At 43.3% G+C, this 72,089-nt stretch overlaps 1 protein-coding gene across 1 annotated transcript; it reads right to left on the reverse strand.

Moving 5' to 3' along the window:
- Positions 1 to 3,326: 3,326 nt before the first annotated feature.
- Positions 3,327 to 29,472, reverse strand: LOC123755491 (fibrous sheath CABYR-binding protein-like). The gene is made up of 3 exons (XM_069328171.1): positions 28,450 to 29,472; positions 25,637 to 25,772; positions 3,327 to 3,568 (listed from the first exon to the last, which is right to left on the reverse strand). Exons 1-3 carry the CDS (start codon positions 29,470 to 29,472, stop codon positions 3,327 to 3,329), a joined length of 1,401 nt encoding a protein of 466 aa, XP_069184272.1.
- Between the last annotated feature and the right edge of the window lie 42,617 nt (positions 29,473 to 72,089).

Here is a 72,089-nt window from a genome sequence, read left to right on the forward strand (position 1 = left end):
TGTTACATAGGTACTCCCTTATCCAATGGAGTACCTTCCCTTTCACACCTGCCTGCATCTCCAGCTTTCACACTAATCTCTGGTGTGGTACTGTGTCAAAGGCTTTCTGGCAATCCAAAAATATGCAGCCTGCCCACCCCTCTCTTTCTTGTCTAATTCTTGTTGCCTGATCATAGAATTCAATTAATCCTGTGAGGACTGACTTGCCATCCCTGAAACCATGTTGGTGTTGTGTCACAAAGTTCCTTTGTTCCAGATATTCCACTAGCTTTTTTCACACAATTTTTTTTCAATAACTTACATGGTATGCAAGTTAGGGACACTGGCCTGTCATTCAGTGCCTCCTGTCTATCCCCCTTCTTGTATATCGGGACTACATTTGCCGTCTTCTAAATTTTTGGCAGTTCACCTGTTACCAGTAATTTGTTATACACCATGGGGAGTGGCAGGCACAGCGTCAGGGAACCCACAAGAATGAGGGGAACCAATGAACCAGCGAGACTGGACCTAGTTTTCACTCTGAATGACTCCGATATAAGGGAAATTGACTTCGAGGCCCCAATAGGATGGGGAGGGGGAATGGGGGGGGCCTTGGGTTATGAGGGGGTTCTGAGGGTAAGGGGGGCCTGGGTCGTGAGGGGGCTGGGAGGATCTGGTTTGGAGAGAGTGGGGGCGAAGGGAGGGCTTGGAAGGGTGGGGGAGAAGGGAGGGCTTGGGGGTGGGGAAAAGATTGAGGCTTGGGGGGGGTGTAGGGGAAGAGAGAGGGCTTGGGGGGTAGGGGAGGAGAGAGGGCTTGGGGGGGGGGTAAGGGAGAAAGGAGGCTTGGGGGAAGGGGGAGAAAGGAGGGCTTGTGGGGACAGGAGAGGAGGAAGGGCTTGTGGGGGGTGAGGGAGAAAGAAGGGCTTAGTGGGGTGGGGGAGAAGGGAGGGCTTAGGGTTGTGGGGGAGAAGGGGGGTCTTAGGGGTGGGTAAGAAGGGAGGGCTTGGGGGAGTTGGGAGGGTGGTCCAGGTGGCCACTCAGTGAGGGGCTCGTAGGGGCTGAGGCAGGTTGGGCTTCTATTAGGTAGGAGGTGGGCATGATTCTCCTCCCACTGGGGCTGTTGAACTGCCAGTGGAGGGTTCCCCACTCCCCTCTGAAATCGTAGGGTTCTGGGCTGTGGTTCCCTGATTCCTGTCTCTCCTTGCTCTCCTTCCTCGCTGCTGCGAGGAAGGAGAGCAAGGAGAGACCATCTCCATCTCTCCTCCCTGGTCATAGCCCTCTACAGAAATACCTTATTGAACTTTGATACATTGAATAGGCTGCTCTTTGCTAAAATTTCTTGTTTTGTGTCCTCACTTTTGAAAACCACTTATATCACCTAATCTCTTTCCTTGTTGTACTGGCCAAGCCTGAAAATCTTTTCTATATTCTGTTCTTCTCTCTCCATCTGTATCTCTTCAAGGATCTCTTTGACTGTGGCTCTGTCCATATATCTCCTCTCCCCCTGGACTGGTCCCTGTTTGCTCCTTAATACCTACTACAATTACTGCTCTTTTCCTCTCTTATCAGTCGGCTAGTGCATCTTACTGCTTCCTGAGAAGTAGCAACTTTCATGGCAATTTCCTGTACTGCAGACAACTTACAGGGTCCTTCTAAGTATGTCTGCAAATGAGGGTTGTATTGTAGAAGTCCCTTCTACTGATACATTACCATCTTCTTGGGGCTCATCTTCCCGAGTTCCTGAGGGCTGAATGTGTGTGTGTGTGTGTGTGTGTGTGTGTGTGTGTGTGTGTGTGTGTGTGTGTGTGTGTGTGTGTGTGTGTGTGTGTGTGTGTGTGTGTGTGTGTTTGTGTGTGTGCTCTATACATATATACATTCTATATACTGTATATAAATACTGTGTACTAGTACTATACAGTAGTATTACTGTTCTGCATCACGAATTCCGTTCCATTCTGGATCGGTACAGGCATTGACATTCTTAAGAAAAATTTTGTTATTTTCAGAGGCAATACAACACATTCATACATATTTTAATATGTTCATAACATAAAATCTTGTAACATAGCAGTATGAACCAAATAAACATGATTCAGTAATGTAGGAGATAAATTATTTTTCTTTAATTTAGAGTGAAGCTTGACCAGCCTTGTAACCCTCGATAATAAGTGAGGAGTCCCCATACCAAACTGATTTGTATACGTTATGTAATTTTTGTATAATGTATTTAATCAGACACAATGCTTGAACCAGTGCTATGCTCCTTCACCAGACTGGTACAGTAAGGCATCTCAAATTTTATCACCAATTTCCTGTTTACATGAATAGTTAGCATATCATTTTTAACTACTTCAGCCTGATTAGTGATGCTGTTAGACATATGAGCTTGATTATCCGAACTACATGAGGAAGGATCCCCCTCACCAGATAAATTGGACATCCGGATAAGCAATATTTCTCACTGGAAAGTTCAAAAATTAAAATATTCGCAATGTTTTGTACACTACCACAACCAACATGATTTGAATGCCCACCCACACTATAGTTTAAAAATATACCTGTATTGAAATTTAAAACATAAACTTCAGCTTACTATGTTTTAGTTGGTCTTAAAGCTGCACATCTTGAAATCAATACTTTTTGAAAATTTACGTAACCTAACCTAACACACCACTAAAATTACTGTACAGTACATGAGCTTGGCAAGGTAAGTTTTGACTGCCAGATGCTGAAGCCTCACTGGTTGAAATAAGTAATTATCAAAATAAGGCACCAAGTCGGGGAAGCTATGTAGCGCATTAAATAGACGCTAAATATCATTAAGGATGCCAATACGAGAACAAAAGCGCATAAGACGAATGACATCAAAAGTATCTGATTCACCAAGGATACTACGGAGAGACTAGTGACCTCAAGGGACGGTCCGAAAGCAAGACACGCTCGTCCTGGAAGTCCGGACATTCAACAAGGATATGCACGACTGTAAGAGGGACAATGCAGTTTGAACAATAAGGAGCAAGGTGGTGCTCCATTAAGTGACCGTGAGTTTAACGTGTATAGCCAATACATAACCTTGCCAGAGCGTTTCTCACTGCCGATTACGGTGGTAGGAGGAAGCTAGGCCATGGGGACACGCTACTCTTAAGAGCACGCAGTTTATTAAAAGTAACAGAAGACCAGTGATCGTGCCAACGGGCACAGATTGAGGAATGAATAACTGGGTCGAAATCAAAATAAGGAACACTTTTGCAGGAAATGGGACAAGTGCGGATAGCCTCCTCAACACCAATATCGCTTGGAACCCAGCAAAACTTGACTGTCTTAGATCTGCTGGAGATAAGAAACAGTCAACATTGAATTTCGAAGACAACAGGATGGACAGTATTAAAGGACTCTAGAGCCATGAGGGCACTGTGAGAGTCAACTACAACAAAGGAAGATTGACAGCGAGAAAGCAGTTGACGAAGAGCATAGAGAATTGCATAAAGTTCTGCCATGAAGATGCTAGTCTCCGGGGGCAGGCGATACATATAGGTGCAGTTAGCAAACACAGCGGAGTAGCCTACACCATCGGCAGACTTAGACCCATCTGTGAAGACAGAGAGATTGAGCTGGAGTGTGAAAAAAGTGAGCAAGGAAAAGGTGTTTCAGAACTGTAGAAGGGGTAAAAGCTTTAGACATGCGGGTCGAGGTTCTACAAAACATAGGAAGAGGGACCCCATTCTTCCCATGGGGGTAAGGATGGAACGACACGAGGAGAAACATTGGTAACACGAACCGAGAGAGAACCTTGCAGCGAGACAATCATAAAAAAATAATAATAAAATGTTTATTTAGGTAAGGTACATACATACAATAAATTTTTACAAAGATTGGTTGACTTATAGGTAGAGCTAGTACATACAATGCCTAAAGCCACTATTACGCAAAGCGTTTCGGGCATGATAAACTTAAATGACAAGCTTAATACTAATTGAGCATAATGAGTAGATGAAAACAAGAAATGAAAACATAGATGAAAAAGCAGCACAAATACAAATATGTCGACAAACAGCGCTCTTTAAAGAAAAACAGACATTGGTTGACAATAGAAGGGTAAGGTAGGTTACAGGGAATTTATTAGGTATAGCTTTGTTTTTAACTTAAACTGGTTGAGAGAGGTACAGTCTTTAACATGGTCGGGAAGGTCATTCCACATTCTGGGCCCCTTGATTTGTAGAGCATTTCTGGTTTGATTAAGTCGTAATAGTGAAAGGGAAGGTGGTGAAAGGGAACAGGGACCATTGGAGGGGTAATGGTCAAAGTATGACATAAGCGAGAGTGTTGTAAGGACCACGCAAAGTAGCGAAGACAGTAGCGATCCTGTAGAGACAGGATGCCGGTCTCAACATACAGGGCCCGGGTAGGAGTCGAGAGAAAGGCCCCAGAGCTGAGGTGTAGCCCAGTATGGTGAAGAGCATCAAGACTGTGAAGAGTTGAGGGAAAGGCAGACGAGTAAGCAGGACAGCCATAATCGAGTTTAGACAGCACGAGAGAGGAATGTAAAGAAAGGAGCGTGTGCCTATCAGCTTCCCAGAACGTATGGGACAAGACCTTATGTAGGTTAAAGGCCTTAGAGCATTCAACTCGGAGGTAAAAGATATGGAGTGAACAAGACAATTGATTGTCAAAGAATAACAACCAAAAGCTTAGAAGAATCTTTGTACAAAAGGAGATTGCCATAAAGCAACAAAGGGGAACGAAGAACGACTTGCTTCCAAGTAAAAGTATTGGCACAAGTTTTAGATGTAGATAACTTGAAGCCATAATTGGTGGCCCAGGATGACACGGCATTTTTGTGCCCTCTGTAATGCTTTTGCGCTACCGCTCACAGGATGAGTATGGGGTGCACAATAAACTAGCCGCCTTCGGCGGCAACAATCAATCACAAGTTGAAGCAGCTGTTGGAGGAAAGGTGAGTCATCACCTTGACAGCAGAGTGTAAGATCGTCAACATAGAGGGCTGAGAAAACGCCAGAGGGAAGGGAGGAAAGAAGACCATTGAGGGCAACCAAGAAAAAGAGTAGTGCTCAGAACATTACCTTGGGGTATACCTTCATATTGCCGAAAAGAGGCAGAGAGAGTGGTACCAAGTCTGACTCTAAAGGAACGACTAGGGAGAATAGTTTGTAGGAAGAGTGAGAGATTACCATGAAGGCCAAAAGAACGGAGTTGGGACAGGATATGGTATCTCCACGTGATGTTGTATGCCTTTTCCAGGTCAAAAAGGACAGCAACAACAGAGGGTTTCGTAGCCATGGTAGTACGAATATAGACCTTCATGTTCACGAGGACATCAGTCGTGCTGCGACCATTGCGAAAACCAAATTGAGAAGGGGAGAGGTGGTGACAGCGATCTAAGAACCACATCAGACGGACATTGACCATAAGTTCAAAGAGTTTGCAGACGCAACTCGTGAGAGTAATGGAGCGAAAGTCTTTAGGGGATGACCATAGAGAACCTGGTTTCCTAATAGGAAGAACAATTGCCTCAAGCCAGTTCTCAGAGACTGACGACGACTCCCAGACACGATTATGAACATTCAGTATTGACTGAAACGTATATTGGAGGGAGATGGCGAAGCATCTCATAATTAATATAATATGAGCCCGCCGCCGTAGAACCGCAAAGGGCCAGGGCAGACTGGAGATCTGAGAGAATGAATCGTTATAAGGAAGCTGAAGATGAGTGCGAAAATCTAAGGGACAAGATTCAAGAATCATTCCACATCTGCATCTGTACGAGAAAGGAAAGAAGGAGGAAGATGAGAACCGGAGCTAACAGTCGAAAAGTGTGAACCCAGCTCGGTCACGAACGACACCAGATCCGCCACAATACAAAGATCTGCCACAGACACAAACATCCACCACCTTCGCGGAGGTGAAGGACTGGCGAGACACCTATCTTGGGGATTTTCTTCCAACAGAGGAGTGTCAGACGTAATGGTGGAAACGTAAGATCTCCAACTCTCACGTTTAGCCGTACGGATGGCCCTACGGGCTACCGCACTCGCCTTCCGAAACAAAATAAAAGAATCTGGCGTTCGTCGGCGACTGTTTCTTCCAGGCTGCACGCTTACAGCGGACAGCCCGAGCAATCTGCATTCCACCAGGGGAATGCAGTCTCACTTTCCCGAGACCCGGGAGGTAGAGCGAGGAACAAAGCAGAGGGTAGCTTCAAAAAATATGCCATGAAATAGGAAGGCTCGGGGGAGAGGCAGATCAGAGAGGTCGGAAAGAGTAGTGCGTAAGGTGAAGAGGTTCCAGTCGGCCTTGCCAAACTGCCACCTAGGAAAGGAGAGAAGAGGGGTGAAAAGAGAAAAAGGAGACAAGGATGGGGAAATGATTATTGTTATGGAGGTCATCAAGAACCCGCCAGGTTATGTCCAAATAAAGAGAAGATGAGCAGAGAGAAAAATCAAGACAGGGAAGGATGCGAGTGCGTGACTCAACATGAGTTGGCTCACCAGAATTCAGAAGAGACAGAAAAGAAAGGACAAATGGTTCGAGAAGGCGGCCCCGGGTGTTTGTCAGAACATCGCCCCAGAAGGTATGCTGACAGTTAAAATCACCCAAAAGGAGCATAGGCTCTGGTAAGGAGTCCAACAGGTGTTTAAGATCAGGAAGAGAAAACGGGATATTTGGGAGGAGATAAATGGAGCAGACTGTATATCATTTACTCACAAAGATACGGGCCGCAGAACACCGAATGGGCGACTAAAAAAGTAGGAGGATGAAGGTAATATTAAGACGGATCAAGAGAGCAGTAGAGGTACGGGCCCCAGCAATAGCTGGAAGGAAAGAGAGAAAGGAACAACTACGGATGTGACCAGGACGAGCAACAAGCATCGGCTCCTGGAGAAAAACATAAAGCGGCGAAAACTGCGTGATTAGAAGTTAGAGTTCATGGAAGTTGGCATAAAAACCTCGAATACTCCATTGAAGAGCAGACATACACAAAAGAGAGAGAACAGAAACAGAGATAACAAAGGCAAAGTAGAACACAGTAGACTTAGTAAGATAAGGTAAGGTAAGTGAAATTGACACCAGTAATTCCATCTATCATCATACTATCATGCAAGAGGAGCCACACATCTATGGATCATCCAATAAAATCAGCAGACTTCTAGATGTTACTACTGCTCGGCTTAGACTCGGTTACAAGTAAGAACATAAGAACAAAGGCAACTGCAGAAGGCCCATTGGCCCATACGAGGCAGCTCCTATTAATAACCACCCAATCCCACTCATATACTTCTCCAACCCGCGCTTGAAACAATCGAGGTACCCCACCTCCAGCACGTTACGCGGTAATTGGTTCCACAAATCAACAACCCTGTTATTGAACCAGTATTTACCCAAGTCTTTCGTAAATCTAAACTTATCCAATTTATACCCATTGTTTCGTGTTCTGTCTTGTGTTGATACTTTTAATACCCTATTAATATTCCCTTTGTTATGTCCATTCACCCACTTGTAAACCTCTATCATGTCACCCCTAACTCTTCGCCTTTCCAGTGAATGTAACTTAAGCTTTGTTAATCTTTCTTCATATGAAAGATTTCTTATTTGGGGAATTAACTTAGTCATCCTACGCTGGACACGTTCAAGTGAATTTATATCCATTCTATAATATGGCGACCAAAACTGAACTGCATAATCTAAATGGGGCCTAACCAGAGCAAGATATAGCTTGAGAACCACACCAGGTGTCTTGTTACTAACCCGGCGATTAATAAATCCAAGTGTCCGATTTGCCTTATTACGAACATTTATGCATTGATCATTTTGTTTTAAATTCTTACTAATCATAACTCCCAGATCCCTTTCGCAATCTCAACCCGCCAAACACACACCGAAACTACGACGTTGGTACAACGTTCGAGCAAGTTTTAACACTTCCTAACCAGTTATAACAACCAATATAGTAAGTTGTAACAACGTTCTAATACGTCATAAACACGTTAAGCCAAGATGTAACAACTTTATTTCAAGTTGTAACAAGCGGAAAATAGAGACAGTTTCGGTTTGTGTTTCCAGGGAACACCATCTAGCTCGTATCTTGTAACTCTATCATCATTACCTAACCTCAGAACTTTACATTTATCAGCATTAAACTGCATCTGCCAATCCTTTGACCATTTCAAAACCCTATCTAGATCAACTTGAAGTGATAGTGAGTCCTCCTCTGAATTAATTTCCCTACCGATTTTCGTATCATCGGCAAATTTGCAAATGTTGCTACTCAAACCTGAATCTAAATCATTTATATATATTATAAACAACAGAGGTCCCAGGACAGAGCCCTGAGGCACTCCACTTACAACATTTTCCCACTCTGACTTGATTCCATTTATACTAACTCTCTGTTTCCTTTGGTATAGCCATTCCCTAATCCAGCTTAATATACCACCCCCAATACCATGAGACTCTTATCTTTTTTATCAGTCTTTCATGTGGCACTGTATCAAAAGCTTTGCTAAAGTCAAGGTACACAACATCACAATCCTTACCACTATCAACTGCCTCAACTATGCTAGAATAAAAAGATAACAAATTTGTTAAACATGAACGGCCATTTATAAAACCATGTTGCGACTCAATTATTAATTTATGTTTTTCAAGATGAAGACGAATTTTATTTGCTATTATAGATTCGAGTAACTTTCCCACAATAGACGTTAGGCTAATTGGTCGATAGTTAGACGCAAATGATCTATCTCCTTTCTTAAAAACTGGTATCACATTAGCAACTTTCCAAAACTCTGGCACTCTGCCTGACTCTATTGATTTGTTAAATATGGTTGACAGTGGGTCACAAAGCTCCTCTTTGCATTCTTTAAGCACCCTGGCAAACACAATTCAAGCGTGGGTTGGACATGTATATGAGTGGGATTGGGTGGTTATAAATAGGAGCTGCCAGTTCAAGTTCAAGTTCAAGTATGTTTATTGAGATAAGTAATAAATACATCTCAAAGGGATAGAGTAGCTTAGGCTATTTCTACCCCCTCTACTTCAAGTCCCTCAAGGGGCGCACAAATTCAGTGAGTACAAATAGACAAATAACATTACAAGAATCCCATTTAACATTACAGGTTAACACACAATATGGAAGTTGTAGTGAAGGACCTGGTGACTCTAGTGGGAGCCCTGAGGACAGAGTTGGACTCTCTGCGGGAGGAGGTGCGTCAGCTTAAAAAACAACGAGAAGTAACGAAGGAGGAGACCAGCAGTAAAGGGACCTCGTCTTGGAGAGTTGCGAAAGACAGGGGCCTTAAGAAGACTTTGATAAAGCCGCCTTCAAACGCCATAGCAACTTCAAATTCATTTGACGTTTTGGAGGACGAGTGCTGTGGAGAGACTGTGGATCGCGCAAAAGGGAAAGCAACGAAGAGAAAGGAAGCGCAGGCCCCTCAGAAAGTAAAGGAAGTACCTAAGCAAACATTAGTTGTGGGAGATTCCCAGATAAGGTATTTGGATAGAACGTTTTGTGCTAGAGATAGGGGGAACAGGTTAAGGGTTTGCTATCCCGGAGCTGGCATTGGTGATATTATAAACAACATGAATGATATTATGGCTGGTAATGGGAACAATCCCATTATTTGCATTAGCGTGGGAGGAAATGATGTTGGTCGAGTCAGGAGTGAGGAACTGATTCAGAGGTATAAAACAGCCATAGAGTTAGTTAGGAGCAAGGGAGGAATCCCGATCATATGTGGCATTCTTCCAAGAAAGGGAGTGGGAAATGAATGGATATCGAGGGCACTTGGTGTCAATTGCCGGCTGGAAAGATATTGCAAATCAAATGCAATATCTTTCATAGACAACTGGGAACACTTCTATGGAAGAAATGAAATGTATGCTCGTGATGGGGTGCATCTATCGAGAGCTGGGGTTGTTGCTGTTGCGAACTCGCTAGAAGAAGTGGTTAGAGGTGTTTGTTTGGGTTTAAACTGTTAGTAGATAGAGGTATGGGAATTGATTTGGAGGAAGGAGGTAATAAAAGTATGTGTTTGTGGGAGAAAGGAATTGGCAAAACGATCAGGGAAAGAGAAGGTCCGCAAAATAACAATTCACTTAGGGTATATTACACTAACAGTAGAAGTCTAAGAAATAAAATTAACGAATTAAATGCTCTTGTCTGCACAGAAAAAATAGATATTATTGCACTTACCGAAACGTGGATGAATGTAGAAAATAGAGAACTATTAGCTGAATATCAAATATATGGATTTAAACTATTTCACACAGATAGATATATTAGACGAGGAGGTGGAGTAGCCATATATGTTAGGGACAATTTGAAATGTAGTCTCAAAGAGGGAATCAAAACAGAGCCACACACAGAAACTATTTGGATTGAATTAAACGAAAAAGCTAATAATATTATAATAGGAGTAATATATAGGCCACCAAATTTAGACAGAATGGAAGCAAAGCATCTATGGGATGAAATATCTAGAGCATCTAGATCTAACAGTATTTATGTCATGGGTGACTTTAATTTTAGCGGAATAAACTGGTTGAACAAAACAGGGAATAGTGAAGCAGAAGATTTTCTAGAATTAATTGACGATTGCTTTCTTACGCAACACATTAAGGAACCAACACGGGAAAATAATATTTTAGATTTAGTGTTAACTAACAGGGAAACGCAAATTAATGACATCGAAATAGGGAGTGAGCTAGGGAGCAGTGATCACAAAGAAATCAGATTTAGCATAGAATGGAATAGACCAGTAGGAGAAAATTCTGTTAAAGTGCCAGATTTTCGAAAAGCTGATTTTAATAGCCTAAGAAATTTTTTGGGTCAAATTGATTGGAAAGGCTTGGGTATGGGGTGGGGGCCGGTCTTGGAGCGAGACATGAACCCAGCGATAGGTGACTTAAATGGGGATTTCGATGTGGATTCAATATATAACTTATTTAAGAATATTCTAAACAAAGCACAGGAACGTAGTATACCATACAAATTGAATAGATCGTATACTAATGACCCAAAGTGGATAACAAAGAATTTGAAGAACCTTATAGGTAAAAAGAGAGCTTGGTACAAAAGGATTAAAAATGGGGAGGTCACTTTAGAACAGGAATTCGTACAACTGGTTAGAAATGTTAAAAAAAGAGATAAGGAAAGCAAAAAGAAACTATGAAGTTCGCATAGCAGGGCAAGCAAAGACAAATCCTAAAGGGTTTTTTCAGTTATATCGTACTAAGACTAGGGAAAGGATAGGTCCATTAAAAACTGAGACAGGTCAAATAACAGATAGTGATGAAGAGATGAGTAGTATTTTTAATAAATATTTTGTATCTGTATTTACTAAAGAGGAACTTAACAATATGCCTTCAGCCGAACAAGTCTATGTGGGTGGGGACGAGGACAGGTTGACGAGTTTAGCAGTTACCAGGGAGGATGTTCTTAAACAAATAGTAAAACTCAAACCAAACAAATCCCCAGGGCCGGATGAAGTGTTTGCTAGGGTGCTTAAAGAATGCAAAGAGGAGCTTTGTGACCCACTGTCAACCATATTTAATAAATCGGTCAGGTGAAGTCACAGTGAGAGGTTGTGTTAACCGGAGCTCCTGAGTGTTGTTATATTATCATAGCAATATGGAAGTTGTAGTGAAGGACCTGGTGACTCTAGTGGGAGCCCTGAGAACAGAGTTGGACTCTCTGCGGGAGGAGGTGCGTCAGCTTAAAAAACAACGAGAAGTAACGAAGGAGGAGACCAGCAGTAAAGGGACCTCGTCTTGGAGAGTTGCGAAAGACAGGGGCCTTAAGAAGACTTTGATAAAGCCGCCTTCAAACGCCATAGCAACTTCAAATTCATTTGACGTTTTGGAGGACGAGTGCTGTGGAGAGACTGTGGATCGCGCAAAAGGGAAAGCAACGAAGAGAAAGGAAGCGCAGGCCCCTCAGAAAGTAAAGGAAGTACCTAAGCAAACATTAGTTGTGGGAGATTCCCAGATAAGGTATTTGGATAGAACGTTTTGTGCTAGAGATAGGGGGAACAGGTTAAGGGTTTGCTATCCCGGAGCTGGCATTGGTGATATTATAAACAACATGAATGATATTATGGCTGGTAATGGGAACAATCCCATTATTTGCATTAGCGTGGGAGGAAATGATGTTGGTCGAGTCAGGAGTGAGGAACTGATTCAGAGGTATAAAACAGCCATAGAGTTAGTTAGGAGCAAGGGAGGAATCCCGATCATATGTGGCATTCTTCCAAGAAAGGGAGTGGGAAATGAATGGATATCGAGGGCACTTGGTGTCAATTGCCGGCTGGAAAGATATTGCAAATCAAATGCAATATCTTTCATAGACAACTGGGAACACTTCTATGGAAGAAATGAAATGTATGCTCGTGATGGGGTGCATCTATCGAGAGCTGGGGTTGTTGCTGTTGCGAACTCGCTAGAAGAAGTGGTTAGAGGTGTTTGTTTGGGTTTAAACTGTTAGTAGATAGAGGTATGGGAATTGATTTGGAGGAAGGAGGTAATAAAAGTATGTGTTTGTGGGAGAAAGGAATTGGCAAAACGATCAGGGAAAGAGAAGGTCCGCAAAATAACAATTCACTTAGGGTATATTACACTAACAGTAGAAGTCTAAGAAATAAAATTAACGAATTAAATGCTCTTGTCTGCACAGAAAAAATAGATATTATTGCACTTACCGAAACGTGGATGAATGTAGAAAATAGAGAACTATTAGCTGAATATCAAATATATGGATTTAAACTATTTCACACAGATAGATATATTAGACGAGGAGGTGGAGTAGCCATATATGTTAGGGACAATTTGAAATGTAGTCTCAAAGAGGGAATCAAAACAGAGCCACACACAGAAACTATTTGGATTGAATTAAACGAAAAAGCTAATAATATTATAATAGGAGTAATATATAGGCCACCAAATTTAGACAGAATGGAAGCAAAGCATCTATGGGATGAAATATCTAGAGCATCTAGATCTAACAGTATTTATGTCATGGGTGACTTTAATTTTAGCGGAATAAACTGGTTGAACAAAACAGGGAATAGTGAAGCAGAAGATTTTCTAGAATTAATTGACGATTGCTTTCTTACGCAACACATTAAGGAACCAACACGGGAAAATAATATTTTAGATTTAGTGTTAACTAACAGGGAAACGCAAATTAATGACATCGAAATAGGGAGTGAGCTAGGGAGCAGTGATCACAAAGAAATCAGATTTAGCATAGAATGGAATAGACCAGTAGGAGAAAATTCTGTTAAAGTGCCAGATTTTCGAAAAACTGATTTTAATAGCCTAAGAAATTTTTTGGGTCAAATTGATTGGAAAGGCTTGGGTATGGGGTGTGGGCCGGTCTTGGAGCGAGACATGAACCCAGCGATAGGTGACTTAAATGGGGATTTCGATGTGGATTCAATATATAACTTATTTAAGAATATTCTAAACAAAGCACAGGAACGTAGTATACCATACAAATTGAATAGATCGTATACTAATGACCCAAAGTGGATAACAAAGAATTTGAAGAACCTTATAGGTAAAAAGAGAGCTTGGTACAAAAGGATTAAAAATGGGGAGGTCACTTTAGAACAGGAATTCGTACAACTGGTTAGAAATGTTAAAAAAGAGATAAGGAAAGCAAAAAGAAACTATGAAGTTCGCATAGCAGGGCAAGCAAAGACAAATCCTAAAGGTTTTTTTCAGTTATATCGTACTAAGACTAGGGAAAGGATAGGTCCATTAAAAACTGAGACAGGTCAAATAACAGATAGTGATGAAGAGATGAGTAGTATTTTTAATAAATATTTTGTATCTGTATTTACTAAAGAGGAACTTAACAATATGCCTTCAGCCGAACAAGTCTATGTGGGTGGGGACGAGGACAGGTTGACGAGTTTAGCAGTTACCAGGGAGGATGTTCTTAAACAAATAGTAAAACTCAAACCAAACAAATCCCCAGGGCCGGATGAAGTGTTTGCTAGGGTGCTTAAAGAATGCAAAGAGGAGCTTTGTGACCCACTGTCAACCATATTTAATAAATCAATAGAGTCAGGCAGAGTGCCAGAGTTTTGGAAAGTTGCTAATGTGATACCAGTTTTTAAGAAAGGAGATAGATCACTTGCGTCTAACTATCGACCAATTAGCCTAACGTCTATAGTGGGAAAGTTACTCGAATCTATAATAGCAAATAAAATTCGTCTTCATCTTGAAAAACATAAATTAATAATTGAGTCGCAACATGGTTTTATAAATGGCCGTTCATGTTTAACAAATTTGTTATCTTTTTATTCTAGCATTGTTGAGGCAGTTGATAGTGGTAAGGATTGCGATGTTGTATACCTTGACTTTAGCAAAGCTTTTGATACAGTGCCACATGAAAGACTGATTAAAAAAATAGAGTCTCATGGTATTGGGGGTGCTATATTAAGCTGGATTAGGGCATGGCTATACCAAAGGAAACAGAGAGTTAGTATAAATGGAATCAAATCAGAGTGGGAAAATGTTGTAAGTGGAGTGCCTCAAGGCTCTGTCCTGGGACCTCTGTTGTTTATAATATATATAAATGATTTAGATTCAGGTTTGAGTAGCAACATTTGCAAATTTGCCGATGATACGAAAATCGGTAGGGAAATTAATTCGGAGGAGGACTCACTATCACTTCAAGTTGATCTAGATAGGGTTTTGAAATGGTCAAAGGATTGGCAGATGCAGTTTAATGCTGATAAATGTAAAGTTCTGAGGTTAGGTAATGATGATAGAGTTACAAGATACGAGCTAGATGGTGTTGTGATTGCGAAGTCGGATTGCGAAAGGGATCTGGGAGTTATGATTAGTAAGAATTTAAAACAAAAGGATCAATGCATAAATGTTCGTAATAAGGCAAATCGGACACTTGGATTTATTAATCGCAGCGTTAGTAACAAGACACCTGGTGTGGTTCTCAAGCTATATCTTGCTCTAGTTAGGCCCCATTTAGATTATGCAGTTCAGTTTTGGTCGCCATATTATAGAATGGATATAAATTCACTTGAACGTGTCCAGCGTAGGATGACTAAGTTAATTCCCCAAATTAGAAATCTTTCATATGAAGAAAGATTAACAAAGCTTAAGTTGCATTCACTGGAAAGGCGAAGAGTTAGGGGTGACATGATAGAGGTTTACAAGTGGATGAATGGACATAACCGGGGGGATATTAATAGGGTATTAAAAGTATCAACACAGGACAGAACACGAAACAATGGATATAAATTGGATAAGTTTAGATTTAGGAAAGACTTGGGTAAATACTGGTTCAGTAACAGGGTTGTTGATTTGTGGAACCAATTGCCGCGTAACATTGTGGAGGTGGGGTCCCTCGATTGTTTCAAGCACGGGTTGGACAAGTATATGAGTGGGATTGGGTGGTTATAGAATAGGAGCTGCCTCGTATGGGCCAATAGGCCTTCTGCAGTTACCTTTGTTCTTATGTTCTTATGTTCTTAAATCAATAGAGTCAGGCAGAGTGCCAGAGTTTTGGAAAGTTGCTAATGTGATACCAGTTTTTAAGAAAGGAGATAGATCACTTGCGTCTAACTATCGACCAATTAGCCTAACGTCTATTGTGGGAAAGTTACTCGAATCTATAATAGCAAATAAAATTCGTCTTCATCTTGAAAAACATAAATTAATAATTGAGTCGCAACATGGTTTTATAAATGGCCGTTTATGTTTAACAAATTTGTTATCTTTTTATTCTAGCATTGTTGAGGCAGTTGATAGTGGTAAGGATTGCGATGTTGTATACCTTGACTTTAGCAAAGCTTTTGATACAGTGCCACATGAAAGACTGATTAAAAAAATAGAGTCTCATGGTATTGGGGGTGCTATATTAAGCTGGATTAGGGCATGGCTATACCAAAGGAAACAGAGAGTTAGTATAAATGGAATCAAGTCAGAGTGGGAAAATGTTGTAAGTGGAGTGCCTCAAGGCTCTGTCCTGGGACCTCTGTTGTTTATAATATATATAAATGATTTAGATTCAGGTTTGAGTAGCAACATTTGCAAATTTGCCGATGATACGAAAATCGGTAGGGTAATTAATTCGGAGGAGGACTCACTATCACTTCAAGTTGATCTAGATAGGGTTTTGAAATGGTCAAAGGATTGGCAGATGCAGTTTAATGCTGATAAATGTAAAGTTCTGAGGTTAGGTAATGATGATAGAGTTACAAGATACGAGCTAGATGGTGTTGTGATTGCGAAGTCGGATTGCGAAAGGGATCTGGGAGTTATAAGAACATAAGAACATAAGAACAAAGGTAACTGCAGAAGGCCTATTGGCCCATACGAGGCAGCTCCTATTCTATAACCACCCAATCCCACTCATATACTTGTCCAACCCGTGCTTGAAACAATCGAGGGACCCCACCTCCACAATGTTACGCGGCAATTGGTTCCACAAATCAACAACCCTGTTACTGAACCAGTATTTACCCAAGTCTTTCCTAAATCTAAACTTATCCAATTTATACCCATTGTTTCGTGTTCTGTCCTGTGTTGATACTTTTAATACCCTATTAATATCCCCCCGGTTATGTCCATTCATCCACTTGTAAACCTCTATCATGTCACCCCTAACTCTTCGCCTTTCCAGTGAATGCAACTTAAGCTTTGTTAATCTTTCTTCATATGAAAGATTTCTAATTTGGGGAATTAACTTAGTCATCCTACGCTGGACACGTTCAAGTGAATTTATATCCATTCTATAATATGGCGACCAAAACTGAACTGCATAATCTAAATGGGGCCTAACTAGAGCAAGATATAGCTTGAGAACCACACCAAGTGTCTTGTTACTAACGCTGCGATTAATAAATCCAAGTGTCCGATTTGCCTTATTACGAACATTTATGCATTGATCCTTTTGTTTTAAATTCTTACTAATCATAACTCCCAGATCCCTTTCGCAATCCGACTTCGCAATCACAACACCATCTAGCTCGTATCTTGTAACTCTATCATCATTACCTAACCTCAGAACTTTACATTTATCAGCATTAAACTGCATCTGCCAATCCTTTGACCATTTCAAAACCCTATGTAGATCAACTTGAAGTGATAGTGAGTCCTCCTCCGAATTAATTTCCCTACCGATTTTCGTATCATCGGCAAATTTGCAAATGTTGCTACTCAAACCTGAATCTAAATCATTTATATATATTATAAACAACAGAGGTCCCAGGACAGAGCCTTGAGGCACTCCACTTACAACATTTTCCCACTCTGACTTGATTCCATTTATACTAACTCTCTGTTTCCTTTGGTATAGCCATGCCCTAATCCAGCTTAATATAGCACCCCCAATACCATGAGACTCTATCTTTTTAATCAGTCTTTCATGTGGCACTGTATCAAAAGCTTTGCTAAAGTCAAGGTATACAACATCGCAATCCTTACCACTATCAACTGCCTCAATAATGCTAGAATAAAAAGATAACAAATTTGTTAAACATGAACGGCCATTTATAAAACCATGTTGCGACTCAATTATTAATTTATGTTTTTCAAGATGAAGACGAATTTTATTTGCTATTATAGATTCGAGTAACTTTCCCACAATAGACGTTAGGCTAATTGGTCGATAGTTAGACGCAAGTGATCTATCTCCTTTCTTAAAAACTGGTATCACATTAGCAACTTTCCAAAACTCTGGCACTCTGCCTGACTCTATTGATTTATTAAATATGGTTGACAGTGGGTCACAAAGCTCCTCTTTGCATTCTTTAAGCACCCTGGCAAACACTTCATCCGGCCCTGGGGATTTGTTTGGTTTGAGTTTTACTATTTGTTTAAGAACATCCTCCCTGGTAACTGTTAAACTCGTCAACCTGTCCTCGTCCCCACCCACATAGACTTGTTCGGCTGAAGGCATATTGTTAAGTTCCTCTTTAGTAAATACAGATACAAAATATTTATTAAAAATACTACTCATCTCTTCATCACTATCTGTTATTTGACCTGTCTCAGTTTTTAATGGACCTATCCTTTCCCTAGTCTTAGTACGATATAACTGAAAAAACCCTTTAGGATTTGTCTTTGCTTGCCCTGCTATGCGAACTTCATAGTTTCTTTTTGCTTTCCTTATCTCTTTTTTAACATTTCTAACCAGTTGTACGAATTCCTGTTCTAAAGTGACCTCCCCATTTTTAATCCTTTTGTACCAAGCTCTCTTTTTACCTATAAGGTTCTTCAAATTCTTTGTTATCCACTTTGGGTCATTAGTATTCGATCTATTCAATTTGTATGGTATACTACGTTCCTGTGCTTTGTTTAGAATATTCTTAAATAAGTTATATATTGAATCCACATCGAAATCCCCATTTAAGTCACCTATCGCTGGGTTCATGTCTCGCTCCAAGACCGGCCCACACCCCATACCCAAGACTTTCCAATCAATTTGACCCAAAAAATTTCTTAGGCTATTAAAATCAGCTTTTCGAAAATCTGGCACTTTAACAGAATTTTCTCCTACTGGTCTATTCCATTCTATGCTAAATCTGATTTCTTTGTGATCACTGCTCCCTAGCTCACTCCCTATTTCGATGTCATTAATTTGCGTTTCCCTGTTAGTTAACACTAAATCTAAAATATTATTTTCCCGTGTTGGTTCCTTAATGTGTTGCGTAAGAAAGCAATCGTCAATTAATTCTAGAAAATCTTCTGCTTCACTATTCCCTGTTTTGTTCAACCAGTTTATTCCGCTAAAATTAAAGTCACCCATGACATAAATACTGTTAGATCTAGATGCTCTAGATATTTCATCCCATAGATGCTTTGCTTCCATTCTGTCTAAATTTGGTGGCCTATATATTACTCCTATTATAATATTATTAGCTTTTTCGTTTAATTCAATCCAAATAGTTTCTGTGTGTGGCTCTGTTTTGATTCCCTCTTTGAGACTACATTTCAAATTGTCCCTAACATATATGGCTACTCCACCTCCTCGTCTAATATATCTATCTGTGTGAAATAGTTTAAATCCATATATTTGATATTCAGCTAATAGTTCTCTATTTTCTACATTCATCCACGTTTCGGTAAGTGCAATAATATCTATTTTTTCTGTGCAGACAAGAGCATTTAATTCGTTAATTTTATTTCTTAGACTTCTACTGTTAGTGTAATATACCCTAAGTGAATTGTTATTTTGCGGACCTTCTCTTTCCCTGGTCGTTTTGCCAATTCCTTTCTCCCACAAACACATACTTTTATTACCTCCTTCCTCCAAATCAATTCCCATACCTCTATCTACTAACAGTTTAAACCCAAACAAACACCTCTAACCACTTCTTCTAACGAGTTCGCAACAGCAACAACCCCAGCTCTCGATAGATGCACCCCATCACGAGCATACATTTCATTTCTTCCATAGAAGTGTTCCCAGTTGTCTATGAAAGATATTGCATTTGATTTGCAATATCTTTCCAGCCGGCAATTGACACCAAGTGCCCTCGATATCCATTCATTTCCCACTCCCTTTCTTGGAAGAATGCCACATATGATCGGGATTCCTCCCTTGCTCCTAACTAACTTTATGGCTGTTTTATACCTCTGAATCAGTTCCTCACTCCTAACTCGACCAACATCATTTCCTCCCACGCTAATGCAAATAATGGGATTGTTCCCATTACCAGCCATAATATCATTCATGTTGTTTATAATATCACCAATGCCAGCTCCGGGATAGCAAACCCTTAACCTGTTCCCCCTATCTCTAGCACAAAACGTTCTATCCAAATACCTTATCTGGGAATCTCCCACAACTAATGTTTGCTTAGGTACTTCCTTTACCCTCTGAGGGGCCTGCGCTTCCTTTCTCTTCGTTGCTTTCCCTTTTGCGCGATCCACAGTCTCTCCACAGCACTCGTCCTCCAAAACGTCAAATGAATTAGAGGTTGCTATGGCGTTTGAAGGCGGCTTTATCAAAGTCTTCTTAAGGCCCCTGTCTTTCACAACTCTCCAAGACGAGGTCCCTTTACTGCTGGTCTCCTCCTTCGTTACTTCTCGTTGTTCTTTAAGCTGACGCACCTCCTCCCGCAGAAAGTCCAACTCTGTCCTCAGGGCTCCCACTAGAGTCACCAGGTCCTTAACTACAACTTCCATATTGCTATGATAATATAACAACACTCAGGAGCTCCGATTAACACAACCTCTCACTGTGAATTCACCTGACCGACTGATCAAATTTGATTAGTAAGATTATGATTAGTAAGAATTTAAAACAAAAGGATCAATGCATAAATGTTCGTAATAAGGCAAATCGGACACTTGGATTTATTAATCGCAGCGTTAGTAACAAGACACCTGGTGTGGTTCTCAAGCTATATCTTGCTCTAGTTAGGCCCCATTTAGATTATGCAGTTCAGTTTTGGTCGCCATATTATAGAATGGATATAAATTCACTTGAACGTGTCCAGCGTAGGATGACTAAGTTAATTCCCCAAATTAGAAATCTTTCATATGAAGAAAGATTAACAAAGCTTAAGTTGCATTCACTGGAAAGGCGAAGAGTTAGGGGTGACATGATAGAGGTTTACAAGTGGATGAATGGACATAACCGGGGGGATATTAATAGGGTATTAAAAGTATCAACACAGGACAGAACACGAAACAATGGATATAAATTGGATAAGTTTAGATTTAGGAAAGACTTGGGTAAATACTGGTTCAGTAACAGGGTTGTTGATTTGTGGAACCAATTGCCGCGTAACATTGTGGAGGTGGGGTCCCTCGATTGTTTCAAGCACGGGTTGGACAAGTATATGAGTGGGATTGGGTGGTTATAGAATAGGAGCTGCCTCGTATGGGCCAATAGGCCTTCTGCAGTTACCTTTGTTCTTATGTTCTTATGTTCTTATGACCAAATGTAAACTGTGTCAACAAAATTATTCGCACACCCTCCGTCACTATGTGCTGGAGTGCGAAAAGATACGTGAATTTAGAGACAACTCTATAACCAATGTTCCAGCGATGTGTCAATATTTCATTCAAAATGATCTGCTACCAGAAATTTTAGCCAAATATCCCCAGTTTGCTAACTGTAGGTAGTAACTAAGTGATTGTAACCTATCCACCGCCGCCCACTGGATGGGGGGCGGTGTGCAGGACAAACATATAAATTTTGACACTAGCTCTCCACATATGTCAGTTGCTTAATTTAGAACCTGTATTTTTTTTTTTTTTTTTTGAGATATATACAAGAGTTGATACATTCTTGTACAGCCACTAGTACGCGTACACAACATCACAATCCTTACCACTATCAACTACCTCAACTATGCTGGAATAAAAAGTTAGCAAATTTGTTAAGCATGAACGGCCATTTGTAAAACCATGTTGCGACTCATTTATTAATTTATGTTTTTCAAGATGAAGACGAATTGTATTTGCAATTATTGATTCAAGTAACTTTCCCACAATAGACGTTAGGCTAATTGGTCGATAGTTTGACGCAAGTGATCTATCTCCTTTCTTAAAAATTGGTACCACATTAGCTACCTTCCATGACTCTGGCACTCTGCCTGCCTCTATTGATTTATTAAATATGTTAGACAGTGGCTCGGAAAGCTCCTCTTTGCATTCTTTAAGCACCCTGGCAAACACTTCATCCGGCCCTGGGGATTTGTTTGGTTTTAGTTTTTCTAATTGTTTAATTACATCCTCCCTGGTAACTGCTAAACTAGTCAACCTGTCCTCATCCCCACCCACATAGACTTGTTCGGCTGAGGGCATATTGTTAAGTTCTTTAGTAAATAAGAACATAAGAACAAAGGCAACTGCAGAAGGCCTGTTGGCCCATACGAGGCAGCTCCTATTTATAACCACCCAATCCCACTCATATACATGTCCAACCCATGCTTGAAACAATCGAGGGACCCCACCTCCACAATGTTACGCGGCAATTGGTTCCACAAATCAACAACCCTGTTACTGAACAAGTATTTACCCAAGTCTTTCCTAAATCTAAACTTATCCAATTTATATCCATTGTTTCGTGTTCTGTCTTGTGTTGATACTTTTAATACCCTATTAATATTCCCTTTGTTATGTCCATTCACCCACTTGTAAACCTCTATCATGTCACCCCTAACTCTTCGCCTTTCCAGTGAATGCAACTTAAGCTTTGTTAATCTTTCTTCATATGAAAGATTTCTAATTTGGGGAATTAACTTAGTCATCCTACGCTGGACACGTTCAAGTGAATTTATATCCATTCTATAATATGGCGACCAAAACTGAACTGCATAATCTAAATGGGGCCTAACTAGAGCAATATATAGCTTGAGAACCACACCAGGTGTCTTGTTACTAACCCGGCGATTAATAAATCCAAGTGTCCGATTTGCCTTATTCCGAACATTTATGCATTGATCCTTTTGTTTTAAATTCGTACTAATCATAACTCCCAGATCCCTTTCGCAATTCGACTTCGCAATCTCAACACCATCTAGCTCGTATCTTGTAACCCTATCATCATTACCTAACCTCAGAACTTTACATTTATCAGCATTAAACTGCATCTGCCAATCCTTCGACCATTTCAAAACCCTATCTAGATCAACTTGAAGTGATAGTGAGTCCTCCTCCGAATTAATTTCCCTACCGATTTTCGTATCATCGGCAAATTTGCAAATGTTGCTACTCAAACCTGAATCTAAATCATTTATATATATTATAAACAACAGAGGTCCCAGGACAGAGCCCTGAGGCACCCCACTTACAACATTTTCCCACTCTGACTTGACTCCATTTATACTAACTCTCTGTTTCCTTTGGTATAGCCATGCCCTAATCCAGCTTAATATAGCACCCCCAATACCATGAGACTCTAACTTTTTAATCAGTCTTTCATGTGGCACTGTATCAAAAGCTTTGCTAAAGTCAAGGTACACAACATCGCAATCCTTACCACTATCAACTGCCTCAACAATGCTAGAATAAAAAGATAACAAATTTGTTAAACATGAACGGCCATTTATAAAACCATGTTGTGACTCAATTATTAATTTATGTTTTTCAAGATGAAGATGAATTTTATTTGCTATTATAGATTCGAGTAACTTTCCCACAATAGACGTTAGGCTAATTGGTCGATAGTTAGACGCAAGTGATCTATCTCCTTTCTTAAAAACTGGTATCACATTAGCAACTTTCCAAAACTCTGGCACTCTGCCTGACTCTATTGATTTATTAAATATGGTTGACAGTGGGTCACAAAGCTCCTCTTTGCATTCTTTAAACACCCTGGCAAACACTTCATCCGGCCCTGGGGATTTGTTTGGTTTGAGTTTTACTATTTGTTTAAGAACATCCTCCCTGGTAACTGCTAAACTCGTCAACCTGTCCTCGTCCCCACCCACATAGACTTGTTCGGCTGAAGGCATATTGTTAAGTTCCTCTTTAGTAAATACAGATACAAAATATTTATTAAAAATACTACTCATCTCTTCATCACTATCTGTTATTTGACCTGTCTCAGTTTTTAATGGACCTATCCTTTCCCTAGTCTTAATACGATATAACTGAAAAAACCCTTTAGGATTTGTCTTTGCTTGCCCTGCTATGCGAACTTCATAGTTTCTTTTTGCTTTCCTTATCTCTTTTTTAACATTTCTAACCAGTTGTACGAATTCCTGTTCTAAAGTGACCTCCCCATTTTTAGTCCTTTTGTACCAAGCTCTCTTTTTACCTATAAGGTTCTTCAAATTCTTTGTTATCCACTTTGGGTCATTGGTATTCGATCTATTCAATTTGTATGGTATACTACGTTCCTGTGCTTTGTTTAGAATATTCTTAAATAAGTTATATATTGAATCCACATCGAAATCCCCATTTACGTCACCTATCGCTGGGTTCATGTCTCGCTCCAAGACCGGCCCCCACCCCATACCCAAGACTTTCCAATCAATTTGACCCAAAAAATTTCTAAGGCTATTAAAATCAGCTTTTCGAAAATCTGGCACTTTAACAGAATTTTCTCCTACAGGTCTATTCCATTCTATGCTAAATCTGATTTCTTTGTGATCACTGTTCCCTAGCTCACTCCCTATTTCGATGTCATTAATTTGTGTTTCCCTGTTAGTTAACACTAAATCTAAAATATTATTTTCCCGTGTTGGTTCCTTAATGTGTTGCGTAAGAAAGCAATCGTCAATTAATTCTAGAAAATCTTCTGCTTCACTATTCCCTGTTTTGTTCAACCAGTTTATTCCACTAAAATTAAAGTCACCCATGACATAAATACTGTTAGATCTAGATGCCCTAGATATTTCATCCCATAGATGCTTTGCTTCCATTCTGTCTAAATTTGGTGGCCTATATATAACTCCTATTATAATATTATTTGCTTTTTCGTATAATTCTACCCAAATAGTTTCTGTGTGTGGCTCAGTTTTGATTCCTTCTTTGAGACTACATTCCAAATTGTCCCTTACATATATGGCTACTCCCCCTCCTCGTCTAATATATCTATCTGTGTGAAATAGTTTAAATCCATTTATTTGATATTCAGCTAATAGTTCTCTATTTTCTACATTCATCCACGTTTCGGTAAGTGCAATAATATCTATTTTTTTCTGTGCAGACAAGAGCATTTAATTCGTTAATTTTATTTCTTAGACTTCAACTGTTAGTGTAATATACCCTAAGTGGATTGATATTTTGAGGCCCTTCTCTTTCCCTGATCATTTTGCCAATTCCTTTCTCCCACAAACACGTACTTTTATTACCTCCTTCCTCCAAATCAATTCCCTTACCTCTATCAGCTAACAGTTTAAACCTAAACAAACACCTCTAACCACTTCTTCCAACGAGTTCGCAACAGCAACAATCCCAGCTCTCGATAGATGCACCCCATCACGAGCATACATTCCATTTCTTCCATAGAAGTGTTCCCAGTTGTCTATGAAAGATATTGCATTTGATTTGCAATATCTTTCCAGCCGGCAATTGACACCAAGTGCCCTCGATATCCATTCATTTCCTACTCCCTTTCTTGGAAGAATGCCACATATGATCGGGATTCCTCCCTTGCTCCTAACTAATTCAAACTCCTAAATACAGATATAAAATATTTGTTGAAAATACTACTCATCTTCTTGTCATTATCCGTTATTTGACCTGTCTCAGATTTTAATGGACCTATCCTTTCCCTAGTCTTAGTTCGATATAACTGAAAAAAAAACCTTTAGGATTTGACTTTGCTTGCTCTGCTATGCGAACTTCATAGTTTCTTATGGCAAACAAAGGCAGGAGAAGTTAAGCCAGAAGTAAACCAATCAAATAATAACTCAAATCAAATGGAACAAAAATAATAAAATAAACAATAAGTCATATCAATATATAAACAAAAATATAACATAGAACCGATATATATAATATCAAATCAATATATAATATAACAGTAAATCAAATATAATATAACAATTCTTTAAGGCATAACTGTAACATGCTTGTGTCCGAACTAGACACAAATACAACAAATTTACTAAGGATGGAGCAGAGTCCATTACAATTGGTCTCCATCTCATGTTGGACTCCGAAATCATGATAGAGCTGATAAGTGAGCCAAAGCACTTGCCTTTTAAGTAGCCGTTGGGTGTAACCTTGGATTGGCAATGGGCAATCCGAGAGCAGCAGTACGCCGAGAACTTCAACAATATCTTGTAGATCTGAGGCAAAGTTAAATCGACGCCAGTAATACTACTGATCCGTAACTGTAATAAGAAATAATATTAATAATATAAAATGATATAGTAAAATAACAAATATAGCGTCAAAAGTGCCACGAAGTACGAGTTGAAAAAGTAAATAGTAACGCCAAAACCCGTAATAATAGTTTATGCTCATAGTAAAATAGTACCGAATAATAACGATAATAATATGAATTATTACCGTTATTATAACCCGTAATAATAGTTTATGCTCATAGTAAAATAGTACCGAATAATAACGGTAAGAATATGAATTAACATTAATACTATAATATAGTATTAATGTTGCTCAGGAGTAAATAATGAATATATATATAAAGTAACAAATAACGTAGGCCCTGGGCGGCTGCAACCCGGCGCCGCTGCGTTGTCTAGAAACACTATAGAAAGGAAGAAATCTCCCAATACTCCCTCCGAGCAGTAGTACTGGGACTGAAAAACCCGCTACAGGACGGGCCCTCCGGAGAGCAGGCGCAATGAGCGGCAGAAACAATCCAAAACTATGGTAGAATACATTAATAGATAAAAGTAAAAAAATAACAATAATGGCCACAAAAAAGACTGGAATAGAACTACAATAATAGAATCGAAAAAGACTGGAATAGAATCCTCGTCATGGCCCTTGTGGAGTTGTTCATTTGATGTTGTTGAGTTAGGGGCGACGACGATCGTGGGATCGGATGCGCCCCGGCGTACCCGTGAAGGGTGAATCGCAAAGCCAGGAAAGGCGAAATGCTAAGCCAAAACGCGAAACGAGTGACGTCAAGCACTAGAAACTAATATGCCACACGGCAAAGCTACGCACAAAGGAAGAGGCAGAAGCACATAATAGAACAGGGCAAACAAACAGCCAGAATGGCACACAGCATGTCAGAGCAAATACACAAGAAATCAGAGCACATACTTGCCCGGGAACTTGGCCCGCGGGAATCTTACATTAAACGCCTCCCAGAGCACCTATTACCAAGGGTCTCGTCCATCCCCCGGGGACGCCATAACATCCGGAACCGGGGCAACAAACACCTGCAAACTGGGGACCCAGATGGTAGAACTCATGAGGCGAGAAGTCGCCACTCGCCCCCACAGGAAGGGAACTTGCCCCCCACGAAAGCACTCCGGTCCGTCAGACAGCAGTAACTCGGCAATCTTCGACCAGTGACCCGGTGGTATCACAGACGCCGGCAACACGTCCCCCAGGGCCCCAACGCGTACCCGCACCACAGGGGTACTCGCGGCCCCGGGCACACCACCAGACGACAGCAGGGAACCCGGACGGCGCGCATCCTTCCGTAACGTCACCACCAGGCCACGCCCAGCACCAGAGTCCACACCACCCCTGACAGCGGAAGCCACCGCCCCCCACTGTGGAGAGTCCCCCGGCGGAGAAAGAACCGAAGGTACGTCCGAGACACAGGCACCAGCACCGGCAGGCACATGGACCTCCGCCACCACGAACTGCGGAGACATCGACGCATCCGTATCCACACTGTCAACATCCGAAGCCCCACAGTCACTGAAGTCACCAGCGTCGGCCCAGGAAGAAGACAAACGCCGGGAACGTTTGGGCACCGGCCGTATATCGTCAGAGCCGGTAAGTGACCCAGAAACACGGGTACCACGAGCCGAAGGAACCGACGCCAGGACGGCAGCAGCCTCAACCACAGGGGGAACCGGGCCACACACAGCAGGAGGCTCCGCAGCCACCCCAGCACCAAGCACATCCGGGACCCGAGTCACGGACACAAGGCCAGGCGCAGCATCATAAGACGAGGGAGAAGACAGCGAAGTCACACAGGGAGCTCCAGGAAGGCCCACGGGAGCAGCTGGGACAGCGACAGGATCAGGCAGACCAACCGACGGTACCTCAAGAACCGGAGGAGGGACGGCAACAACCGGAGGAACTGCAGGCGCCGCCGGGGAAGCTGCAGCAGTGAACGGGACGCTCACCTCCACACCCCAAGAGTCCTCCTCGTACCTCCGTAAGAAAGCACGGTACACCGCCTCACCCACAAACTTGATAACAACACGGTGAGCAGTTACCAGCTCAATGCCATATACGTCCCCAACCGGGACACGAAGCATGTCACTCAACACCACATCCACCAGCGGGTAACCAGCACGGCCAGTAAACTCCAATCCAATGGAGTTTAACCGCACGACAGCGGGAATAGGGCCGCCCATCGCAAAACACGCCACGTCTCCACCACCAGGAACAGCAGGGAGGGTAAACACCCCCACACCCCCTGCCGGCGAAAACGGCAACGACCACAAACTGCCGGAGCGGACAAGCGACACGTCCTCACTTAACGGCAGCGCAGGTGGACTCCTTTCATTTGATGTATCACGTTAATGTGATTTCTGTATGTAATGATGAAAGGGCGAAGAGGGAGAACGGCCTATTGACATAGCTCGAGTGCAGGGGGGAGTTGTGTAAAACCCTGGTTGTGCCTCGGAGAGGCCGCGGGATCCAGTAAGTTCAGTAGAACTTCGGTTTCAACTCGTTTTAACCCTGTCGTAGCTCAGTCGATTAAGGCAGTGTCTGGGATGCTCCCGGACTAGGGTTCGAATCCTCGTCACGGCCCTTGTGGATTTGTTCATTTCTGGAATAGAACTGTAAAGTAAATAATAATACTAATAATGTAGAGAATAATACTAATAATGGTAGTATTATACCCGGAACCTCATCAGCTGGAACATCAACAACTAGAACATCAGCGGCTGGAGCATCAGCAGCTGGAACGTCAGCAGCTGGAATATCGGCAGCTGGAACATCAGCAGCTGGAACATCAGCAGCTGGAACATCATCAGCTGGAACATCAGCAGCCGGAACATCAGCAGCTGGAACATCAGCAGCTGGAACATCGGCAGCTGGAACATCAGCAGCTGGAACGTCGTCAGCTGGAACATCGCCAGCTGGAACATCAGCAGCTGGAACATCAGCAGATGGAACGTCGTCAGCTGGAACATCGCCAGCTGGAACATCAGCAGCTGGAACATCAGCAGCTGGAACATCGCCAGCTGGAACATCGGTAGCTGGAACATCAGCAGCTGGAACGTCGTCAGCTGGAACATCGCCAGCTGGAACATCATCAGCTGGAACATCAGCAGCTGGAACATCAGCGGCTGGAGCATCGGCAGCTGGAACGTCGTCAGCTGGAACATCGTCAGCTGGAACATCGGCAGCTGGAACATCAGCAGCTGGAACGTCGTCAGCTGGAACATATCCATCTGGAACATCATCAGCTAGAACATCAGCAGCTGGAACATCATCAGCTGGAACATCAGCAGCTGGAACGTCGTCAGCTGGAGCATCGGCAGCTGGAACGTCGTCAGCTGGAACATCGCCAGCTGGAACATCAGCAGCTGGAACGTCGTCAGCTGGAACATCGCTAGCTGTAACATCGCCAGCTGGAACATCATCGGCTGGAACATCACCGGTTGGAACATCCGCGGCTGAAACATCAGCAGCTGTAACATCAGCGGCTGGAACAACATCAGCTGGAACATCATCGGCTGGAACATCATCGTCTGGAACATCCGCAGTTGGAACATCAGTAGGTGGAACATCTACAGCTGGAACAACGCCGGCTGTAACATCAGCAGCTGGAAGAGCATCAGTTGGAACATCATCAGCTGGAACACCGCCAGCTGAAACATCAACAGCTAGAACATCGACGGCTGGAACATCCTGCATCTGGAACATCGGGAACTGGGCCCAGCTAAGCGGCATAACTGACGGGCCCAGCTAAGGGGCATACTGAGGGGTCCAGCTGAGGGGCATAACTGAAGTAGCATTGCCAAGGGCTTGCTGACGGGCCCAACTAAGGGCATAATGGCTCAGATCAGCAGCAACTAAGGACATCAGCATCTGTAACATCAACAGCTGGAATATCAACAGGAGGAATAACATCATCTTGAACGTCAGCAGCTAGGACATCATCAGTCCATTAGGCTTGCCGGAGCCGTCTTGTAGTCATCTTAAGGAATTCCAGAGGGAATCAGGGAGCTAACAGGAAGGGAACGCCGGTCCCAGCCCAGTGGGCTAGAACTGAAGGAGCCCCGCAGACGGGGGGGGGGGGGCGGAGTTTCCCAGCCAAGGGGCACAGAAACTAAAGTGGCCCAGCCAAGGGGCAAGAAACTGAAGTTGTTTCAGTGAAACAAAGTGGCCTAAAGGACGTGCCGGAGTCAACTATAAACACCTTAAAGCTGGCAAAAAAAAACAAAAAAACTGAAGAGGCCCTAGTCAGGGCATATAACTGAAGAGGGGCCCCAGCCCGGGGCATAGGAGACTGAAGCGGTCCCACCAGGGGCATAAAAACCGAAGTGGCCCACCCTGGGACATAATAAACTGAAGTGGCCCACCCTGGGACAAACTGAAGTGGTTCACCCTGAGACAGGAAAACTGAACATAAGCTGAAGTGGACCACCCTGGGACAGGAAAACTAAAGAGGAAGGGCCCGTCTAAGGCAAGATGACGGGCCCGGCTAAGGGACAAGGAATTGAGGACTCGGCGAAGGAAGAGACCACCCTGGCAGGCTTAACTTAATTACGATGGCCCCCAGGGGACCCCCCGTTGGCCCCGGGGGGACCCCCCCCAGTTTGCCCCGGGGGGACCCCCCCCCGTTTGCCCCGCCCCCCCCCCGGGGCCTGCAAAAGAACGAGCTGAACGCAGGGGCCCTCCAGGGACCCCCGTGCCACTCACATGGCGCGAACCATGGCCCGCGGGCGTAAGGAACCTGACAGGCACCAGCTGCATGGCCCTGGGAGCCGGGGGGCCCCCTCAGGCAGCCCGTCCGACAAGGGGAGCTAGGCGCCTAGAAAGGACGCGAAGGGACTGGAGGGCCCACTAGGGACATAACTGGGGTTAGAGTACCTCGTTGTGTCAGGCCACATGGGAGCGAGCACGTGCACACCATGTGGCCCACAGGCCCGGGCGGCCCCCCGGGGCCCTTAAGGACAACCCCTAGAGGCAAGAAAACCACGTTTTGTATGTGAAGCGGCTGCGAAGGGCGGCGAAGAGAGGTCGCTGAGTCCGCAGGCGCGTTTTTAAGAACCCCCGCTGGGTGCGCGCACAGCTTAGACGGTTAGACGCAACTCTTAGAAATACGTTTTCCTCTCACAGAAAACCCACCGCTTTTGGGAAAAGCAGTGGCTATATATTGTTTAGAAGCCTAGTGACAAATCACCAGAGCAAAACCGACTGGTATCAGGTAACCCCTGGTGACAAATTGAGATCATCTGTGAGAAAACTAAAGTGACTTAAGGAGTGCCGCTGCCTAAGTAATCTGTGAGTGACTTTTACCACAGTGTACCTGTATGGTACCATATAATCAGCCGCCGCCAGCCGCCACTCAGACCGGAGCGTGAAGCCAGCCGCCACCACCACTCGCTCTGCCTCTCGGTACTACGTGACGTCACCATCCATCACCACCCTTACTCACTGCCAGTGCCATCGAGTGTGTGTGTGTGTGTGTCTGTCTGTTAAGCATACAGCACGCCCTCCTCTGCGAGTACCCTCTGTGTCAAGTGCGGTTGTGGAAAAGCCTGCCGTCAATGGTTTCACGTCATAGCGAGCGAAACCAGCTGCCAGGCCACCAACGAGTCCTTGCATAAATATGCACGAATGAGTGAGTGAATGGGAGAGGTAGCCGACCTGTAAGTACAAGATCTTGTTTCTTTATTATTGTGTCTGTGGGTTGATCTGAGGGATCAATTACCTTCTTATACCTGACACAGGTATAGGGTGGAGACTAAGACACCCGACGGTGTATGAGTGTTTATCTGTGTGGTACCGCGACATTACACTCGTCTGTGAATGTGAGCTTCACATACACCACACATTTAGTTATTGTGTGACATTATTATTATTGTACATGTTTATTGCCTGTCCCATTGACAGTGCCATTGTGATTTATTGCGCATCATCATTACCCGAGTATCTGGTTGGAACTCTTGTGATCCCTTTGCATACCGGCAGTTAGGTTGCCGTGTTAATGATTGGCTGTCAATTGTGTTAAGTTAGGCATTTCTCCACGACTGGATCAGAATCGATTAGCTAGACGTCAAGAGTCTCGCTAATGCAACCACAGCCTTTCTGACGCCAAACTAAAGTAAATCAAGCACCCTTTGTATCAGTGGTTAAGTTAGTAAATAAACTACTGTTAAACTTTATACGGTGTTTCCGTTGAACCACTTCTGAACACTGCCAACTATTTACTCAAGCCTTCAGCTCCAGGTGTCTCCAACACCGAGTTGCTTATTATTCACTAAACTATAAATGTGACGAGGACCCTAGGAGTCCCTTAAAGTGTTAAAGCATTGAGGAGATTCCAACGACCAACGTGCATCAGGGAAAGGTGAGGCTAGTCTGAGAAGAGACCTTCAAGGACTCTAACTCGACCTTGCTCCCAGGCCCTGTACGGTTGCTCTCATATTTTCTCTGCTGATTCCGACAGCTTCGTGAAGCGTCTGCCACATGCACATTGGTGACGTACGCATTGCAGTCAGGAAAGCAAAAAAGAAAACACCACAACTGTAGTTACAATGCATTATATGACACTGCTGGGAAGACATGATGTTATAGAATGGTGGGCTTGCTATGGGGGATCTAATATTACAGGGAAGTAGGGGCAGTAGTTAGCATTAAAAGTTATCAAATATGGGAGATCTCAAAGGCCCGGCCCCACTATATAGAAATATATAGAAATAAAATTGTAGTGGCTTGTTACAGCAATAGTCAGCCTAGAGGTTGATCATGGATCTCCTACACAGGAAAAATGGATACTCCTTTACTAACTTATTTATTAACCCCTTAACAACCCCCCATATACATTCACACCAATAACAATAATAATAATACTTTACCACACTATCTTACGTTAAAAGCCCTGGTCCACTTAAGCAGGATACAAGGTTTACACTCAGAACAAGCTAGGGTAAAGTACTACTAGTGAAGAACTTGAAGCTTGAGTCAGATTAGGGTAGGGAGACCACGTGGTTCCACTGGGACCCCTTTTAGAATAACTAGTAATACAAACACTAGGAACACCTAATTCATACAAAGTATAATACTCTACACATTAGAACACGCCTATGCCAGACAATGAGAACGTTACACAGTATACTTAGCTGGGGTATCAGCCCACAGAAATAAAGAAACGAGAGGAGTAAGAGTAGCGTCCTTTCACTACAGCCAGCCAGCAGCGAAGACGGCTTCTAGCATCTCCTTCCCAGCTCACTCGCTGCCAGTAGACTGCTCAACTAATCGTACAGCAATCCTATCCCAAGTTTACTCAGATTTACTTTACACTTGATTAGAAAGTATTAGTAAACATAGTTGTTGCCTATTTTATTATTTAATAATCAACCCCAAGCTCAGTCTTTAAATGTTCTGTGAGAAACAAGAATAGTCTTATGTCTGGCAGGGAAGATACAAACAACTGCATCTCGTGATGCGTTTCTCCCACTATAAGGCAGTCTATTTAGCTCAATATTGACCTCTGGTTTCCACTGAGGAACCCAGGGTCGTAACACATGACACCACAAGCACAGCTCTCATCCTGTAAACTACACTTAACTACTCAATAATTTAGCATGAAATAGTCCAGGCATTTGAATGATTACATTTATTTAAATGAACAAACAATGCACCTGACTTGACCTGTCTCTATGCTATATTTGTGTTCTTTTATAATGTTGGTCTTCGTGTTTGACAGTTTATCCCACAAACTTTATTACAAATTTTGCATGGAATTTTATACACAATAATTACAACTACTGGAGAAATTTTAATCAGAGTTTTTTATATCAAGATTCCTAAATGTTACAGTGACATTAAATTGTTTTACTAATTTAGAAATTTCATTGAAGTTATCATGAAATGGCAGATTCATTGTAATCTTTATACAGTATTAAACTGTATTCTTTCTTTTCCAAAGTAAAGTAATTATCAAAAGAAGGCACCAAGCCAGGAAGATGTAGCATCATCTGTGTCGTGGGATATTCAAAAGACGCTATATATCATTCAAGATAGCAATATGAGAACAAAAGGATACAAGTCTAGCGATATCAAAGCTATCAGATTCATCAAGGGTTCTATCCAGGGACAAATGACCGAAGGACATTGAGAAAGCAAGACAGGTGAGCATCCTGGAAATGAGGACATTCTGCAAGGAGGTGCAAGACAATAAATGATAAAATGCAGTTTGGGCAATAAGGAAGAGGGCAGTGCTTCATTAGGTGACCACGAGTTAAGCATGTGTGTCTGATATACAATATACCTAGAGTTGTTTCCCACCATCTATTACAGTGGTAGGAGGAAGGCAGTGTGTTGCCTGTAATGCCACATCAATGACCCTACCAACAGTTGCAGATTATGGAACGAATGACTGGGTAGAAATCTGAATAAAGTCCTTTTTGAGAAATAGGACAAGTGCGACGGGCCTCTTTAGCAACAGTGTCTGAATGTTCACTTAAAGTAACACCAAAATGGCTGGGAATGCAGCAAAATTAATCTGTCTTAAATATGCTAGAGATAATATACAGCCAGCATTTAATTTCAACACCACAGGATGCAAAGGGTTAAAAAGTCTTTAGGGCCATGAGGGCATTGCAAGAGTCAACAACAATTACAAAGGAACAAGGATGGAAAAGGTAGTTAGGGGAAAGAACTAATGCCTTCGTACCTGCTAGGAAGGAAGATGGAGAGGAACCAGGTTTATATTTCTGACACAGGAGTGCCAGTAGCAATGTACTGCTGTGACAGACTCCTCCATCACAGGCAGGGAGGGAGAACGAGAGCGGACGATATGAAGGCGACTAGGAAAATGACAGATATTAACCTAGATGGACATCTGTCAGGGAGAACCAAAAGGCAGAGGGTGGGGTGGGGGAGAAGGGCTGAGGAGGAAGACCCAAGACAAAAGGTGAAGTAGAAGATGTTGACCAAACCACAAACTAGAAGGTGAAGGGACGACGACGTTTCGGTCCGTCCTGGATCATTCTCAAGTCGATTGTGAGAATGGTCCAGGATGGACCGAAACGTCGTCGTCCCTTCACCTTCTAGTGTGTGGTTTTGTCAACATACTATAGCCACGTTATTGTGACTCATCGCCTGCACATGAAGTAGAAGAATAAGATGGTGGAGAAGTGATGCAAATATTAAGGGTAGGAAATGACTGGGAAGGGTGGAAATCCTGGTTGGATTTGTGGCCAAGGGTGTTTCAACCCTTGGCCACAGATCATAGAGTGGAAGAAGGCGAGCAAGTGGACGCTTCAGGGTTTAAGGCTTAGAAACAGTTGTGAAACTGAGATTGTGAAGAAAGATCAGAAGGAGTAGTGTGATGCAACACACAGGCATAGGTCACCAAGGCAAATTTGGTGTCTTGCCTCAGGGAAAGATATACAATTGCAATGTTAAGTCGAAGATGTCTTGTTCAAATTTATAGTGCCTGCATATTGCAGATGGAGGCAGGGTGGACATCACAACACTTGATGCAGTGAGCAAACAATCTGTCCCAGAATGACCAGGGTCACCACACACAATCTGTCCCAGAATGGCCAGGGTCACCACACACAATCTGTCCCAGAATGGCCAGGGTCACCACACACAATCTGTCTCAGAATGACCAGGGTCACCACACACAATCTGTCTCAGAATGGCCAGGGATGCCACACCACAGAAATGGCCAGGGTCACCACACAAGGGGTAAAGGGACGTCCCACTGCACTTCGAGGAACTACGGCCATGTTTCCAGCACCTATTGCAAAGCTGTAGAGAGGGGATACATTCTTGAACGGAACATCTCGCGCCAGCAAGAGTTATGGAAGGCTGAAGGGTCCTGCTATCAAAAGTGATCTTAACTACACTAAGCGGGGTTGATAATGACCACAAGGGGATCAGGTGAATGTGTCAACCTGGAGGATAGAGCAACATAGAGCCCAAAGGACACATTTAATGTCCTCATGGCAGTCCGAGATCCGTCTCCAGAAATAAGATAGTCCAGGAGAATGACTGTGCCAATGTTGGCATTTAATTGGACATTTTTTGAGACCCTACCTTACCTTGGTGGGATTCTAGGAGTTCTTTTACTCCCCAAGCCCGGCCCGGGGCCAGGCTTGACTTTTGAGCTTGGTCCAACAGGCTGTTGCTTGGAGCGGTCCGCAGGCTCACGTATCCAACACTCCCCGGTTGGTCCAGCACTTCTTGAGCAAAACTATCCGGGTTTTATTTTAAAGACATCCACGTTAGTTCTGGCATTATTTCTTATCCGAATTAGAATATCACCGATGCAGGACAAAGAAGTTATAGGCAGACTGCTGAATCCTTAGAAGGGGCTGCAGCAATGCATGTACCACTCCAGATGGGGTTAAAGGTAACATAGGTATCCACAGCGTCAAGTTGCTTTGTTTATGATTGTGTAAATCATCAAAGCAGGTATGTTCGTGACAAACATCAAAATAATTGGGCCACATAATGGGGTCTAACAGACCACAGTATGCAGCAATGTTTGAATACAAGTGTTCTTGTGTGATTATGGCAACACAGTCCACCATTATGGAAGGGGTGGTAAAAGGGGGCTTATGTCACAACTAAAGACGGAGCCACTCCAGGTGATGAGGTAGTCACCACTGGGGACCTGCGGGTTCTACCCTGCCAAGGAAGTGGGAGTGGAATCTTGAGGATCAGTTGGGATAGCCGAAGATGATGCCTGGTCTGGGTTCAATGTACCCGAAGCTACAGATGCTGATCTTCCATCACTGACTCTGGTGTGTGGTCGGCCATTCTACAAGTCAATTTCTGTAGTGGTTTCAAAAGTTTGGCACCCAGAGGCAAGAGACACAACCTACCAGGGTGGTGTCTCTCAATGTACACCAGGTGATGGCCAGTGCAGGAAAGGATGTCATCACAAGCAGTGCACCCTCTTTTTAATGGGAATCCAACAGCATTGTATATTCTTCTACTCTAGTGCAAAGACCTCTTTCTTTCCCTTGCCCGAGCTTCGACACCCAGACCCAGACTATCCCTCACAAGAGCCTTCTCCGCTGTAGAGTCCCTGTTTATTTTTTTTACATTTGTTTCATTTTCCTGCATATTATGCTTGCAGAAGGAGCCAAGCAACCTTCACCAGCCCCAGGAAGTAATAGGTAAGCCCCCTAACTTCAAGGCAAAACTCTTGCGTGTGTTTCTAAACTAAATGAAGTATTACAAGTACTGTAATTTGACTGGATTTTTAAATATAATACATTGGGTATATCAGTTTGAAACCAAATAGATATATATATAGCACCTATTTCATCAATAAATTCTGGATACATATCTTTAAGAGCCCTTAAAAAATAAACAAAAATATATAGCTGGTTTTACTCTTTCACAATGAGTCGATTAAAAGGGTACACAATTACCAACATTTGTTTTTCTATATACAGAAAACACTAAATTATATTAAAATATGTAAACAGGGACAATATATGTGGGTCACCACTGAAGGAGGTAAGGTAATTATCAAAAGAAGGCACCAAACCGGGAAGGCTATGTAGCACCATCAAAGTGCGAAATAACCAGATGGCGCTAAATATCACCAAGAATGCCAATACGAGAACAAAAACGCATAAGGCGAACGATATCAAAAGTATCCGATTCACCAAGAATTCTATCGAGGGACAAGTGACCGCGAGGAACGGTCGGAAAGCAAGACACACACTCGTCCTGGAAGTCAGGACATTCAACAAGGATATGCATAACTGTAAGAGGGACAACGCAATTTGGACAATAAGTAGCAGGGCGGCGCTCCATTAAGTGACCGTGGGTTAAGCTAGTATGGCCAATCCGCATCCTTGCCAAAGCAGTTTCCCACCGCCGGTTACGGTGGTAGGAGGAAGGCCACGGGACACACTATGTTTGAGAGTACGCATCTTGTTACTAACTACAGAGGACCAACAACCCTGCCAACGGGCAAGGATGGATGAATAAATAACAGGATAAAAGTCGGAATAAGGAATACCTTTACAGGAGATGGGACAAGAACGGATAGCCTCTCTAGCGGCAGCATCCGCACGCTCATTGAAAGAAACACCAATATGGCTGGGAACCCAGCAAAACTCTACTGATTTAAATTTACTAGAAATAAGAAACAGCCATTGTTGAATCTCGATGACCACCGGATGGACAGGATTAAAGGACCCTAGAGCCATGAGGGCACTACGAGAGTCAACTACAACCACAAAGGAGGAATGAGAATGAGAAAGCAAGAGACGGAGAGCATAGAGAATAGCATAAAGTTCTGCCGTAAAGACGCTAGCCTCTGAAGGGAGGCGACACGTATAAGTGCGGTCAGGAAAAACAACAGAGTAGCCCACACCGTCCACAGACTTAGACCCATTGGAGAAGATAGAAATAGAGTGGGAGTGCGAAGAAAAGTGCTCAAGGAAGAGGCTTTTCAGAATCGTAGGAGGGGTAAAGGCTTTAGTAATACAAGTCAAGGACGTACAAAACTTGGGAAGGGGGACTCTCCACGGAGTCACCACAATATGTTCACGGAAGGAACAATATGAGGAGAAACATTCGAAATGTGAACAGAAAGAGAATCCTATAAGCGAGATAACCGGACAGAAAGAGGGAGGCGATGAAGAGGAACAGGAGCTATAGGAGGGGTAAAAGTTAAAGCACGACAGAGGCGAGAGGAAGGATGTTGTAAGGACCGCGCAAGATAGCGAAGAGAGTAACAATCACGGCGGTCCTGAAGAGAGAGGAAGCCAGTGTCAACATACAAACTGAGGGCGGGAGTCGAACGAAAGGCACCAGAGCCGAGACGCAACCCAGTATGGTGCAAAGCATCAAGACGGCGAAGAGTAGAAGGAGAAGCAGAAGAGTATGCAGGGCAACCATAATCGAGTTTAGACAGGATGAGAGAGGAGTGCAAATAGAGGAGCGTGCGCCTATCCGCTCCCCAAGAAGTATGGGACAAAACCTTAAGGAGGTTAAGGGCCTTAGAGCATTTTTGCGGTTCTACGGCGGCGGAGCCCGCCGACGTAGAACCGCAAAGGGCTAGGGCAGACTGAAGCTCAGAGAGAGAGAGAAGGGATCATTATAGGGAAGGCGAAGATAAGTACAGAAATTTAAAGGACGAGATTCAAGAATAGGCTTACGAAGAAGGAAGGATTGGGGGAAGATGAGAACCAGAATTAACAGATGAAAAATGGGAACCCAGTTCGATCGCGACCTGCAACGGGTCCGCCCCATGAGCACCATGGAGGCGAAGGACCGGCGAGACATCGGGAACGAACTTACCCGCAATCTTGCGGATACGCTTCCAGACCAGTGGTAGAGGAGTTTCGGACGTAACGGTGGAGACATAAAGCACGTTTAGCAGCACGGATGGTCCTACGGGCCACCGCACTCGCCTTCCGAAACAAAAGAAAAGACTCAACCGTCTGCCGGCAATGTCATTTCCAGGCTGCACGCTTACAGCGGACAACACGAGCACAGTCACCAGGGAACGCACTTCCGCGTTCCCCGAGAGGAAGAGCGAGGAATACAGTGGAGGGCAGCGTCAAAGACAGTGTCATGAAAAGAAGGAGGGCGCGAGGGAGAAGCAGAACGGAGAGGTCGGAAATAGTAGCACGGAGAGTAAAGAGGCGCCAGTCAGCCTCGGCAAACCGCCACCTAGGGAAGGAGAGAGGAGGGTGAAAAGAGAAAAATGTAACAAGGATAGGAAAATGGTCACTGCCATGAAGGTCATCAAGGACCCGCCACCCGAAATCTAAGGAAAGGGATGACGAGCACAGAGAAAGATCGAGACAGGAAAGGGAGCGAGTCCGAGAGTCCAAATGAGTGGGCTCACCAGAATTAAGAAGGGACAGGGAAGAAGAGAGGATGAAAGGTTCAAGGAGGCGACCTCGGGTGTTCGTCAGGACATCACCCCAAATGGAATGACGACAATTGAAATCACCCAGCAGGAGCACAGGCTCCGACAAGGAGTCTAGGAGGTGCTTAAGATCGGGAAGAGAAAGTGGGACAGCGCGGAGGGGGGGGGGGAAGATAAATGGAACAAACCGTGTACCATCTACGCACAAAGATACGAGCAGCAGAACAGTGGAGAGGCGAGGAAAAAAGTAAGGGAACAAAAGGAACATCTGAGCGAATCAAGAGAGCAGAAGAATTATGGGCCCCAGCAACAGCTGGAGGAGGGGGGGGGGGAAAGAATAGCCACGGAAGCGACCAGGACGAGCACCAAGCATCGGCTCCTGGAGACAGACACAAGAGAAATTTTGAAAAATTGGTGAGATAACAGGAATGTGCCAAGGGAAGTGAAAAATTGGATGAGAAAAAGTTGCCTTAGTGTTTCCAGTGAAGAGAAGAACATTCAAGATGGCCGCCGGCAAGAGGAAATACAAAGCAGACCTTGATTTTGCTGGATTCAATGAAGAAAGCATTGATATAACCAGTCTATACAACAAGTTGGTAAAATTAGATACTATAGTGAACTCTCATGTAGAAATAATTAGTAAATTGAAAGAAAGTAATGACCATTTAAATAGCAAAGTTGTATGTCTTGAGGGTTTAGTGAAAGACTTGCGCAAGGATAAGAATCAATTGGAAACAAATTGCAAAGCCATGGAAGAAGAAAATAAACTCTTAAAAATAGCTATGGAAGAAGTTAAAGTAAATTTAAACATATATGACTACAATAGGTTAGGTAAGGAAATTCAACAGGAGAAACAGCTTTTTTCAGCATAGATAGAGGAAGTTACACAGGGAATAGAACAGTGCAAGAAAGATATGCAACTCACCTATGCACAAGTGGCCAAGGAGAAGGAAAAAATTGAAGAAACAGGAAAGGAAGTCAAACACTGCAGCAACCAAGATAAAATAAACATTAGGCTTGAAGTGAGAAAAGAATTGGCATCTAACCCGAAGTTGGTGCAAAACACAGTTGATAAGTAAGTCCCTGATAATTTTTGGCTGCAAAGAAAAGGAGATAACATCTAGGTCAGAAAGAGCTGTAGAAGAAGCAAAAGTAGTAGATAAAATTGTTGGCCTCTTGGAAGGTCTTACAACCATAGAGAATGTGTGCGACTACAGGAGAATAGGCAGATATTTAAAAGGGAAAGATCGACCTTTGAGGATCACCCTAAATGGTGCCAAACAGATGGAAGAAGTACTAAGGAATGCTAGAAAATTACAAAGTGATGAGGATGGGAAAGTGTGGTCGTTAAGACGAGATCTTTCAAAAGCAGATAGGGAGAGGCTGAAACTGAACCTCGCCGAGGCAAAACGTTTAAATGAGAGCAGGAATGAAGAAGAAATCAATTCTTTTTTTTTCTACAAAGTGATAGGGGTAGGCAGACCAGTAAAGTGGTACATAAAGGCAAGCCAACAAAATCATTAGAGAGAGGGGGAGTGAAAAATAAGAAGAGGGGGAACAAGTTCCTGAAGATTGCATACACCAACATAGATGGAGTAAGATCGAAGATACTGGAGTTAAGTGATGTAATACAGCTGCAGACACCAGACATTGTTGCACTCACGGAGGCAAAACTTGAAGATGTTATTTTAAATGAGGTCATATTCCCAAGGGGCTACTCAATTTGGAGATGGGACAGAAAAATCAGGAAAGGCGGTGGCGTTGCTGTGCTGGTGAAAGAACACCTAAAGGTGAACGAAATAATGACTGCCAATCCACAAAAAGTTGACATAATAGCACTAGAGATCTGCCATGAGGATGATAAACTAATGATCATAAATGCATATAGTCCTTCGCTAAGCAGCACATGGTCAAAGGAGGAGCTTAATAGTAAACGAGAAGGTCTTATAACAATAATGAGAGAGATCATAGTGAGAGCGGATAACGATAGATCACGACTGTTGATAGTCGGCGACTGCAACTTGAAATCCATAGACTGGGAAGCATATGAAGCTAAAACAGAAGATTTTTGGACCTGTAAATTTGTAGACCTCATCCTGGAAACATTCTTGTATCAACATGTTAAACAAGCTACGAGGATGAGGGAAGGGGACGTTCCCTCCATGCTAGATTTGATATTTACCAGGAAGGAGGAAGAGATATTTGACATTCAGTACCTTCCTCCCTTGGGTAAAAGTGGCCATGTCTTTTTGGGAATAAAGTATGCAATGCATTATAATCTGGAAGAAAATAAGAAGGTTGATGCAATTGAAAAACCTGACTTTAGGAGAGGACATTATGGCAACCTTAGAAATTTTTTTAGTGAGTATAATTGGACAGACTTGTTGCTAGGCAAGGAAGTGAATGAGATGTATGTCAAGTTTTGTGAAATATATGATAAAGGCACAAAAAAATTATACCAAAACAGAGATGCAGAACTCTGAAACAGGATTGGTTCAACAGAAATTGCGAGAGGGCCAGAGACCAAAAGACACAAAAATGGAATCAAAACAGGAAGAGGCCAAACCCCCAAACATACCAGCGATACAGAGATGCGAGAAACAACTACACGGCAGTGAGGAGAGAGGCAGAAAGAAATTTTGAAAAAGGCATTGCAAACAAATGTAAAACAGAACCAGGTCTATTCTATAAATTCATTACCAACAAATTGCAGGTAAAGGATAATATTCAGAGGTTGAAAATGGGAAATAGATTCACGGAAAATGAAAAGGAAATGTGTGAAACATTAAACGAAAAGTTCCAAAGTGTGTTTGTACAAAATGAAATCTTCAGGGAACCAGACACAACAAGAATTCCAGAGAACAACATAGAGCACATAGAGGTGTCTAGAGACGAAGTGGAAAAAATGCTCAAGGAGCTAAATAAGAACAAAGCAGTTGGTCCAGATGGAGTTTCACCATGGGTTCTGAGAGAATGTGCACCTGAGCTCAGCATTCCACTTCAACTGATTTTTCAGGCATCTCTGTTTACAGAAGTTGTAGCTGATGTGTGGAAAAAGGATAACATAGTTCCAGTCTACAAAAGTGGAAGCAGGGAAGACCCCCTTATTTATAGACCTGTATCATTGACAAGTGTAATAGTCAAAATATTGGAAAAAATAATTAAAACTAAATGGTTAGAACACCTGGAGAGAAATGATATAATATCAGACAGACAGTATGGTTTTCCATCTGGAAGATCCTGTGTATCGAATTTACTCAGTTTCTATAATCGAGCAACAGAGATATTACAGGCAAGAGATGGTTGGGTTGACTGCATCTATCTGGACCTAAAAAAGGCTTTCGACAGAGTTCCACATAAGAGGTTGTTCTGGAAACTGGAAAATATTGGAGGGGTGACAGGTAAACTTCTAACATGGATGAAAATTTTCTGACTGATAGAAAAATGAGGGCAGTGATCAGAGGCAATGTATCGGACTGGAGAAATGTCACAAGTGGAGTACCACAGGGTTCAGTTCTTGCATCAGTGATGTCTATTGTATACATAAATGATCTACCAGTTGGTATACAGAATTATATGAACATGTTTGCTGATGATGCTAAGATAATAGGAAGGATAAGAAACTTAGATGATTGTCATGCCCTTCAAGAAGACCTGGACAAAATAAGTATATGGAACACCACTTGGCAAATGGAATTTAATGTTAATAAATGTCATGTTATGGAATGTGGAATAGGAGAACAGACCCCACACAACCTATATATTATGTGAGAAATCTTTAAAGAATTCTGATAAAGAAAGAGATCTAGGGGTGGTTCTAGATAGAAAACTATCACCTGAGGACCACATAAAGAATATTGTGCGAGGAGCCTATGCCACGCTTTCTAACTTCAGAATTGCTTTAAATACATGGATGGCGATATACTAAAGAAATTGTTCACGACTTTTGTTAGACAATACATCAGACAATGGAGAGGTGTGGCGAGTGTTCGGGAGTACTGGGAAGACGTAATGCAGGCGTAACGTGTTGCATCTGTGACATAAGATTTCACCTGGGCTGTACAGAATTAGCTCCAGGATGCATAAAAAGGCAAGGAATTTACTGGGTTTGCAAAGATGACAGATTAATGTTAGAGAACATAACTAAACTGATGAAAAACATTCCCGAGTTACAGAGATTATCATTCACAGACAGGCTACCAGTGATATATGCGGACTGGGAAAAGTCAACATTGGATAACGACCAAAACTCAGGAACAGATAGTTTGGAGAACCGCAGCAGTAGTGTGGAGGAGGAGACTATTGTGGTACAAAATAACAGCAATATTGCAGAGCCAGATAATATAAACGATGAGAGCAACAGTGAGACAGAGTGCATAGATGAAGGAATTGGGACGAAAAACGGAGATGGCTCCAATAAAGAGGTAGACAAGACAGTCACAGATATTAATACCTTGAAAAACTCAAAACCGGAACACATTTGCAAATTCTACGCTAAAGGAATATGCAAATATGGAAAATTAGGAGCAAAATGCCATTTTCTGCATCCTCGAAAATGCAGGAACATGTTGGCGAGGGGTACATGCCGTTTTGGAACAGGGTGTAGATACTTCCACCCTAAATTATGTCAATTTTCAATTAGGGACAAAAAATGCTACAATCTTCAGTGTCCGGAATTCCATGTGAGAGGTACAGAGCGTTATAGACGGGAAGATCAATATGACACTACTGGAAATTTTTTAGAGGAAGGCAGAAACAGAGTAGTAAATATAAGAGAGAGGAACAGTCAGATGGAACCACTACAGGATTACAGAGGGGAACGGAGATACCCACAAGACTGGAATACAAATTACCAACAAGCACACAGGTACTACACCACACAACACCCGTCCTACTACCAAAACTGGACGAATCACTTCCAAAACGACACACCCTGGACGCAAACACAGTGGCCTCCTTACCAGAGCCTCAGATATTAACACCAAGTAAGGCTTCCAGCACTTCCACTAACACGATAACATCATTTATATTTGCCAACATCCAGGGTATAAAAACACGCAAAACCAACAAAGTTCAATTTATAGATGGTCTCCTTCATGAGGCAAATGCAGTGTTTGCAGCCCTAACAGAAACCCACACAAAGGACTACCATGATGGTGAAATATGGATCTCAGAGTACAATCTTTTCAGATGTGATAGGAAACACCGGCTTCAGGGTGGGGTCAGCCTCTACATCAAAGACACACTCATCTGTACTGAGCTGCTAAACACCTCAAATGATATGGTGGAAGTGCTGATAATCAAAATAGAGATTTTAAATGTAGTTATTGTCCTTGTATATAAGTCACCGGAGGCAAACCCTCAGCAGTTTAAAGACCAACTAATGAAAATAGAACACTGCTTGGAAAACCTCACAAATCCAGCTCCTAACATCATCCTGCTTGGGGACTTCAACCTACGGCACCTGAAATGGAAGCACCTGGCTAATACAGTAATATCAGAAAGAATACCAGGAAGTAGCCTAAATGAACAGGCACATGCAAATGACCTGCTACGGATGTGCGACAGGTTTGCCTTAAACAAGCAAATAGTAGAACCAACTAGGAAGGAGAACACGCTGGACCTCATTTTCACTAATAATGATGAATTGATCAGGAATATAATGATTACAAATACCTGTTACTCAGATCACAACTTAATTGAAGTTATGACAACCATGGGGAGTAGACCTTCAAAACCAGTCCAGATTCCCGGTGGAGGAGATTTCAGCAAATTCAACTTCAATAATAAACAGATAAACTGGGTGCAAATAAACCAGGACTTCACAGAAATAAACTGGGAAGAACAGCTAGAAAATGCAAACCTGAACCAGTGCCTGGAAAAAATAAGCTCAGTAGCACTAGAAATATGTTCAAACCGCATACCTCTAAGAAAAAAGAGGAAGAGATGCAGATTGGAACGGGAACGTCGTTCCCTATATAGGCGAAGAAAACGAATCGCGGAACAACTTGAGAGTCGCACCCTATCTCAAGAACGGCGAAGAAGGTTAGGTAGAGAAATAGATGTAACGGGGGGTGGGAGAAATAGCTCTATCTTGTCCATTATTCCACCCCCCAGTTAACTAACGAGGCCGGGGGAAACAGCTCTCTCTAGTCCGTTATCCCGTCCCCAGTTAGCCAACTATTCTAGAGCACCTCCAGAGTTCCTAAGGCAACCTCTCTCGTTCAACACCTTGTAACCTAGGTATTTGACTACCTAGGTACTAAGACTACAAGGCGTCGTAACTGGATCAGCTACCCGAAACTCTAGAGAGAGCTCTAGAATACTGAATCATAGCCACAAACGTATAAGAGAAAACGAAATGAAAGAAACGAATAGTGAAGTAATTAGTGAGGGTTTGGGGTAAGAGGTAGAGAGGTGGGAGGAGCGAGGAGGGTCATTAGTTGAAAGTGAGAGTTTAGAGAGGGGTGGAGGGAGAGACGTAGATAAGTAGAAGTAGAAGAGTAGATAGTAGAAGTAGAAGAGTAGATAGTAGAAGACGAAATGCTGCCACCATCCATTCATGATCATTACATACAAGACAAGGAATGGAACTTGCCTGTATCACAAAATTCTCAAAGGATGTTATCATGAGTTCATTATTAGTATGTTCCCTCTGTACCATGTATCAACTCCAAACATGCACTCATTTATATCATGAACCCAGTAACCACAGAGGCTTTCTCACCTCAACTCAAAATCTCTAGGGAACAAAGTTAAACACAATTTAAATAATAAATTCATAATTATATTTCCCATGAAGTATCATAATTTAGCAATTCAATTAAAATGTTCCAGTTTAATATTTAAAGTGAGTCATCCTCCAAGAATCTGAGAACCCTACAACTTGACTGCCCCTGATCATCACACAACATATGTAAACACGACCAAGTCACCTTAATGCTCAACTCACCAAGTGTCTCTGCCTATAGCTGGATAGAGAGGGGGGGGGGGTCTGTAGTTGACAGAGACTCCCGCCCTGCCGGCCGACAGCCTCCCTGATAGGGCTGTCTTCTCTCTGCTCTCCTGGCTCGTCTGCTGCTCTGTCTGTTAATGCTCTATGCTCGATAGTTCTCCGAGTATTTATTGGGGAACCTAGTAGCTAACTCCGCCCACAAGTAGATAGCCTCCGGCACTACCAAGCCACTCCTTAAACGTCGGCATGTTTGAAGGCTACCCGGCTACAATTAAGAGCTTAGCGGAAGCAAGGTGAAATTCTCATGATCTGACCTCAGGTCACTTGAGGTCATTAACGGTTAGAGGTGTGAGATCTCCGCCGACAACTTGGCGCCTTTCCAAATCCCTGTCTGTGACTCATATTCTATATATATTTTAAATAAACTAACCCAAACACTTTTACAGTGTTACATAGAAACAATTGAACGGAAGCTACAAGAATCATACAAAACCCAGGAGAGGCAAAGAGAGCAAAAGGCCATCAGTGAAATAGAAAGAAATCCGAAATATTTTTTCTCCTATGCAAAATCAAGATCAAAAACCACATCTAGTATCGGGCCCCTGCGAAAGGGAGATGGAACTTTCACCGATGACAACAAAGAAATGTGCGAGCTACTGAGGACGCAGTACGACTCTGTTTTCAGCGAGCCATTAAACACACTAAAGATTGATAACCCAAATGAATTTTTCATGGATACGATACCAACACCAAATCATATATCAGACGTCACCCTATCCCCACTGGATTTTGAAGAAGCCATAAACAGTATGCCTATGCACTCTGCTCTAGGCCCGGATTCTTGGAACTCCATATTCATAAAGAACTGTAAAAAACCACTATCGCAGGCCCTCCACATTCTGTGGAGACAAAGCCTAGATACTGGCGTTATTCCTGATATACTAAAAACAGCAGAGATAGCACCACTTCATAAAGGAGGAAATAAGGCAGAGGCAAAAAATTACAGACCGATAGCGCTAACATCGCACATCATAAAAATTTTTGAGAGAGTGCTAAGAAGTAAAATCACAAAATACATGGAATCACAGCAACTCCATAACCCCGGACAACATGGTTTCAGAACAGGGCGCTCTTGCCTGTCGCAGTTGCTGGACCACTATGATATGGCATTAGATGCTATGGAAGACAAACATAACGCGGATGTAATTTACACAGATTTCGCAAAAGCTTTTGATAAATGTGACCATGGTGTTATTGCACATAAAATGCGTTCAAAAGGAATTACCGGAAAAATAGGCAGATGGATCTACAATTTCCTGACCAACAGAACCCAATGTGTAATAGTCAACAAAATAAAATCCAGCCCATCAACCGTGAAGAGCTCAGTCCCCCAGGGTACTGTGCTTGCTCCAGTACTTTTTCTCATCCTCATTTCGGACATAGACAAGAACACAACCTATAGCACTGTATCATCCTTTGCAGATGACACTAGGATCTTCATGAGAGTAGGCAACATAGAGGACACGGCGAACCTCCAGTCAGATGTAGATCAGGTCTTTCTATGGGCTACAGAAAATAATATGGTGTTTAACGAAGATAAGTTCCAGCTCATGCGCTATGGAAAAAATTAAAATATAAAAACGGAAACCACGTACAAAACTCAGGCAAATCATAACATAGAACGAAAAGGCAATGTAAAGGATCTGGGTGTACTCATGTCGGAAGACCTTACCTTTAAAGAACACAATAAAGTAGCCGTCACAACTGCAAGAAAAATGACAGGTTGGATAACAAGAACTTTTCACACTAGAGATGCTATACCGATGATGATACTTTTCAAAACGCTTGTGCTCTCTAGAGTGGAGTACTGCTGCACAATGACAGCACCTTTCAAAGCTGGAGAAATTGCTGACCTGGAGAGCGTGCAGAGATCCTTTACTGCTAGAATCCACTCAGTAAAACATCTAAACTATTGGGACCGACTAAAGAGCCTAAAACTGTACTCCCTTGAGCGCAGGCGGGAGAGGTACATAATAATTTACACGTGGAAAATATTAGAGGGGCTGGTCCCAAATCTGCACACAGAAATAACATCACATGCGACCAGAAGACATGACAGGATGTGCAGAATACCCCCGTTGAAAAACAGAGGTGCAACAGGTACTCTGAGAGGAAACTCTATCAACATCAGAGGTCCGAGACTGTTCAACACGCTTCCACTACACATAAGAGGCATAACTGGCTGACCCCTCCCAGTGTTCAAGAGAGAACTGGATAAGCACCTCCAAAGGATACCTGATCAACCAGGCTGTGACTCATTCGTCAGGCTGCGAGCAGCCGCGTCCAACAGCCTGGTTGATCAGTCCGGCAACCAGGAGGCCTGGTCGACGACCGGGCCGCGGGGACGCTAAGCCCCGGAAGCACCTCAAGGTAACCTCAAGGTAGGCCAAAGCTAGAATATGCAGCGGTTGTGTGGTGCCCATATCTTAAGAAGCACATCAACAAACTGGAAAAGGTGCACGCTACTAAGTGGCTCCCAGAACTGAAGGGCAAGAGCTACGAGGAGAGGTTAGAGGCATTAAATATGCCAAAACTAGAAGACAGAAGAAAAAGAGGTGATATGATCACTACATACAAAATAGTAACAGGAATTGATAAAATCGGTAGGGAAGATTTCCTGAGACCTGGAACTTTAAGAACAAGAGGTCAAAGATTTAAACTAGCTAAACACAGATGCCGAAGAAATATAAGACAATTCACTTTCGCAAACAGAGTAGTAGACGGTTGGAACAAGTTAGGTGAGAAGGTGGTGGAGGCCAAGACCGTCAGTAGTTTCAAAGCGTTATATGACAAGGAGTGCTGGGAAGACGGGACACCACGAGCGTAGCTCTCATCCTGTAACTACACTTAGGTAATTACAAAGGGGCGAAAACTGTGAAATTGGAAGTTGGAGGTCAAGGAAATTAGCGTAATATCCACGGATGTTCCATTGAAGAATAGACATCGGCAAAAAGAGAGAGGAGAGCAAAAGAGAGCAAAGAAGAAACAATGGTGAAAAAGGAACACAGCACGTCAAAGAAGCACCGGGTCAGGATCAGGGTCAGCGATGTCAGGGTTAGGGGGCATGGGTAAACTGAGTAAAGAAGGAGGGAAAGAAGCGTGAGGACAGACCAGAGGTGGACGAGCAGGGTCTGGAGGAGGAGGAGGAGAAGGAAGAGGAGGAGGAGGGGCAGAAAGAGGGGAGCGCACCTCATCATGGGCAGTAACCGAGATGGAACCGGGGGTTAAAGAAACCCCCACAGGAGGAACAGGGGGCCCCACCACCGAAGCGGGAGGGGAAGGAACGATAGAATCAGTGATAGGGGGCGAAGAAGAAAGCGAAGCCTACTGGGGAGGAGGAAGGAGAGGTGCCAGGTTTCCGCTTCTGACTCAAAGAGACAGGCGTCCCAGCAGCAATGTACTGGGCAACAGACTCCAGTGTCTCGATAGGAGAAGAAGAGCGAGAGCGAACAACATGACCACCAGAAGAGTGATGGACATCGGCCCGCACAGTCAGGCGGCGTGGAGAGCCAAGAGACGGAGGAGAATGACGGGAAGGAGAACCAGAGGAAGAGGAGAAAGAAGACACAGGAGACATGACAGACTAGGTAGAAAGAAGGGGAGCCCAAGACAGAGAACCAAGAGGGGGACAATCCGGGATAGAACGGAGAGAAACAGGGGATGTGGTGGTGGGCGTGTCCGTGTCTAAGGCTTGGAAACGGTTGTGAGACTGAGGAAGGTGGGAAGGACGAGGAGAGGAAGAGCGCACCACGCGAACATAGGAGACGCCAGCAAAAGAGGAGAGACGATGAACTTGGCGCCGAACATCAGGAAAAGACAAACGGCCCCGGTGCTTCAAGTTGAGGACGGCCGCCTCAAGTTTGTAACGTATACATATGCGTATGCGGGAGAAGGTAGGGTGGGCCTCACCGCAATTGAGGCAACGTGCCTGGGGAGAAGTGCACTTCAACTTAGAGTGACTGTTACGACCCTGGGTTCCTCAGTGGAAACCAGAGGTCAAAACTGAGCTAAATAAACTGCCTTATAGTAGGGAAACGCATCACGAGGTGCACTTGTTTGTATCTTCCCTGCCAGACGTAAGACGATTCTTGTTTCTCAAAGAGCATTTAAGACTGAGCTTGGGGTTGATTATTAAATAATAAAATGGGCATCAACTATGTTTACTAATACTTTCTAATCATTGTAGAGTAAATCTGAGTAAACTTGGGATAGGACTGCTGTACGATTAGTTGAGTAGTCTGCTGGCAGCGAGTGAGCTAGGTAAATAGAAGGAGACGATCTCTCTTGTCTGCTGGCTGGCTGTGGTGAAAGGATCCTCCTCTCCCTCCTCTCGTTTCTTTATTTCTGTGGGCTGATACCCAGCTAAGTATACTGTGTAACGTTCTCATTGTCTGGCATAGGCGTGTTCTAATGTGTAGAGTATGGACTTTGTATGAATTAGGTGTTCCTAGTGTGTGTATTACTAGTTATTCTAAAAGGGGTCCAAGTGGAACCACGTGGTCTCCCTACCCTAAGCTGACTCAAGCTTCTAGCTCTTCACTAGTAGTACTGTACCCTAGCTTGTTCTGAGTGTAGACCTTGTATCCTGCTTATGTGGACCAAGGCTTTTAACGTAAGATAGTGTGGTAAAGTAATTATTATTATTGTTATTGGTGTGAATGTATATGGGGGGTTGTTAAGGGGTTAATAAATAAGTAAGTTAGTAAAGGAGTATCCATTTTTCCTGTGTAGGAGATCCTTGATCAACCTCTAGGCTGACTATTGCTGTAATAAGCCACTACAAGGTTATTTCTATATATTTCTATATATTTCTATATAGTGGGGGCCGGGCCTTTGAGATCTCTCATATTTGATAACCCTTAATGCTAACTACTACCCCTACTTCCATTTAATATTAGATCCCCCATAGCAGCACCACCAATAATATAACAAGTGGTTGGCCTGACCGGGAGGAACTTTTTAATTGTAAAAAAATTAGATTCTTGAGTGCCAAAACTAAAAATTCTTGTTTCCGCAGAACGGTTGTGTGTTAGCCTAGGGTCCAGCTCATCTAGCAAAGGATTGCACTGACTGGACACCCAGCAGGATCCCTTCACGATTGAGGTTAGTGTGGCCTTGTGTTAGGGGCCGTGCAAATTTTTGTTTTTTCCAATTTTTATTTTTTAATTTTTTCCTTTGCTAGGAGCTAAAGTTATTAATGATGGCATCTAAAATGCAGGAACTGGCAAAGAATCCTTCAGTGGTAGAGATTAAGAAGCTCACCAAAGCAAATTTAGTATTATTAGGCAAGGAATTTGGTCTTGAGTTAAACGACACCGATAAAAAGTCGACCTTGGTGAATGAAATTTTACGGCATTGTATAGACCAAGAACTAGTTCCAAGTGATACAATTGTATGCGAGCCCAGTTCAGGGGAAAGTGTAACTAGTAGAAATATAGACTTAGAATTAACACTAGTCAAGTTAAGACTGGCAGAGCAAGAGGCCAGAGTAGCAGAACAAAATGCTAAAGTGGAAGAGCAAAGGCTCAAAAATGAGGCGGCAAGGATAGTACCACCACCTAATGGGGACTCAAACTCCAGACATTCTGATAAAAAACATAACTTACATGAATTTTCAGAGTCAGACCCTGAAAGATTTTTCAACCATTTTCAGAGACTAGCCATGTCCATGAACTGGCCAAGGGAAGAGTGGGTGAAAATCTTGCAGGGGCGGCTTAGGGGTAAAGCACAAGATATTTTTTTCTGAGGTTGGAAGAAAACGTGCTCAGATTGGGGACTTGTTTATTTTATAATGGTAAATAATAAATTAATATATAATAAATTAATATATAATAAATTAATTTATTATATAAATTAATAAATAATAAATTAAGAAATAATAAAATTATTATTATATAATAAATAATAATAATAACAAATATTATAATGATAAGCAATTATTTTTAATGAATCAAATAGCTAATTAGGATGAATGATAAATAATTATTGACTAGTGCATAACAATAAAGTATAAAGGAATAATTATAATGAATAATCCTTAATGATAAAGTAGAGATCAATTACAATTAATAACTACATCCATAGGTAGTAAATGAAAGTTGCATTAATTAGACTAATTACAATTCATGGGAATATTTCTTAGCTATCTGCAGGCTTATCACTTTGGGGGTTTCGGCGGAGCACCCCCAATCCCGCGAGGGCCAGCGGGAGAAGGATTAAGGAGAAGGGGTTCCTTACTCTTACTAGCATGTAGACTGGGCAAAGGATTAGCTGCGGACAGCGGGACACTTGGGGACCGGCGCTGCACCCCCACCGCAGGCCAGCTGGCCGGACCCCCCCCCCACCCCCGAAGGGCGAGGCCCGCTGGTCGCAAGGAGGCCTCAGAGTGGCAGTGCAACAACGTCCCGGGCGTAGTCAGCTGGGTATTCCAGCTGGTTGCTGGACCCGCCGTTAACTCCGATGGCTAGCCCGTCAAGAGAGCCGAGTGGCCCTGTCAATTCTAAAGGTAAGAGGGCGTGGTCGTCTGAAGGCGAGCCTAGCTCTGCGAGGGCGGCGCGAATTAATCGCCCTGAAGAAGTGTTGCCTGTTCACTGGGCACGGGCCGGGTAGAACTTGCCGGGGGGCGCTCGCTGGGCTAGGGTATGCGTGCGTCCTGCACTGCGCTTGCAGGATCCGAAGAGTGTTGATTCCTGACCATGTAAGCGATACCTGGTCCAGTCGGAGCGTGCGTCGATTTTTTGTCGCGTAGATCACCTCCCCCGGGCTGAAAGATATAAGGCAGTAAGGGTGGGCAGAAGCGGCATGCAGTGTTATCGTGACAGGCAAGGGCACAGACGAGAGGGAAACCCTAGCTGAATCAATACGGAGACGAAAACGGGGGGAGGGAGCCCGGCAGCAGGAATTAAGAGATTCCTTAATTAACAATCCTGGATGGATAAAGTGTTTTCCGAATAATTATACTGTAGCAATGAAGGGGGCTAACAATTCTAAGAATCTTCCAGCAAACGGAAGGGGGAAGTACCTTTGCTAAGAGCAAAGGTGGGAGAAAGCCAGTAGGAGAGCAGCAAAGAAGCACAAAGCAACTATAAACAGGGTTAATACGAAACACTATAAATCTTGAATATAAACAATACATATACCAAGAACGGGTATATACAACAAAGCAATATATACATAAACAATAAATGGAATAAGAACCAATTCTTAAAAGCCAAATCTATAACATGCTTGTGTCCTAAGCGGATGTAGAATGTGAGCGGGGAACATTACCCTTGGTCTCCATCCCATCTCTGCCTCCAGACGGGTGATAGGGCTGGATAGAAGCCAAGGAGTCTGCCTTAAGTGGCCGCTGAGTGTAGTTTTGTGTTGTCAATGAGCGTCTGCGAGCCGCAGCTAGTACGCCGTGAACTTCGACTACATCTTTTAGAACAGGGGCAAAGTGAAATCGACGGCAGGGAACCGTCATCCGGTAACTGTAATAAGGAATAATATTAAGAATACAATGTCGTAAATAATCGTACAATGTAAGAATACAATGTAATATCGTAAATAACCGATGACGGCAAGTGCCGCAGAATGGAAGAAATTAAGAAGACCAGGGAAGACCTTAGTGGGAAGTAGAGGGCCAGCTGCAAGACAATTTAGGCTAAAGATTGGAATATAACTGTCCTAGAAATAACGGGAACAATTCATGAAGCTGGGAAAGCGAGAATTACAAAACTGAAAAGTGTTAAATTGATGGGCGCAACGTCGGGTGGAACGCTTCAGCTGGAGATTCATGACTGAAGCATCGGCTGCCGGGAAGCCTAAGATGGAACTGGGGCGTTAGCAGCTGTAACATCGTCTGCTGAAACTAGCTGAATCTGTGAGGGCGCCCGCTGCAACAGCTACGGCCGAGCCACCAGCTGGCCCATCCTCTGCAGGAACACCACCGGCTGGGACGACGTCGTTGGAAAAGCCTAACAATGTAATAAATTATTATATGAATAATCGTAAATAAATGGTGTAAATAATAAAATTATAAACCAATTATAACTATAATTAATTATAACTAATTATAAATAATTAAATTGCACAACAAAGTATGCTCAAAATAAAGCTGGACTATAACTCGTTAAAGAAACGGGATTAACACTTTGAGCCGAGGTAAATACAACCAAATACATTAACGAAAAGGAGTGAAAAAAGACACTTCGGCTGGAAGGCTTTAGCTGGAACTTCGCGACCAGCGGCCTAGGAGGCCGCTGTGACATCCGGGCTACACCGGGCAGACAACACGTCTGGATAAACCAGCGGCCTGGGAGGCCGCAGTGACATCCGGGCTACGCCGTGCAGACAACACGTCTGGATAAACCAGTGGCCTGGGAGGCCACCTATTTATATGGCCAAAATATAAAATTGAAAACATCGCCGGCTTAACTCGTCACAGGAAGGACGTCGGCTGGGAAGCCGCAGTACCTTCCGACTAAATTGAGGAATAAACTGAAAGTCTTTAATACACGTCGTGACTGAAAGACCCCATAGTATAACCTAACTAGCTCGTCCTAGCTGACTTAACTTAAAACTCAATGACAAAAGCGGCAGTTACACATGTGGGAACCGACCTGTGAGATTTATATTTATTTAATTTATATGAATTTATATTTACGTTAATTTATATACTTCGATAGCAATTTGTATAATGATAAGTGGACTGTATTTCTGCAATAATCTCAATCTCACAAATCGATCCTCTACACATTAGGGGGGGTTATTAAATTAATATATATGCAGCCAATCAAACTACAGAATTAACTACATACATTGAAAAGGTTCCTTATCTTATAGTACAGCAGGTTAGTCCACCAGGTATAACTAGGGTGTAGACACCAAATTATCCTCTTTGAGGTAGCTTCCATCACCCAGTAACTGGTGCACAAATCTTGCTTCCTCGTCTTGACCTGTCAAAAGGGCGCTAGCTGTAAAGCCAGAATCCTATATATGACAAGTATTTCAGAGAAAACTGTACATGGAACAATGAAGACCTGGCTTAATTACCTTTAGTTTGAGGCTTCCACGTGCTCTAACCGGGTCACCCTATATAATGACATTAATGGCCACTAATGATAGATAATGGGTTTCGGAAAGAACACTTAACTTGATTTGTAGACAGCGTGTTGATAATGGTACACTTCTGGTTTATATAACACTACATCCAAGTAAATTAACAGGAGCCGAATTTGCTCCCGTGTGAGCCTCTGGTCTAGTCTCAACAATGGCTGCATCTAACACTCCATACTATTGACGCCTGGCCGACATTGTCCAGATATGATAGGAGCCAAATTTGCTCCACACGTCTCGGAGGTGACACAACAATGGCCGCCCTCCTTCCTCACTCTCTGACGCCTGGCTTACATTGTCCACAACTCAGAAAGTGATAGAAGGGTCACATTTACTCTACTTTAATATTGATAATTAAGTTAATTTATATAAGATGTTTTTATGATGGTAAAGTCCAAAGACTAATGTATTTAAGAATAATTCCCAGCAGAATAGCTGGTGAATTTATAATGGTATGTGGTGATGATATCCCGTTTTCTATAGACGGTAATTCCACTACAAGTTACGTTTTCTATGGGTAACTTGTTTATACAACACAGCTCTTATCTGTCTGTATGATATTATTATTAAATGGTGTCGGATTTTCCGACAACACATACATAATTGCGGCACAAAAGTTAAATAAAACGTGGAGCAAACGCAATGCATAAATTGCAGTAACAAATTGCTGAAGGTAATTGACTCATAAATCAAGTGCAGGAATAATCTAAAGCCAGAGACTTGCTCAATGCTAAATTGAGGAATAACTTTAGTCTTAATACACGTCATGACTGGAGGACTAAGGATATAACAAGTTATTGAAGTAAGCGTTTAGTTAATGATGGAGGAACGTAAATCACCAAAACAGGAGCGGGCTCCCGTTCAGTAAATTGACATTGAAACGAATACCTAACTACCTCTAAAACTAAAGGATCTAAATCCAGAGGCTTGCGCAATGCTAAATTGAGGAATAACTTGAGGAATAAATGAGGCAAGTCTTAATACGCGCCATGACTGAAAGACTAAGAATATAGCAAGTTATTTGAGTAATTAAGGGTATAGTTAATGATGGGGGAACATAAATCACCAATACAGGAGCGGGCTCCCGTTCACTAAATTGACATGAAAATACGAATTCTTTTACGAAAATATATATATATATTTTTTTTTTTTTTAAGGCAAGAGGTGTAAGCAATGCTATAAATTTCCTAAATTTGCCGCGTAATTAAACTAATCAAGCTGAAAGTCTAAATAAAGGAATGTAATAAATTGAAGAGAATTAAATAATAAATGACCACAATAATTAGAATTAAATCCATCACTCTTTGTAAAATCTCTTGTATGTATGTACCTTACCTAAATAAACATTTGAATTCATTTAAAGTCGCACAAGCGGCAGACCGCACGGCCAGGCTGGACGCTGAAAACTTGGGATGGTGAAGGGGGCCGCATAACCGGGCACTCCAGGCAGACCAACATCTGGTACACGCAACCAAGGAAAAACACGGGAGTACTGTGCTACAGCGATCGAACGAAACGTGGTGGAATTGACGTACCGGGCTACCCCGGCCAGACGAAAACGTCTGGGTACGAACGTGCCGGCTATACCAGCCGGACGAAACGTCTGGGAACAAATGTACCGGGCTACACCGGCCAGACGAAAACGTCTGGGTACGAACGTGCCGGCTATACCAGCCGGATGAAACGTCTGGGAACAAATGTACCGGGCTACACCGGCCAGACGAAAACGTCTGGGTACGAACGTGCCGGCTATACCAGCCGGACGAAACGTCTGGGAACAAATGCACCGGGCTACACCGGCCAGACGGAAACGTCTGGGTACGAACGTGCCGGCTATACCAGCCGGACGAAACGTCTGGGAACAATTGTACCGGGCTACATCGGCCAGACGAAAACGTCTGGGTACGCAAGGGCGATGTAAAATGCGGGAAATTTGCTGAGGAAACTAAACGTAAATGCAGGGCCAGAATAAACTTAAAGCAAGAGGCAAGGGCCCGATCCCTACAACTATCACATCCTAGCTGACTTTACATAATAACTTAAAGGCAAAGCAGAGGATAAACAAACCTAAATGTAAAGCCAGCAAAGAAACACGCAGCTTGACACTGCATAAAATTCATTAATAAATTAAGGAAACTTATGGAAAAACAAGTCCATAAAAACAAAGCTAGGGGCCAGAGGCCTGTGACACTGCAGCTAGCCTAACCTAGCTAACTTTACCTAATAACTTAAAGGCAATAGCAGAAGTTAAACAAACAAATGTAAAACCAGCTAAAGAAACACGCAGCTTGACACTGCATAAAATTCAATAATAAATTAAGGAAACTTATGGAAAACAAATCCATGAAAACAAAGCTAGGGGCCAGAGGCCTGTGACACTGCAGCTAGCCTAACCTAGCTAACTTTACCTACTAACTTATAGGCAATGACCAAAAGTTAAAACAAACCTAAATGTAAAACCAGCTAAAGAAACATGCAGCTTAACACTGCATAAATTTCAGTAGTAAATTAAGGAAACTTGTGGGAAAACAAGTCCATGAAAACAAAGCTAGGGGCCAGAGGCCTGTGACACAGCAGCTAGCCTAACCTAGCTGACTTTCCCTAATAACTTAAAGGCAATAAGCTAAAGTTAAATAAACCTAAATGTACAACCTGCAAAAGAAACATGGAGCTTGACACTGCATTAAATTCATTAATAAGTTAAGGAAACTTATGGAAAAACTAGTCCATTAAACTTGAAGCAGGTGGCCAGAGGCCTGTGACTCGGCAGCTAGCCTAACCTAGCTGACTTTACCTAATAACTTATAGGCAATAAGCAAAAGTTAAAACAGACCTGAATGAAAAGCCTGCAAAAGAAAACATGCAGCTTGCCACCATTAAATTCATTAATAAATTAAGGAACTTATGAAAATACAAATCCATGAAAAATTAAAGCTAGGGGCGAAAGCAAAGGTAAAATTACAGTAAATATTGTAGCGTGAGGAAACACACCCTGACTAACAGTCAGACTGTAAGGAAGGACTTATATAAAGAACGTAAATAATAAATAACGGCATAACAGAAGTCGCCCAACAGCATATACCTCACGTCGACTGGGTGAGGGAGCTTAAGGACAGGGCTGAGCAGATGGGGAAGGTGAGGGTGGGGGTAGACAGGCCTCCTCCCGAGTGTGCTTCAAATAACAGCCACCTACTGGAGAAAACCCAGTGCCCCATAACACCGAGGGTCACCTCCCCCTCTAGGACCACTGCACCTGCATTTGGTCACCAAGGCTGAACCAACAGGCGTGCTTCAGGGCGCGCGCGCCAACAAAGAGACAAACACTGGTCCGACGCGCCAACAACACAAACACTGGTCCGGTGCGCCAACAAAACACAAACACTACCTTAAATGTTGAGAAGGGCAGGACGCCCCTAACGGGTCGCTCCGGGTCGTTGTCGAGAGGAACTGTTGTAGGGTCCATGCTGGGAGAACAGTTGAGCGGGCTAAACTTCTGTGTTTACGACTCGCTGAGCAGCAGTGAGTCGTTATGTAAGAGCAGCTGCTGGCTTGGGAAGGGGCCCACGCCGTCTCCGTCCCGGTTTATATAACCTCGGGTCAATGCGCGCGCAGCTTGGGGCGGTTAAAGTCAGCTTCCAGACATACGTTTTCTTCCACTCAGAAAACCCACCGTTTTTGGGAAACAGTGTTCTTATAAACATGCCTGACGACGAGTGTTTTGAATATGATAAAGTCAGAGAGCGAATTTTAAGGGCATATGAAATTACTCCGGAAGCTCACCACCAAGCTTATCGCAACCTTAGGCCTACTCACAACCAACCGCTCACTGAATTTGCTAATGATCAAATTAGATTGTTTAATAAATGGATTCGCTCGGCTAAAGCCGAAACATACGAGGCACTCAGGAATTTAGTCTTAGTAGAACAATTTATAGATAATATGCCAGACAATGTAGCACATTACATTAGAAATAGGATAGAGGTAGATTCTAAAATAGGGGATTTGGCCAAGATGGCAGAAAACTACCAGTTGGCGGGCAAAAGGCCCAATAAAAATAATTATACCCCACAGAGTAGCAAAACTTATACCCACAGCCAGTCCAGACCAGCTCATTCTAACCCTTTAACTACTGCACTTTCTGTTTCAGACATAACTAACCCTGTTAAATTGTCTAACCCCATGAAACCTAAGAGTGAACCGAAGGGTAATTCTGTTAGTAATGTCTCTTCTCCCCGACGTATCTGTGGTCACTGTAAACGTCCAAACCACGTTATTAGCCGTTGTTGGCAACTGTACCCGGAAAAAAGACCCAATGTTCTAGTTGTGACACAAGGCTTGAGGCCTTCGGAAGGGTTAGGGAGTAAGACCTCCAACCCACAGTGGTTGGACTTGCTTACCCCATTCTTATCGAAAGGGAGACTACTTTTGTCTGAGGGTTTTTCCTGGAAGGACGTGGGATCTTCCGAGACACCGGTGCCATCCAGACTTTAATTTTAGAGAGTGCTTTGCAAGGTGCCAACACTCTCGACACTGGAGAGGTGGTACTGGTCGAGGGTGTCACTAGTGATACTCGAGCAGTACCCCTCCATAAGGTTACCCAGGAATCTGATTTCCACAAGGGTGTTTGTACAGTCGGAGTCACTTCATACCTACCTTTCCCTAATGTTGATGTAATAGTTGGTAATGATTTAGCAGGGGATAAGGTAGGGGACTCCAGACTGCCTATTATATTGCCTACCCCTAAGGTTTGCCTGAATCCACCCGCCGCAGAGGATAATGATGTGTACCCTGCGTGTGCGGTGACCAGGTCTATGGGACTTAAATGTAAGGGAAGCCCTGTGCTTGCCAAGGTGGTAAATCCCGAGGACACAAGAAACTTTCCGAGTGGTGAAAACCAAGTGGACCTCGCGGACACATTCATGGCCCGACTCGATGATGTGGTCGAGGACATTGTCGAGAGTCTGCCACCGCCACCTACCGAGAGTAGTGGGGAGGTAGAGGAGAACACTGTTGAGCCTCGGCCAATAGCATCTGACCAAGGTCTGGACGCCTCCTTGAGTGAGTTACAGAAAGCTGACCCCAGTCTTGCAGATTGTCATGAGGCAGCCGTCTCTATGGAGGAAATTGTAGACGCAGCAACTGGGTACTACTACAATGATCTGATTTTGATGAGAAAATGAAGACCACAGAGTGCTCCCTTGTCAAATGAGTGGGAGGTAGTCCACCAGGTTATGTTGCCGACCTGCTATAGAGAAAGAGTTTTGGCAGCTGCTCATGATGATCCTATGGGGGGACATCAAGGTATTAATATTACGTATCACAAAATCTTAAAGTATTTTTTCTGGCCCAAGCTGAAAAGCGATGTGGCAAAATTTTGTAATGCATGTATTGTGTGCCAACTTGTTGGGAAACCAAACCAGACTCCACCTAAAGCTCCTCTAAGGCCTATTGTCGTGCCGGAGGAACCATTTTCTCATGTGGTAATGGACTGTGTTGGTCCATTACCCAGAACTAAGTCTGGTAATATTTACCTAATCACGATGATGTGTATCACGACTCGTTATCCAGAGGCTTTTGCTGTAAGGAACATCCGAGCAAAGACTGTTGTTGCTCGTATGTTGCAATTTTTTTTCCACTTTTGGACTGCCTCGGGTCATGCAAACTGACAATGGTACTAACTTTAAGTCTGATATTTTTTAACAATTTTGTAAGGACCATGGAATAACTCATAAGGTTTCCAGCCCATACCATCCACAGAGTCAGGGGGTAATTGAACGTTTCCATCTAACTCTGAAGCAGATGTTGAAGACATCGTGCGAGAGTTCCCACACCTTCTGGGATGAGAATTTACCATATGTTTTGTTTGCGGCTAGAGAGGGATTACAAAGTTCACTGGGTTGTTCTCCTTTTGAGTTTTTGGCCATAAAGTTCGTGGATCCTTGCAAATGTTACAGGAGAATCTGTTAGGGAACGTAACGTTAACCGAAGGTTCGGCTTTCTTTGCGCAACACCACCAGAGACTCAAGGACTGCAAGGCGGCGGCACTAAAGTATCTTGGGAAGGCCCAAGAAAAGATGAAAGAACGAAACGATGCTACGGCTAAGTGGCAGGTATTTCTGCCTGGCGACCCTGTCCTGGTATTAAAGCTTCGACTAGGGAACACTATGTCCCACAAGTACGAAGGCCCCTACATTGTAACAGAAAAAACTGGGGACCTCACATACAAAGTGAGGCACTCTGTCAAGCGTAACCAGGTAATGCTCATACACGTAAATCGGCTGAAAAAGTTCCAGGGCCCCAGGCCCATTGCACTAACCAATGTTTCCATTTCCAGTGAGGGAGGGGATGATTGTTCTGGGGACCCAACTAATCTCATTCTCAATAATTCTAGTTCTGTGAATGCTGTGGAGGAGGGACTGTCCCATTTGTAGATGGCCCAACGTGAAGAGGTGCAGCCATTGGTTGATGAATTCTCTAGTCTGTTCGGGGAGGTCCCGACCCAGACTGATGCCATTTGCCATGATGTCAAGTTGACGGACTACACCCCCATTCGCCTTCAACCCTATCGGATGAGTCCAGAAAAGAAGGCCATCGTACGGAAGGAGGTCGACTTCTTGCTCCAGCACGGCCTCATCCGACCGAGCCAGGGTGCTTGGTGCTCGCCCTGCCGTTTGGTCCCCAAACCAGACGGCTCCTGGCGATTATGCACCGACTACCGGCAGCTCAACAAGGTGACCATTGTGGATGCCTATCCGTTGCCCCGTCTCGAGGACTGCATCGACGAAATCGGGAACGCCACGTATGTCTCGAAATTCGATCTCTCAAGGGGGTACTATCAAATCCCACTCACTGAACGTGCTAAACAACTAACTGCGTTCGTGACACCCGAGGGCGTTTTTGAGTATCAAGTGTTACCGTTCGGCTTGCGTAATGCCCCTGCCACGTTTCAGAGACTCATGAACTCTTTGCTCACTAATGTGCCAAATTGTCGGGCGTATTTAGATGATATCGTGCTCTTTGACAGTAACTGGGCTGACCACATAGCTAGGTTATGCCAGTTGTTCGCAATCTTGAAAAGGCAAATCTTACCTTAAATGCAAAAAAGTGTCATTTTGGCCAAGGCACAGTGACGTACCTCGGTTATGAAGTGGGCCAAGGAAAAGTGTTACCTCGGCAAGATAAAATCAGTGCCATTCTGGAGTATCCCGTGCTTCAGTCTAAAAAGGACATTCAACGATTTCTCGGTATGTGTGTGTACTATTAACGCTTTTGTCAGAACTTTTCCAGTGTTGCCACTCCTCTCACAGACTTGTTGCGGAAGGCCGTTAAATTTAAGTGGTCATCAGACTGTGCAGAGGCATTTAAAAATTTGAAATTGATCTTAGCTTCCGCCCCAGTGCTTGCTAGTCCAAGGTTCGACCGACCGTTTAAAATTCATGTTGACGCGTCTGACTCGGGTGCTGGTGCAGTGTTGTTGCAAACTGGGGATGATCAGGTGGAACACCCAGTATATTATTACTCTGTGAAATTTGACAAGGCGCAACGCAATTATTCAGTGGTAGAAAAAGAGGCGTTGGCGCTAGTGTTAACATGTAAAAAGTTTGAAGTTTACTTCACAGGTAATATAGTGGAAGTGCACACGGACCATAACCCACTAGTCTTCCTGACTCAGATGAAGGGGAAGAATAAACGCATCCTCAGGTGGGCATTGTACCTACAGGACTTCAATCTGTCTATTGTCCACCTACCGGGCCAGCTACGTGATAGCCGACGCTCTGTCCCGGTTGCCTGAATAACATTCATCTGGGCCACAGGAAGCCATTTACCAACTCTCATGCCTTAGTTATTTTTTTTAGGTTCTCCTGTGACATTAAATATTCTGTGTCCAATTTATTTACTTCCCTATTTTTTTTGTGTATGTTTTTTTTTCTTTCAGAGAATTCCTTTGTACTTTTCTTGCAGAGAAATTGTTGTTTTGATTGATTTTTCTTTTATGTCATAGATTTTCCTTTTTATTCTCTGCATACTGTTACAAAAAAATATGACTACTATGCTAGTAGTCACATTTTTTTTTTATCTCTGAAGGGGGGAGGAGTGTTACGACCCTGGGTTCCTCAGTGGAAACCAGAGGTCAAAACTGAGCTAAATAAACTGCCTTATAGTAGGGAAACGCATCACGAGGTGCACTTGTTTGTATCTTCCCTGCCAGACATAAGACGATTCTTGTTTCTCAAAGAGCATTTAAGACTGAGCTTGGGGTTGATTATTAAATAATAAAATGGGCACCAACTATGTTTACTAATACTTTCTAATCATTGTAGAGTAAATCTGAGTAAACTTGGGATAGGACTGCTGTACGATTAGTTGAGTAGTCTGCTGGCAGCGAGTGAGCTAGGTAAATAGAAGGAGACGATATATCTCTCTTGTCTGCTGGCTGGCTGTGGTGAAAGGATCCTCCTCTCCCTCCTCTCGTTTCTTTATTTCTGTGGGCTGATACCCAGCTAAGTATACTGTGTAACGTTCTCATTGTCTGGCATAGGCGTGTTCTAATGTGTAGAGTATGGACTTTGTATGAATTAGGTGTTCCTAGTGTGTGTATTACTAGTTATTCTAAAAGGGGTCCAAGTGGAACCACGTGGTCTCCCTACCCTAAGCTGACTCAAGCTTCTAGCTCTTCACTAGTAGTACTTTACCCTAGCTTGTTCTGAGTGTAGACCTTGTATCCTGCTTATGTGGACCAAGGCTTTTAACGTAAGATAGTGTGGTAAAGTAATTATTATTATTGTTATTGGTGTGAATGTATATGGGGGGTTGTTAAGGGGTTAATAAATAAGTAAGTTAGTAAAGAAGTATCCATTTTTCCTGTGTAGGAGATCCTTGATCAACCTCTAGGCTGACTATTGCTGTAATAAGCCACTACAAGGTTATTTCTATATATTTCTATACAGTGGGGGCCGGGCCTTTGAGATCTCTCATATTTGATAACTCTTAATGCTAACTACTACCCCTACTTCCATTTAATATTAGATCCCCCATAGCAGCACCACACATTTTATAACAGTGACCCTCGCCTCCACACATGGGACAGAGAGAGACAGGACTAGAGCATTTGAGGGCACTATGCCCAAACCTGCAGCACTTGTTGCAGAGCCGAGGAGATGGAATATACTCCTGAACGGAGCACCTGGCACCAGCAAGAATGACAGAGGGCGGAAGGGTCCGACTATCAAAGGTAACCTTCACAACCCGAAGGGGCAGACGGCGATGACCACGAGGGGGACGAGTAAACATATCCACCTGGATGACAGAATGACCCTGGGCCTCGAGGATATGCTTGATATCCTCGTGGCAGTCCTTGAGATCCCTAACACCAGTCGCAACATGGTGCGGGAGGAAAACAGTGCCAACACTGGCATTCAACCGAGCGTTCTTTGAGACCCGAACAGGGGTCACGCCAAGGCAGGATAAGGCGGCCAAGCGGGTGGCTGCGTCCTGAGAAGGAGCAGCAACGACACGGGTACCAAGACGGGTGGGGTTAAAGGCAACAGAGGCATCTACTGTATCTACAAGATGCCTATGAAGGGAAAAATCGTCAGGAGGAGTTGAATCCAAAGGATGGAGGTCAAAGTACTTAGTCCACGTAGCAGTACCAAACAAAGCATGGTACGAATTAGTATGGGAAGGGTGCATACGAGAGCGGCGTGGCGGGGACGGTGATGAGAACCTTTAGAGGGAGACGGGTCAAAAAGCGCAGTAGTCACAATAAGAGATGGAGCCGTGCAAGGGGACGAGGCGGTCACCACAGCAGGCTTGGGGCTCGACCCAACCACAGAGAAGGGAGGGGAGCAGGGAGGAAGAGTCCGGTCTGGGCCTAAACCGGGCCCTGTAGCCCTGTAGCGGGGGCTACAGATCCCGGCCTTCCAGGACGGTCCGACTCAGGGGCCTGGTCGCCCACCCCATGAGCCTGGGTAAGAGAAGTCGTGTCGTCATCCATATAGCAAACAAAATCAAAGGTTGGGACCTGGGACCAAGGAATACCACCTACCAGGGCAGCCAGCGAGGCCGAGCGTGGGCCAGTGCAGGAAGGGTGCGTCGTCCCCAGCGGTGCTCCCCCCTTTTCATCAGGGGAGTCCTACTACATCGTTCATTCTCCCACACTGGTGCTAAGATCCCATTCTCCCCTATCGCCCCAGCCTGGACACCCAACCATCCACTCAGGGCGGCCCCTCACAGGCGACCCCTCCAACGGGTAGTCCGATGGCTCACAAGGCCCCTACGTGGTGCCCTTCTGCACGTACACCACCCAAAGAGGGGGCAGGAGTGGGGGCAAAGGCAACCCACACCGGTCCCAGGGAGGTGTACGTGAGCCCCTCACCACGGCAAGGAGGCACCACGGAGGGGAACCACTGAAGGATCTGAATAGTATTCCAGTGACTGATAGGAATACCAACCTCACAAATGTCCACTTTATCCATTATGCAACTAGGCAAACTAACTAGAAAAACCGATCAATTCATGAAGCCTAGCTGAATCACCTGTTTTATCCTCGTCATCCTACCAAATTTGTGTGTTGCCCATCAGGGGCCTGCAGGGTAGGCTCAAAGTATCCTGTGAGGGATGTGACGTGACTTTCTCCCCTCCTAGTGGTGCCACTATCAGCGAGGGGTGCTCCAGTCTCACACGGAATGGGGGTCACACACACCCCTGGCCTTGTACCCCGTGAAGAGTGGAGTAAAACTGAATGGTTCCCTGGGCCAGGGTCTCTTCCCGACCGTCAATGTACAGGGCTTCAGATCTTCGACCTAGTCACCACAAAAATATAACTAAAGGTAGCCAACCTGGCTAACTCACTCGGCTACTGCCGAGTGAGTTAGCAGTTAGTTACAAATTTCAATGTATTGGTATTTGCTTGCTTCCAGAATAAACTCAGATGGTAGCTCTTGTGTTCACATAAAAAACTCAGGTAAACAGTTTACAGAGTGCAAAATGTAGCTTAGTACCAAATACAGCATTAAGATAAAGACATTTACTAAACAATATTTACATCTACTTGTGGCCAACAAAATTCTGATGATAGTTGTGTTATGGCAACATACTTTAAAATATAAAACAATGACTGGCAAGTCGGCCCAATTTTGTTCTCTACTTTAAATTAATATTAAGATGCCTTAATATTTTCGTCTAGCACCACATGTAATATCTTCACATTTAATACATTGATGATAAACTAAATCACATAATTGGATACTAGTTTACATTATGCCCGAAACGCTTTGCGTAATAGTGGCTTTAGGCATTGTATGTACTAGCTCTATCTATAAATCCATCAATCTTTGTAAAATTTCTTGTATGTATGTACCTTACCTAAATAAATCTACCTATGTGCTTTAATATACTGTACCTACAATTTTCTCTCATCTTTTTTTCATTTCATGTAATCTGTTATCATTTTTTGTCTATAATTTTGCAAGTATTTACCTCCTTAAAATTTTCTTAGATTAAGGACCTGCCCGAAACGCTGCGCGTGCTAGTGGCTTTACAAGACTGTAATTACCATATTTGTATCCTCACATTCCTTATGTACATTCTTGTATATGCATAAATAAATAAATAAATAAACATTTATTTATTATTTATTATTATAAATAAATTCTTAATGAAGTTGACATTATATTGCTTTTATAATAATAATAACTGGTTTTCCTCGGCCCTCTGTACCAAACCAACCAAATTGAAAATACAAACACTTGAGTAAACTGTGAGTGTAAGAGACTACGGGCTCACCATAGCCCGTGCTACTTGGAACAATTTGTTCCGGGTAACGAATCTTAAAACAACAACAAAAACAACTGTGAGTATGTATGCGAACCCCCCTTTCACCTTAGGAACATTGAGGGGGCGAGTTAGGGCAGCTATAGGCAAGTGGCTGCCTCCTTAAAAGGGGCCTCAATGACATGAGTGCTAGCCTGGGTCAAGTAAACATCGACAAGGTGTGGGTAGGGTCATTATGGCAAACACAAACATTTAGGCCATTTAGTGGGGCCAAAGAGATCATAGTTGCTCTACAACCAACAGTGATTGCGAGAAATGTGTGCATTCAATTGCAAGGACATTGCCATGGACATCCCGGAAGGAGGGAAAAGGGGGAAGATGGACTCTGTAATAACCATTAAGGATAGTCACCCCCAGGTGACTACAGTCATCCCTTAGGACTGAGGTCAGCCCTGCCAATGAAGAGGCTGGGAAAGGAAGACGGACAATAGGGGAAGCCAAAGACTAAGCCTGGTCTGGGTTCCCATAGCCAGAACACTGCTGAATCCAATCTTCCATCACAGTCTGACAGTGGGAGGGGGGAGGCCTGTTGCCCATCCCACAAGCCAGAGAAGAGATGTGCTGGGAAGAACCTGAAAATAATCAGAAATTGAACTCTTGATGCCCTGCACCCTCACCCCATCAGAGCCCATTAAGGAAAGGCACAAGTAATTATCAAAAGAAGGTACCAAGCTGGGAAGACTACATAGCACAATCAAAGTTGCAGGATATTCAAGAGGTGTTAAATATCATAAGGATGCCAATACGAGAACAAAAGTGCATAAGGCAAATGATATCAAAGGTATCTGATTCACCAAGTGTGCAATCGAGGGACAAATGACCGTGAGGGACAGTTGGGAAGCAAAGCACATGCACGTCCTGAAAGTCAGGATATTCAACAAGGATATGCACAATCGTAAGAGAGAGAATGCAGTTCGGACAATAAGGAGCTGGGTGGCGCTCCATTTTAATGCCAGCGAGTTAAACGTTTGGGACCAATACATAACCTCGCTAGACTCATTTCCCACCGCCGGGTACAATGATAGGAGGAAGGCCAAGGGATCAGGCTACCCTTAAGGGCAGGAAGTTTGTTACCAGTAACAGAAGACCAATGCTGCCAAAAGGCATGGATTGAGGAATGAATGACTGGGTAGAAATCTGAATAAGGAACGCCTTTGCGGGAAATAGGAAAAGTGCGGATAGCCTCCTTAGTGGCAGCGTCCACACACACTTAACACCAACATGGCTGGGAACCCAGCAAAACTCGACTGTTAAATCTGCTGGAGACACGAAACTGCAAATGTTGAATTTCAACTACCACAGGACTGATAGGATTAAATGACTCCCGAGCAATGAGGGCTTTGCAAGAGTCAACTACAACGACAAAGGAATGTTGACAGTGAGAAAGCAGTTGAGCACACACAATTGCATAAAGTTCTGCCATGGAAATACTAGTCTCTGGGGACAGGCGACGCACACACACAGGTGTGGTCAGGAAATACAACTGAGTAGCCTACACCGTTGGCAGACTTAGACCAAGTCTAAGTCTGCAGAAGACTTCCACACACTAAATAGACTGCAACGGAGCAGGAGTGTGATGAAGTGAGCAAGGAAATGGCACTTCAGAACCAACTAGGAGAGGTACAAGCCTTTGCCATGCGGGTAAAGGTTTTGTAAAACTTTGGAAGTGGGACCCTCCATGGGAAAAAGGCTGGAACGACACTAGGAGAAATATTGGTAACTTGAACTGAGAAAGAATCTTGCAAGTGAGACAACTGTACAGAAAATGGAAGTCAGTGAAAGGGAATAGGGCCCACAGGAAGGGTAACAGTCATGACATAACACACAACAATCTACACGACATAAGCTAGTGAGAATGTTGTAGGGACTGTGCAAGGTAGTGAAGACAGTAATGATCATGACGATCCTGTAGAGACAAGATGCCAGTTTCAACATACAGGCTCAGGGTAGGGGATGAACGAAAGGCACCAGAGCCAAGGCGTAATCCAGTCTGGTGAAAATCTTCAAGACGACGAAGAGCTGAATGAGAGGCAGATGAATGAGCAGGACAGCCATAGTCAAGTTTAAACAGCATGAGAGAGGAATGTAAATAGACGAGCGTGCGTTATCAGCTCACCAGGACGTATAGGACAAGACCTTAAGTTTAGGGCATTAGAGCATTCAACTCTGAGGTAAGAGATATGGGGGCAACCAAGTCAAACAAGAGTAAGATTAACCCCGTTAGTTTGTATAAAGAGGATTACCAAAGTGACAAAAGGGGCCGAAGAATGACCTGCTTCCGAATAAGTCATAACACAAGTCTTGGTTGTTGAGAACATGAAGCCATGCTTGGTGGCCCAGGACGACAGCATCAACCACAAGTTGAAGCAGCTGTTGGAAGAAAGGCGAGTCATCACCTTGACAGCAGAGGGTAAAGATCGTCAACACAGAGAGCTGAGAAAATGCCAGAGGGAAGGGAGGAAAGAAAACTATTGAGGGTAACCAGAAAATAGTAGTGCTCAGAACACTACCTTGGGGTACATCTTTCGTATTGTAAAAAAAAGAGGCAAAGTGTGTGGTACCAAGCCTCATTCTAAAGGAACTACTAGAGGGGAACCTTTGGAGGAAGAAAGGGAGATTACCACCAAGGCCTAAAGAGCAGAGTTGGGACAGAATATGGTATCTCCAGGTGGTGCCTTTTCCAGGTCAAAAAGGACAGCAACAACGGACTTCTTTGCAGCAAAGGCAGTACAAATATAGACCAAGTTTACCAAGACATCAGTTGTGTTGTGATACTTGCAAGAGCCAAATTGAGAAGGGGATAGGTGGTGATAGTGTTCTAAGAACCACATCAGACAGGCATTGACCATACATTCAAAAAGTTTGAAGATGCAACTTGTTAGGGCAATGGGGCAGAAGTCCTTATGGAATGTCCCTAAGAGTACCTGGTTTCCAAACAGTAAGAACTGCATCAAACCAGTGTTTGCGAACTGATGATGACTCTCAGATACTGTTATAAGTATTCAGTAATATTTAGTAAATACTGAAAGGTGCATGGAGAGAGATGGTGAAGCATTTCAATGAATCATCTAAGCCCACTACCGTAGAACTGCAGAGGGTCAGGGCAAACTGGGGTTTCAAGTGAGAGAAGGTTTTATTATAGAGGAGCTGGAGATATGTGCTAAAATCTAAGGGATAAAAATCAAGAAGGGGCTTGCGAGTAAGGATAGAGGGAAGACGACGAGAACCAGAGCTATTGGTTAAAAAGTGTGAACCCAGTTCGCATGCGACCACCACCGGATCTGGCACACCAGAACCGTGTAGGTGAAAGACTGGCGAGACAAACACCCACCCACCTCCTTACAGATTTTTTTCTAGATCTATGGGAGTCGAGTGTCAACCGTGATGGTGGAGACGTAAGATTTTCATCTCTCACGCTTATTCGTATGGATGACCCTATGGGCCACCACACGTGCCTTCCCCCCCCCCCCCCCCAAAAAAAAAAAAAAAAAAAAAAAAAAAAAAAAAAATCGGGGCATCTGTCTGCACCATTGTTCCTTCTAGCCTGCACGCTTACAGCAGACAGCCCAAGCAGTCTGAATTCCACCAGGGAATGCATTTCTGTATGCCATGGTAGAAACAGACCGAGGAACAAAGCAAAGGGCAGTGTTGAATATAATGTCATGAAAAATGGAGGGCTTGAGGAAAAGGCAAATCACAGGTTTGAAATAGCAACATGGAGGATGAATATGCCAGTAAGCCTTGGCAAAGTGTTACCTAAGGAAGGAGAGGGAGAGGGTGAAAAGGATGGGAAAATGGTAACTGTTGTAAAAGTCTTCAAGAACTGCCATGCAAAAACTAGAGAGAAGATGAGCAGAGGACGATCAAGACAGGAAAGGGTGCAAGTCAACACAAGTTGGTTCACCAGAATTTAGAAAAGACAAGAGGTTCAAGGCAGCGACCTCGGGTGTTTGTCAAAAGGAGCACAGGCTCCGGTAAGGAGTCCAACAGGTGTATAAGATCAAGAAGAGAAAGAAGCACATTGGTGGGGGGGGGGGAGGGAATTTTTTTTTTGTTAATATTTTCTACCACAGACGTGGCCACACATTTGCAATGCTAACCAGCATATATACATTTTCTTTTGTCCTCCATGGACAGGGTTAGAGATGTGTTAAACATATAGCTCAGGGGTTTATTGAACAGTCAACCACAGAAGGTGATTCGGTGCTTTTAAAATGCTAAGTTAACCTACATACGTAAATACATAGATACACAGATTTACGTATGCCCTACATAAAGTGTTAGATGTGTCTTTTACATTGTGTCATTAATGTGCATTTACAAAGGTGAAATGTAATTCTGATCAGCTTCCATATATATTTTACCAGGAGGCCAGGAGGCCTGGTCGACGACAGGGCCGCGGGGACGCTAAGCCCCGGAAGCACCTCAAGGTATACATATACACACACAATGCATACATATACATATATACATACATATATACACACACACATGCATTCACATACATTT

The sequence above is a fragment of the Procambarus clarkii genome, chromosome 20 (assembly GCF_040958095.1).
Source record: "Procambarus clarkii isolate CNS0578487 chromosome 20, FALCON_Pclarkii_2.0, whole genome shotgun sequence".
Lineage (NCBI taxonomy): Eukaryota > Metazoa > Arthropoda > Malacostraca > Decapoda > Cambaridae > Procambarus > Procambarus clarkii.

Bases quoted from the DNA above. Each gene is read 5' to 3' on its own strand.
- LOC123755491 (XM_069328171.1), bottom strand. From the start codon at position 29,472: ATGTTCCAGATGCAGGATGTTCCAGCCGTCGATGTTCTAGCTGTTGAT. The intron at 25,773-28,449 runs GTTCCGGGTATA...TTCTTATTACAG, and splicing joins TTGATGTTCCAGCTGATGAG to TTACGGATCAGTAGTATTAC. The intron at 3,569-25,636 runs GCAAGTGCTTTG...CTGTCTTCACAG, and splicing joins ACCCAACGGCTACTTAAAAG to ATGGGTCTAAGTCTGCCGAT.